This window comes from Oncorhynchus mykiss, chromosome 6 (genome assembly GCF_013265735.2).
Source record: "Oncorhynchus mykiss isolate Arlee chromosome 6, USDA_OmykA_1.1, whole genome shotgun sequence".
Lineage (NCBI taxonomy): Eukaryota > Metazoa > Chordata > Actinopteri > Salmoniformes > Salmonidae > Oncorhynchus > Oncorhynchus mykiss.
Genome location: NC_048570.1, coordinates 32,047,304 through 32,106,022, shown reverse-complemented (window position 1 = coordinate 32,106,022; position 58,719 = coordinate 32,047,304). Strand labels below are relative to the sequence as shown.

General features: G+C 45.0%; 2 protein-coding genes across 5 annotated transcripts; both read left to right on the top strand.

Moving 5' to 3' along the window:
• The first annotated feature begins 25,256 nt into the window (after positions 1-25,256).
• On the top strand, positions 25,257-31,900 carry LOC110525023 (protein limb expression 1 homolog). Its single transcript, XM_021604983.2, has 6 exons — positions 25,257-25,536; positions 26,814-27,019; positions 28,402-28,542; positions 29,678-29,773; positions 30,385-30,462; positions 30,767-31,900. Exons 1-6 carry the CDS (start codon positions 25,452-25,454, stop codon positions 31,064-31,066), a joined length of 906 nt encoding a protein of 301 aa, XP_021460658.2. The 5' UTR covers positions 25,257-25,451; the 3' UTR covers positions 31,067-31,900.
• Positions 31,901-34,175: 2,275 nt separating this feature from the next.
• Positions 34,176-56,836, top strand: epg5 (ectopic P-granules autophagy protein 5 homolog (C. elegans)). 4 transcript variants are annotated; one of them, XM_036979909.1, is made up of 47 exons: positions 34,176-34,322; positions 34,721-34,819; positions 34,996-35,094; positions 35,243-35,944; positions 36,072-36,332; positions 36,457-36,655; positions 36,790-36,926; positions 37,042-37,149; positions 37,342-37,415; positions 37,600-37,708; positions 37,814-37,928; positions 38,381-38,531; positions 38,621-38,770; positions 38,924-39,081; positions 39,275-39,426; positions 39,530-39,670; positions 39,816-39,977; positions 40,062-40,184; positions 40,270-40,532; positions 41,038-41,178; positions 41,399-41,543; positions 41,693-41,890; positions 42,089-42,196; positions 43,378-43,500; positions 43,648-43,814; positions 44,310-44,537; positions 44,615-44,738; positions 46,567-46,711; positions 47,543-47,714; positions 47,804-47,969; positions 49,411-49,553; positions 49,667-49,823; positions 50,218-50,412; positions 50,561-50,774; positions 50,861-51,036; positions 51,137-51,344; positions 51,460-51,535; positions 51,731-51,834; positions 51,919-52,094; positions 52,287-52,490; positions 52,597-52,806; positions 52,966-53,110; positions 53,188-53,430; positions 53,621-53,834; positions 53,911-54,123; positions 55,727-55,841; positions 55,944-56,836. In XM_036979909.1, the coding sequence occupies exons 3-47, from the start codon at positions 35,047-35,049 to the stop codon at positions 56,124-56,126; spliced, it is 7,746 nt and encodes a 2,581-aa protein (XP_036835804.1). In that variant the 5' UTR covers positions 34,176-34,322; positions 34,721-34,819; positions 34,996-35,046; the 3' UTR covers positions 56,127-56,836. The 4 variants fall into 4 exon arrangements, with proteins under 4 accessions (XP_036835804.1, XP_036835803.1, XP_036835805.1 ...); XM_036979908.1 differs by having other exon boundaries at positions 34,721-34,823; XM_036979910.1 differs by having other exon boundaries at positions 34,721-34,827.
• The last annotated feature ends 1,883 nt before the right edge of the window (positions 56,837-58,719 follow it).

Here is a 58,719-nt window from a genome sequence, read left to right as displayed (position 1 = left end):
ACAGTGCCTTGCGAAAGTATTCGGCCCCCTTGAACTTTGCGACCTTTTGCCACATTTCAGGCTTCAAACATAAAGATATAAAACTGTATTTTCAACAACAAGTGGGACACAATCATGAAGTGGAACGACATTTATTGGATATTTCAAACTTTTTTAACAAATCAAAAACTGAAAAATTGGGCGTGCAAAATTATTCAGCCCCCTTAAGTTAATACTTTGTAGCGCCACCTTTTGCTGTGATTACAGCTGTAAGTCGCTTGGGGTATGTCTCTATCAGTTTTGCACATCGAGAGACTGACATTTTTTCCCATTCCTCCTTGCAAAACAGCTCGAGCTCAGTGAGGTTGGATGGAGAGCATTTGTGAACAGCAGTTTTCAGTTCTTTCCACAGATTCTCGATTGGATTCAGGTCTGGACTTTGACTTGGCCATTCTAACACCTGGATATGTTTATTTTTGAACCATTCCATTGTAGATTTTGCTTTATGTTTTGGATCATTGTCTTGTTGGAAGACAAATCTCCGTCCCAGTCTCAGGTCTTTTGCAGACTCCATCAGGTTTTCTTCCAGAATGGTCCTGTATTTGGCTCCATCCATTTTCCCATCAATTTTAACCATCTTCCCTGCCCCTGCTGAAGAAAAGCAGGCCCAAACCATGATGCTGCCACCACCATGTTTGACAGTGGGTATGGTGTGTTCAGGGTGATGAGCTGTGTTGCTTTTACGCCAAACATAACGTTTTGCATTGTTGCCAAAAAGTTCAATTTTGGTTTCATCTGACCAGAGCACCTTCTTCCACATGTTTGGTGTGTCTCCCAGGTGGCTTGTGGCAAACTTTAACCGACACTTTTTATGGATATCTTTAAGAAATGGCTTTCTTCTTGCCACTCTTCCATAAAGGCCAGATTTGTGCAATATACAACTGATTATTGTCCTATGGACAGAGTCTCCCACCTCAGCTGTAGATCTCTGCAGTTCATCCAGAGTGATCATGGGCCTCTTGGCTGCATCTCTGATCAGTCTTCTCCTTGTATGAGCTGAAAGTTTAGAGGGACGGCCAGGTCTTGGTAGATTTGCAGTGGTCTGATACTCCTTCCATTTCAATATTATCGCTTGCACAGTGCTCCTTGGGATGTTTAAAGCTTGGGAAATCTTTTTGTATCCAAATCCGGCTTTAAACTTCTTCACAACAGTATCTCGGACCTGCCTGGTGTGTTCCTTGTTCTTCATGATGCTCTCTGCGCTTTTAACGGACCTCTGAGACTATCACAGTGCAGATGCATTTATACGGAGACTTGATTACACCCAGGTGGATTGTATTTATCATCATTAGTCATTTAGGTCAACATTGGATCATTCAGAGATCCTCACTGAACTTCTGGAGAGAGTTTGCTGCACTGAAAGTAAAGGGGCTGAATAATTTTTCACGCCCAATTTTTCAGTTTTTGATTTGTTAAAAAAGTTTGAAATATTCAATAAATGTTGTTCCACTTCATGATTGTGTCCCACTTGTTGTTGATTCTTCACAAAAAAATACAGTTTTATATCTTTATGTTTGAAGCCTGAAATGTGGCAAAAGGTCGCAAAGTTCAAGGGGGCCGAATACTTTCGCAAGGCACTGTGGGTATTCCTCTTGTCCAGATGGGATACGGCAGTGTGCAGTGCAATGGCAATGGCAAATTGAAGTGGGTCTAGAGTGTCAGGTAAGGTAGAGATGACATGATCCTTAACTAGTCTCTCAAAGCGCTTCATGATGACCGAAGTTAGTGCTACAGAACGATAGTCATTTAGTTCAGTTGCCTTTGCTTTCTTGGGTACAGGAACAATGGTGGACATCTTGAAGCAAGTGGGGACAGCAGACTGGGATGGGAGATATTGTATATGTCTGTAAACACTACAGCCAGCTGGTCTGCGCATGCTCTGAGGACACGGCTAGGAATGCTATCTGGGCCGGCAGCCTTGCGAGGATTAACACTCTTAAATGTCTTACTCACGTCGGCCACGGAGAACGAGAGCCCACAGTGCTTGGAAGCGGGCCGCGTCGATGGCACTGTGTTATCCTCAAAGCAGACAAAGAAGGTGTTTAGCTTATCCGGGATCAAGACATCGGCGTCCGCGATGTGGCTGGTTTTCCCTTTGTAATCCGTGATTGTCTTTAGACTCTGCCACATACATCTCGTATCTGAGCCGTTGAATTGTGACTCCACTTTGTCTCTGTACTGACGTTTTGCATGTTTGATTGCCTTTCGGAGGGAATAACTACACTGTTTGTATTCGACCATATTCCCAGTCACCTTGCCATGGTTAAATGCGGTGGTTTGCGCTTTTTCCAGCAAATGCTGCCATCTATCCATGGTTTCTGGTTTGGGTAGGTTTAAATAGTCACAGTGGGAACAACATCCCCTACCCACTTCCTGATGAACTCAGTCACGTGTATACATCAATGTTATTCTCCGAGGATACCTGGAACATATCCCAGTCTGCGTGATCAAAACAATCTTGAAGCATGGATTCCAATTGATCAGACCAGCGTTGAATAGACCATAGCACGGGTACTTCCTGTTTGAGTGTCTGCCTACTAGAGTAATCAGGGATTTCTATTGGAGAAGAAGTTTCTGGACCTCTTCATATAGTCTCTTTCGTTGACTCACATCTGCGAGACAGTACAGAAACTTGGGCAACCCTTAGGCTTACCTGACTATACTATGACATCGGACTCTGAACTAGTAGGTCTTCATAATACAGGCTAATACTAATAACAGACCGAGTGTTCTGTCATTCAGTCAGCTTTATCAGACCACAAGACTCTGAGGACCAAAACAGACAACGCTATAGCACACACACACACACACGCACAAACCTGATCATCCACTTACACCACACCAACCAACCACACACGCATAACCAACCACACTAAATGTTTTTTAACAGAGGGGAGATTTGTAGTCAACATCAAGATGGTGGAGATTCGTCCTGAACATGATGAATTAAATTACAGCATGACAGGATTATCCAATCAAAATCAGATAGAATATTAGATCTAGAAGTTCCAGTCTCAGAGTGCCATCATGTGCCTGCCTTGGCCTGGGTCCAGAGGGAGGGAGGGAGGGAGGGATTTCCTAATAATGACTCATTTAGACATGTAGCTTAGGGGCTGTATTGTAACAAACCTAACACAATGGTAAATCGAAGCACTAGTGGTAGCCCATAGGTCAGGGGGTGTGTCAGAAATATTTGATGCTATTTTCAGAGCAATAGCTGGCGGTGGTGCGGAAGGGCTGGGCTTCGGATGAATAAATAAATGATAGGTGTGGTGAGGGCTTGGCCACTCACTGGCCAGTCAATGCCTTTCATGGCTTAATACTGCACGCTGTCTCAAATTCTGTAGGTTATTGACATATTTGCGTTGTCATCAACTCCAATTCAGCTGGTGGCACAGAATATTCTCTTCCTAGTCCATTGTGGATTGATTCAGTTTATTAAATAGCATAGGCTACAATAACGAAAAATAGCAACAGTAAAAAAAAAAAAAACATCCAGCTCAATATGTTTGGAGTGTTTCGACAGTCAACATTGTTGAATAGGCCTTTGCCCATTGCATCTCCTCCCAAAAATACTAGGGTCCAGTAAATGGTATTGTATGTGAGACAATTTCTCAATAAGTAACATATACTGTAGCCTAGGCCTAACGTCGATATGGCGTTATAGGACTGAATCATTTAAATATGTTTGGAGGAGCGGGTGTTTGGTAACCAGACAAAATGCACTCTTTGAAAACGAGCAGAACGAGCAGTATGGCTGGTGGCATTGTCATGCTGGAGGGTCATGTCAGGATGAGCCTGCAGGAAGGGTACCACATGAGGGAGGAGGATGTCTTCCCTGTAATGCACAGCATTGAGATTGCCTGCAATGACAACAAGCTCAGTCCGATGATGCTGTGACACACCGCCCCAGACCATGATGGACCCTCCACCTCCAAATTGATCCCGCTCCAGAGTACAGGCCCCGGTGTAACACTCATTCCTTCAACGATAAACGCGAATCCGACCATCACCCCTGGTGAGACAAAACAGCGAGTCATCAGTGAAGAGTACTTTTTGCCAGCCCTGTCTGGTCCAGCGACGATGGGTTTGTGCCCATAGGCGACATTGTTGCTGGTGATGTCTGGTGAGGACCTGCCTTACAACAGGCCTACAAGCCCTCAGTCCAGCCTCTCTCAGCCTATTGCGGACAGTCTGAGCACTGATGTTGGGATTGTGTGTTTCTGGTGTATCTCGGGCAGTTGTTGTTGCCATCCTATACCTGTCCCGCAGGTGTGATGTTCAGATGTACCGATCCTGTGCAGGTGTTGTTACACATGGTCTGCCACTGCAAGGACGATCAGCTGTCCATCCCGTCTCCCTGTAGTGCTGTCTTAGGTGTCTCACAGTACGGACATTGTAATTTATTGCCCTGGCCACATCTGCAGTCTTCTTGCCTCCTTGCAGCATGCATAAGGCACGTTCACGCAGATGAGCAGGAACCCTGGGAATCTTTCTTTTGGTGTTTTTCAGAGTCAGTAGAAAGGCCTCTTTAGTATCCTAAGTTTTCATAACTGTGACCATAATTGCCTACCGTCTGTAAGCTGTTAGTGTCTTAACGACTGTTCCACAGGTGCATGTTCATTAATTGTTTATAGTTCATTGAACAAGCATGGGAAACAGTGTTTAAACCCTTTACAATGAAGATCTGTGAAGTTGGATTTTTACGAATGACCTTTGAAAGACAGGGTCCTGAAAAAGGGACGTTTCTTTTTTTGCTGAGTTTATATGGGCTTTTTCTTTAATCAAACTAAACAGAAACAAGCAATTGCTACAGGGAAATAACTTAAATGTTTCTAAATAACTTTGTCACTGGATGGTCTCCCGACCCCTCCTGTCTCTGCCTCTAGTATTTATGCTGCAACAGTTTATGTGTCGGAGGGCTAGGGTCAGTCTGTTATATCTGGAGTATTTATCCTGTCTTATCCGGTGTCCTGTGTGAATTTAAGTATGCTCTCTCTCTTTCTTTCTCTTTATCTCTTTTTTTCTTTCTCTCTCTTGGAGGACCTGAGCCCTAGGACCATGCCTCAGGACTACCTGGCATGATGACTCCTTGCTGTCCCCAGTCCACCTGGCCGTGCTGCTGCTCCAGTTTCAACTGTTCTGCCTGTGGCTATGGAACCCTGACCTGTTCACCGGACGTGCTACCTGTCCCAGACATGCTGTTTTCAACTCTCTAGACACAGCAGGAGCGGTAGAGATACTCTGAATGATCGGCTATGAAAAGCCAACTGACATTTACACCTGAGGTGCTGACCTGTTGCACCCTCGACAACCACTGTGATTATTATTACATGACCCTGCTGGTCATCTATGAACACTTGAAAATCTTGGCCATGTTCTGTTATAATCTCCACCCGGCACAGCCAGAAGAGGACTGACCACCCCTCATAGCCTCAAGAGGACTGACCACCCCTCTCTAGGTTTCTTTCTAGGTTTTGGCCTTTCTAGGGAGTTTTTCCTAGCCACCGTGCTTCTACACCTGCATTGCTTGCTGTTTGGGGTTTTAGGCTGGGTTTCTGTACAGCACTTTGTGACATCTGCTGATGTAAAAAGGGCTTTATAAATACATTTTATTTGATCTTTTGTTCCGTGATGGGGATATAGCCTACATGGCAGGGTTTGGCTAATATAATGAACAATAGCATACATAGATACAAAAGGGGGGGGGGGGGGGGGGGGGGGTCCTCTCACTGTTTCGCTTCTCCCAAACTTGATATTTTAATTCTGCTTTGGTGATTCAAGATGTATTTCAAAGCGGTCTCGCGAGCAAAACCCTTTATCAATAGCCTTGACTACTTGGCAACATTGGGCAGGACAAATGAAAACAGCCTTCATTGAGAGGAGCGGAGGCTATGCTCGGTTTTTTTATCAAAAGAAACTAAATGGGAAAAAATACATTCGTTTTTATGTTTCTATATGAGGTTCACGGCCACAAAACTCCATATGCATATGGGCACCGTGCCTGGAAAAAACTGAGCTTCCATTGTCAAAATCCAATCCATAACCAAATATCCCTACCAGCGCGGCCTGAAATTGGAACTTTGGCGCACGTTTTTAAGGACACACCTCTGATATTGCCACCTCTGCCACCTCAGCGCAAGGAGCTCATATAAGATAGGTCAATTGCCAATCCTGGCACAATGGGTTAAAAATAGAAGGGCGCCGGCTTTTACAGGTCGAAAATAGCAAATGAGCGTGCGTTTGACATTTGCGCTGGCTTCACGCCAGCCGAAAATAGAGCCTTTAGGTATGTTCAGAATTTCAGATGGGTGAAGCGTTCAGAATGTCACTCAGCCATTCACGTCTATGGCTTCTCTCTTTGCTCTTGTCCCATTCAGCCCTGACACTACGTTGTTATGGGGATTTACTTGGTCCTCCATCCACTGATCATGGTGACCAAATGCTAATGATGCTATGTTATATTGAACACCAGATTGATGAAAACTACTCCACATTTTCTGAATGCTAAATAGTCTACATAGATTTTCAAAAATGACAATGGGCCAAAACAAAGCCTCAAGTCCCCTCGCACAGTGTGTGGTACGGTGTGTCACAGCGCCATCTAGGAGACAGATATGATACTGCAGCTGGAGTCCATTAGGCATTATGTTTTTTAAAGCTCTATAAATAGGCTACCTGTGAAAAGCTATGCATGACGAGCACATGCACACACACACACAATCTGATTACCATCACATAGGCCAACACACATGCCTAAGCTGTCAACACATCATGTGTGCCATGACATGTATGATGCAGAGTGGTGCACACTCTCACAGACACAAACACCTAGTCAACAAATAGACAACTGATACATGATAGATGTTACACAATAAACAACACTGCAGTGAGAGGTCTAACTTCAGCACATCAGCTGACAGGTAAAGGAAAGCAAACTAAATACTTAAAGGCCTGGCTGGGATGTTAATGCACATTAACAACGCACAAGGGTGCGTTCTGAGCCCTCTCCTGTACTCCCTATTCACCCACGACTGCGTGGCCACGCACGCCTCCACCTCAATCATCAAGTTTGCGGACGACACAACAGTGGTAGGATTGATTACCAACAACGACGAGATGGCCTACAGGGAGGAGGTGAGGGCCCTCGGAGTGTGGTGTCAGGAAAATAACCTCACACTCAACGTCAACAAAACTAAGGAGATGATTGTGGACTTCAGGAAACAGCAGAGGGAACACCCCCCTATCCACATCGATGGAACAGTAGTGGAGAGGGTAGCAAGTTTTAAGTTCCTCGGCATACACATCACAGACAAACTGAATTGGTCCACTCACACAGACAGCATCGTGAAGAAGGCGCAGCAGCGCCTCTTCAACCTCAGGAGGCTGAAGAAATTCGGCTTGTCACCAAAAGCACTCACAAACTTCTACAGATGCACAATCGAGAGCATCCTGGCGGGCTGTATCACCGCCTGGTATGGCAACTGCACCGCCCTCAACCGTAAGGCTCTCCAGAGGGTAGTGAGGTCTGCACAACGCATCACCGGGGGCAAACTACCTGCCCTCCAGGACACCTACACCACCCGATGTCACAGGAAGGCCATAAAGATCATCAAGGACATCAACCACCCGAGCCACTGCCTGTTTACCCCGCTATCATCCAGAAGGCGAGGTCAGTACAGGTGCATCAAAGCTGGGACCGAGAGACTGAAAAACAGCTTCTATCTCAAGGCCATCAGACTGTTAAACAGCCACGACTAACACTGAGTGGCTGCTGCCAACACACTGACACTGACTCAACTCCAGCCACTTTAATAATGGGAATTGATGGGAAATGATGTAAATATATCACTAGCCACTTTAAACAATGCTACCTTATATAATGTTACTTACCCTACATTATTCATCTCATATGCATACGTATATACTGTACTCTATATCATCGACTGTATCCTTATGTAATACATGTATCACTAGCCACTTTAAACTATGCCACTTTGTTTACATACTCATCTCATTTGTACATACTGTACTCGATACCATCTACTGTATCTTGCCTATGCTGCTCTGTACCATCACTCATTCATATATCCTTATGTACATATTCTTTATCCCCTTACACTGTGTACAAGACAGTAGTTTTGGAATTGTTAGTTAGATTACTTGTTATTACTGCATTGTCGGAACTAGAAGCACAAGCATATCGCTACACTCGCATTAACATCTGCTAACCATGTGTATGTGACAAATAACATTTGATTTGATTTGATTTGATTTAACACACACACACAGAGAGAGACAAGCAAAGACACACACACACAGAGACAAACACACACACACACACAGAAATACACATATGGTCAATGCATGCCTTGCTCCTCTTGGACAGCCACTTGCTGAACCGCAGAATGTTAAATAAACCAGTGGAGGAATTCTATTAAGTCAACACATCCTGGGGATGAGAGCTCTCTGTGTGTGCATGTGTCTGTCTGTCTGTCTGTCTGTCTGTCTGTCTGTCTGTCTGTCTGTCTGTCTGTCTGTCTGTCTGTCTGTCTGTCTGTCTGTGTGTGTGAAACTGTGAACAGAGCTGTGCTTGTAGCAGGGCAGTGAGGTAAACACACACACACACACACACACACACACACAGGCTCTGTTAAGATTCTACCTCCCTCGCACACTCTCTCTCCATCTTACTCACACACACACATGGCTGCCTCTGTTTAGATCCTACCTGCCCATGGAATGCTCAGAATCCCATGGCCATGGCAACATAACACAGCCAGTAAATCTCTGTTTAACACACACAGGAGATATGCCTTCAGAATATATTCACACCCCTTGACTTTTTACACATTTTGTTATGTTACATAGTGGGATTCAAATGTATGTTATTGTTGTTTTTTTTGTCAATGATCCACATGCAATACTCTGTAATGTCAAAGTGGAAGAAAAATGTCAAGATTTGTTTTTATTAATGAAAAATAAAACAATAATATACTGTATCTTTATTAGTTAAGTATTCAACCCCCTACTCAATACATTTTAGAATCACCTTTGGCAGTGATTACAGCTGTGAGTGTTTTTGGATAAGTCTCTAAGAGCTTTGCACACCTGGATTGTACAAAATTTGCCCATTATTTATTTTTTTATTCTTCAAGCTCTGTCAAGTTGGTTGTTGATCATTGCTAGACAGATATTTTCAAGTCTTGCCATTTAAGTCAAAACTGTAATGAGACCATTCAGGAACATTCAATGTCATCTTGGTAAGCAACTCACATGTGTACACACATGTACACTGGGTTATTGTCCTGCTGAAAGGTGAATTTTTCTCCCAGTGTCTGTTGGAATGCAGACTGAACCAGATTTTCCTCTAGGATTTTGCATGTGGTTAGCTCTATTCCATTTCTTTTTAAACTAAAAAACTCCCTAGTCCTTGTGATGACAAGCATACCCATAACATGATGCAGCCAACATTCTTGAAATTATGAAGAGTGGTACTCAGTGATGTGTTGTGTTGGATTTGCCCCAAATATAAAGCTGAGTATTCAGGACAAAAATGTAATTTCTTTGACACATTTTTTGCAGTAGTACTTTAGTGCCTAATTGCAATTAAGAGAAAATCGTGCCGCTTTGTTTTGGGCCAGCTGCAGCTTAACTAGGTATTTTCTTGCCTCACTGGACCACATGACTGGACAATAATCAAGAATAGACAAAACTAGAGGATGGTGTATAATACACCCAGTCATTATAAAGATACCAGCGTTCTTCCTAACTCTGTTGCCGGAGAGGAAGGAAACCACTCAGAGATTTCACCATGAGGCCAATGGTGATTTTAAAACAGTTAAAGAGTTTAATGGCTGTGAAAGGAGATAATTGAGGATGGATCAACAACATTGTAGTTACTCCACAATACTAACTTAAAAGACAGAGTGAAAAGAATGAAGCCTGTAAAGAATCAAAATATTCCAAAATATGCATCCTGTTTGCAATCAGAGGGCTGATATAAATACTATGCATGCCAGTCTCTCTTGGCTAAGAGTTGAGGAGAGACAGACTGCATCACTTCTTTTTATAAGAAACATTCATGTGTTGAAAATCCCAAATTGTTCACATAGTCAACTTACACACAGCTCTGACACACACACTTATCCCACCAGACATGCCACCAGGGGTCTTTTCACAGTCCCCCAATCCAGAACAAATTCAAGAAAGCATACAGTATTATATAGAGCCCTAATTGCAGGGAACTTCCTTCCACCTCATATTGCTCAAATAAACAGCAAACCTGGTTTCAAAAAACAGATAAAGCAACATCTCGCGGCACAACGGCTCTCCCCTATTTGACCTAGATAGCTTGTGTGTATGCATTGATATGTAGGCTACGTGTGGCATTTTTCATTTTAATTATGTAGTTTTGTCTTTGAGATGTTCTTGTCTATTGATGTTCTGTATTATGTCATTCTGTATTATGTTTCATGTATTGTGTGGACCCCAGGAAGAGAAGCTGCTGCTTCTGCAACAGTTAATGGGGATCCTAATAAAATAACAAAATAAATACCAAACTTCATCATGCTCAAAGGGATCTTCAATCTCTGCTTTTTATGTTATTTCTACTCATCTACCAATAGGTGCCCTATTTGCGAGGCATTGGAAAACCTCCCTGGTCTTTGTGGTTGAATCTGTGCTTGAAATGTACTTCTCAACTGAGGGACCTAAACTAAGGGACAGATATGTGTGCCACAGAGATGAGGTCGTCATTCAGAAATCATGTAAACCACTATGATGGCAAACAGAGTGAGTCCATGCAACTTATTATGTGACTTGTTAAGCAAATTTGTACTCCTGTTCTTATTTAGACTTCACATAACAAAGGGGTTGAATGCTGTATTGACTAAAGGCATTTCAGTTTTTAATTTATTATTGATTTGTAAACATTTCTAAAAAACATAATTCCACTTTGACATTATGGAGTACTGTGTGTAAATCAGTGACACACAATCTAAATTTAATACATTTTAAATTCAGGCTATAACTCAAGAAAATGTGGAAAAAGTGAAGGGGCGTGAATATTTTCTGAAGGCACTGTAAGTGATTTTGGAAGAGAATGTGTGTCAATGCTAGAGGTCGACAGATTATGATTTTTCAACGCCGATACCGATTATTGGAGGACCAAAAAAGCCGATACTGACTAATCGGCCGATTTTTAAAATGTATTTGTAATAATGACAATTACAACAATCCTGAATGAACACTTACTTTAACTTCCTATAATACATCAATAAAATCAATTTAGCCTCAAATAAATAACGAAACATGTTCAATTTGGTTTAAATAATGCAAAAACAAAGTGTTGGAGAAGAAAGTAAAAGTGCAATATGTGCCATGTAAAAAAGCTAACGTTTAAGTTCCTTGCTCAGACCATGAGAACATATGAAAGTTGGTGATTCCTTTTAACATGAGTCTTCAATATTCCCAGGTGAGAAGTTTTAGGTTGTAGTTATTATAGGAATTATAGGACTATTTCTCTCTATACCATTTGTATTTCATATACCTTTGACTATTGGATGTTCTTATAGGCACTTTAGTATTGCCAGTGTAACAGTATAGCTTCTGTCCCTCTCCTCGCCCCTGCCTGGGCTCGAACCAGGAACACATCGACAACAGCCACCCTCGAAGCATCGTTACCCATCGCTCCACAAAAGCCACGGCCCTTGCAGAGCAAGGGGAACAACTACTCAGAGTCTCAGAGCGAGTGACGTTTGAAACGCTATTAGCGCGCACCCCACTAAGTAGCTAGCCATTTCACATCAGTTACACCAGGTTAATCTCGGGGGTTGATAGGCTTGAAGTCATAAACAGCTCAATGCTTGAAGCACAGTGAAGAGCTGCTGGCAAATGCACGAAAGTGCTGTTTGAATGAATGCTTACGAGCCTGCTGCTGCCTACCATCGCTCAGTCAGACTGCTCTATCAAATATCAAATCATAGACTTAATTATAACATAATAACACACAGAACTACAAAACTTTGGTCATTAATATGGTCAAATCTGGAAACAATCATTTCGAAAACAAAACATTTATTCTTTCAGTGAAATACGGAACCGTTCCATATTTTATCTAACGGATGGCATCCCTAAGTCTAAATATTGCTGTTACATTGTACAACCTTCAATGTTATGTAACACGCTAGATAAACTAGTAATATCATCAACCATGTGTAGTTAACTAGTGATTATGTTAAGATTGATTGTTTTTTATAAGATAAGTTTAATGCTAGCTAGCAACTTACCTTGGCTTCTTGCTGTCCTCGTGTAACAGGTAGTCAGCCTGCCATGCAGGCTCCTCGTGGAGTGCAATGTAAGGCAGGTGGTTAGAGCGTTGGACTAGTAACCGGAAGGTTGCAAAAATAAATCCCAGAGTTTACATGGGAAAAATCTGTCATTCTGCCCCTGAACGAGGCAGTTAAACCACTGTTCCTAGGCCGTCATTGAAAATAAGAATGTGTTCTTAACTGACTTGCCTAGTTAAATAAAGGTGTACACAAATTATTATAATAAAAACAAAAACAAATAAATCCGTTACAATCGGTGTCCAAAAATTCTGATTACCGATTGTTATGAAAACTTGAAATCGGCCCTAATTAATCGGCCATTCCGAATAATCGGTGGACCTCTAGTCAATGCCCAGTAAAAACTCTTTCTCAGCCCAATGTTCTGATTTCAACATCAGTGTTTCACTGTACATATTCACCATTGAGAGATATCATAAGAAACACAATTTATTAGGGCCGATCAAAAGCAGAAAAAGCTTATTCGCACCACTACCCTAACTTCACCCTAGTCACCCTAGTTATGCTAGCTAGACTGATGTGAGATTATTGCATGTTAATATGTCTACCGTGTAATCCGTATTGGGATAGAGTCAAAGCCTGCAGTGCAAACCCTGAATGGGTATCCAGGACATACTGATATTTACGCAGAGATTGGAGAAGTCAAAATTGGTGGTTTGTGCCCATGATGAGTAGCTACAATTACTGACTTTGAGCACTAGACAGCAGTAGATAGCAATGAAAGTTGTGGCAAAAAGACTGGAAGTTTACCTGTTCACTGAAGCTTTGGTTGTAGCATGAAAAACATTGTGAATGCCAACAAGCCTGGTTAACTAGCTACCAGTATAGCAAATCTATTACTATGTAAAACTGTGGTTAAAGAGATTCTCCCTGTTTTGTGTGATACTGACAGTAGCCTACTGAGATTGAGAACCCTAGTTATAATAGCTAGCTATTATAGCCTACTAATGTTGCTTACCTTTATCGAATGCCTGATAGTATTCATGGGGTACTTTACAGGTAATTGTATAACTACTGGCGGTAACTGTTACTGTAAATCACATTTGGCGGTAGAGCTGATCGAGTAACTGAAATATCTATTATTTTTGGGTTTTCAAACAAATAACTGACCGACACCGGTTCAATTGCATTTGCTTTGGGCTTTTTCTGTGAGCTCAATGTGCACATTGCTCAGTTTCTCTAGAGATAAATCAGATCAAGACCGAACTGTGTGATGTTGTAGTGAGTTGTAGTTTCCAACAGGCCAATATGCTGCATAGTTTGTTTCAGAAAACGTGATAATTAACTACAATGACCCTGCGCGCCTTTTGCGTTTTCTTTACACCCGCTGTGTCAGGTTAGCGTGGGACAGACATTGAGAGCTAGAGGTATTTCGCAAGGTATTTCCACCAGAAAATACATGAACTAAGTGATTGGTTGGTATTCTGCAGTCATAAAAGTATGCCTTATTTACTTACTTTGAAGAACTACTAAAATAAGATTTTGGCAGACAGCATAGTCAGCGGTCTACAGCGATGAAATTATGACTTTGAATGAAATTATGTCATCAAATTAAACAAATGTAATTTACACATCAACTGAAATATTGTAGTAAAGTAATGTGAATAAATGATGGGCAGTGACTTACATCATGGGACTTTTATTAATTGTTTTATTCTGTTTTGTTTCAGCATTCAATGCACATATGCATACCGCATTTAATAAACGAAACCTAAATGAACCTACCACAAAAATCACTACTCGCTCAGCACTACTTTCTCTCTTCACTGTTTCGCAACAACCAACAACTGTGTTGCAAAAGTGTGTCGCTGGGGTGTATTCATTACGCCGATTCTGTTACAAAACGTTTCGTCTGTTGCAAAACCTTTCACGTCACAAAGTCATAGACGCTGCATATTTCTACAATTTATCTTCATAAAATGTGATTTTAAACCTAACACTTTACCGTAACCCTAACCATACTGCTAACCTTATGACTAACCTTAAATAATTACCAAAAAGCTAATTTTTGTTATTATGAATTCATACGATATACCCATGTTTGACTTTGTGGCTGTGGTAACTAGTGGAAACCACAGAAACCGTTTAAAAAAAAACTACAAACGGAAAACGTTTTGCAACGAAAACGAAAGTTTCTAGCGGACCGTTTCAGGTAGGTTCGATAGAGATGGATAGAGGACTTATCGTGGATATAACCCTTTTTATACTGAACAAAAATATGAACGCAACATACAACAATTTCAATGATTTTACTGAGTTACAGTTCATATAAGGAAATCAATCAATTTAAATAAATTCATTAGGCCCTAATCTATGGATTTCACATGATTGGGCAGGGGCGCAGTTTTTCTCCACAAAAGGGCATTATTACAGACATAAATACTGCTCAGTTTCATCAGCTGTCCGGGTGGCTGGTCTGAGACGATCCCGCAGGTGAAGAAGCCGGAGGGGCTGGCATGGTTACACGTGGTCTACGGTTGTGAGGCCGGTTGGACGTACTGGCAAATTCTCTAAAACGACGTTGGAGGCAGAAAAATGGTAGAGAAATTAACATTCAATTATCTGGTAACAGCTTTGGTGGACATTCCTGCAGTCAGCATGCCAAATGCACGCTCCCTCAAAACTGCACATTTTAGAGTGGCCTTTTATTGGCCCCAGCACAAGGAGCACCTATGTAATGATCATGCTGTTAAATCAGCTTCTTGATATGCCACCCCTGTCAGGTGGATGGAATATCTTGGCAAAGGAGAAATGCTCACTAACAGGGATGTAAACACATTTTTGCTAAACATTTGAGAGAAATACGCTTTTTGTGCGTATGGAGAATTTCTGGGATCTTTTATTTCAGCTTATGAAACATGGGACCAACACTTTACCAACACAGTTGCGTTTATATTTTTGTTCAGTGTAACATGAACATTACCCTTGAGGGCTCCGCCATTTTAAAGTAGTCAACTGGGTGGAGATTCCTATGAGTTGGGAACAATCAGCCAAGGAAGAAGAAAATGTACTACTTTAAAATAGAGATAGCCTCAATGGCGCTGCCCATGCTGTCACAGACACTATAATGGCACAGATACAAAGCTGTGTCCTCTATCTATCTCTATGGTAGGTCCCTCCCCGTTGTGTTCCGTTTGCTCTGTTGGCTTCCGTTTGGTTCTTAAATGGTAAACGATGTCCGCTGCAAGACTTAATTAACACCCCAGCTAATATACTACAGATATTCAATTAATAGATCTGCAAATAAAAGATATGGACATACGGTAGATTTAATTTAGACCCACTCTAGAATGACATGTTTATGGTGCGCCAACAAATAGTCCTGCCTGAGATGTACACCAAGTAGACAAAAATATTAGGAACACCTTCCTATTAAGTTGAACCCCCTTTTGCTCTAAGAACAGACTCAATTCGTCAGGGCATGGCCTCTACAAGGTGTCGAAAGCGTTCCGCAGGGATGCTGGACAATGTTGACTCCAATGCTTCCCACAGTTGTGTCAAGTTGGCTGGATGTCCTTTGGGTAGTGGACCATTCTTGATACACACAGGGAACTGTTGAGTGTTAAAAACTCAGCATCGTTGCAGTTCTTGACACACTCAAACCGGTGCACCTGGCACCTATTACCATACACCGTTCAAAGACACTTAAATCTTTTGTCTTGCCCATTCACCCTCCGAATGGCAAACATACAAAATCCATGTCTCAATTGTCTCAAGGCTTAAGAAGGTGACATCAATAAGGGATCATAGCTTTCCCCAGGATTCACCTGGTCAGTCTACGTCTGGGAAAGAGAAGGTGTTCCTAATGTTTTGTAAACTCCGTGTCAAAACACTACAACACATTCTCACAACTTATTTGCAGGCGAGGAACTGCAATTATTCTAACATGAATAACAAGGTATAAGTGGCTAGAGCATTTCAATATAATTTTTTAAAAGCAATGAGTCTTGTTTTTATGTTGCTCCTGTAAAAAAACAAAAAAACATTTACAAATCTTTAACAACTAGTAGGCCCTGACGTCGTCATGCTCTCAAAAGGTTGGCGCCCCGGAGGGGCTCTGCACGTAGCGCCTGCTCAATGTCCGTGTCCAGCTCCCACACTACTGGCGCCACCAGGCAGGAGGCCGGGAGTATGGGGGTGGGATCCATGGGCCGCTCCTCTGTGTCAAACAGAGCTTCATACAGAAGGCACAGGGACGGAGCTTTGGTGGATCCTATCCCACCCTCGGATGTGTCCACCTCCACTATGAATGCCAAAGAGGGATCCGGATGGGGCAGCACGGGAGCCGAGGTACAGTGCCTTGCAAAAGTATTCGGCCCCCTTGAACTTTGCGACCTTTTGCCACATTTCAGGCTTCAAACATAAAGATATAAAACTGTATTTTTTTATGAAGAATCAACAACAAGTGGGACACAATCATGAAGTGGAACGACATTTATTGGATATTTCAAAGTTTTTTAACAAATCAAAAACTGAAAAATTGGGCGTGCAAAATTATTCAGCCCCCTTAAGTTAATACTTTGTAGCGCCACCTTTTGCTGCGATTACAGCTGTAAGTCGCTTGGGGTATGTCTCTATCAGTTTTGCACATCGAGAGACTGACATTTTTTCCCATTCCTCCTTGCAAAACAGCTCGAGCTCAGTGAGGTTGGATGGAGAGCATTTGTGAACAGCAGTTTTCAGTTCTTTCCACAGATTCTCGATTGGATTCAGGTCTGGACTTTGACTTGGCCATTCTAACACCTGGATATGTTTATTTTTGAACCATTCCATTGTAGATTTTGCTTTATGTTTTGGATCATTGTCTTGTTGGAAGACAAATCTCCGTCCCAGTCTCAGGTCTTTTGCAGACTCCATCAGGTTTTCTTCCAGAATGGTCCTGTATTTGGCTCCATCCATCTTCCCATCAATTTTAACCATCTTCCCTGTCCCTGCTGAAGAAAAGCAGGCCCAAACCATGATGCTGCCACCACCATGTTTGACAGTGGGGATGGTGTGTTCAGCTGTGTTGCTTTTACGCCAAACATAACATTTTGCATTGTTGCCAAAAAGTTCAATTTTGGTTTCATCTGACCAGAGCACCTTCTTCCACATGTTTGGTGTGTCTCCCAGGTAGCTTGTGGCAAACTTTAAACTACACTTTTGATGGATATCTTTAAGAAATGGCTTTCTTCTTGCCACTCTTCCATAAAGGCCAGATTTGTGCAATATACGACTGATTGTTGTCCTATGGACAGAGTCTCCCACCTCAGCTGTAGATCTCTGCAGTTCATCCAGAGTGATCATGGGCCTCTTGGCTGCATCTCTGATCAGTCTTCTCCTTGTATGAGCTGAAAGTTTAGAGGGACGGCCAGGTCTTGGTAGATTTGCAGTGGTCTGATACTCCTTCCATTTCAATATTATCGCTTGCACAGTGCTCCTTGGGATGTTTAAATCTTGGGAAATCTTTTTGTATCCAAATCCGGCTTTAAACTTCTTCACAACAGTATCTCGGACCTGCCTGGTGTGTTCCTTGTTCTTCATGATGCTCTCTGCGCTTTTAACGGACCTCTGAGACTATCACAGTGCATGTGCATTTATACGGAGACTTGATTACACACAGGTGGATTGTATTTATCATCATTAGTCATTTAGGTCAACATTGGATCATTCAGAGATCCTCACTAAACTTCTGGAGAGAGTTTGCTGCACTGAAAGTAAAGGGGCTGAATAATTTTTCACGCCCAATTTTTCAGTTTTTGATTTGTTAACAAAGTTTGAAATATCCAAGAAATGTCGTTCCACTTCATGATTGTGTCCCACTTGTTGTTGATTCTTCACAAAAAAATACAGTTTTATATCTTTATGTTTGAAGCCTGAAATGTGGCAAAAGGTCGCAAAGTTCAAGGGGGCCGAATACTTTCGCAAGGCACTGTAAACAGAGCCCTCAGGTGACCAAAAGCCCTGTCCGCCTCAGCCGACCACTGCAAACGTACCGGTCCCCCCTTCAGCAGTGAGGTAATGGGAGCCGTTACCTGACCAAAACCCTGGATAAACCTCTGGTAATAATTCGCAAAGCCTAGAAACCACTGCACCTCCTTTACCGTGGTGGGAGTCGGCCATTTACGCACTGCTAAAATGCGGTCACTCTCCATTTCCACCCCTGAGGTGGAAATGCTGTAACCTAAGAAGGAGACAGACTGTTGGAAGAACAGGCATTTCTCAGCCTTGACGTACAGGTCATGCTCCAACAGACGACCAAGCACCCTGCGCACCAGGGACACATGCTCGGCGCCTGTAGTGGAGTATATCAGGATGTCATCAATATACACCACTACACCCTGTCCGTGCAGGTCCCTGAAAATCTTGTCTACAAAGGCTTGGAAGACTGATGGAGCATTCATCAACTCTTACGGCATGACGAGGTACTCATAATACCCTGAGGTAGTACTAAAAGCCCTCGTCTCCCTCCCGGATACGCACCAGGTTGTAAGCACTCCTGAGATCTAGTTTGGTGAAGAAGCACGCCCCGTGCATTGACAATCCTGTGGCTATGAGAGGTAGAGGGTAACTCTACCTCACAGTGATCTGATTTAGACCTCAATAGTCAATACACGGGCGCAGACCTCCCTTCTTCTTCACAAAAAAGAAACTCAAGGAGGCGGGTGAAGTGGAGGAGCGAATGTACCCCTGACGCAGGGATTCAGAGACATATGTTTCCATAGCCGCTGTCTCCGCCTGTGACAGGGGATACACGTGACTCCTGGGAAGTGCGGCGTCTACCAGAAGATATATCGCACAATCCCCCCGTCGATGGGATGGTAATTGAGTCGCCTTCTTTTTGGAGAAGGCGAGAGCCAAATCGGCATATTCAGGGGGGATGCAGAAACCCCTAAACATCTCCCCGAGCACTCTTGCGACCACACCGTGAGAGCCCTCTGTTGCCACGAAACAGTGGGGCCATGACAGGCTAACCAGGGTACCTTGGGAAATGCAGGAGAGTCAATAAGAAAAAGACTGATTCTCTCCTTGTGATCCCTCTGCATCACCATGCCCAGGGTAGCAGTGGCCTCCCTAATCAACCCTAATGGTCAACTGTCTAAGGTGTGAAAGGGGAAGGGCACAGCCACTTCGCGTTCCTAGGAAGCTATGCAGTATTTTGTTTTTTTACGAGTTATTTCTTACATTGGTACCCCAGGTAATCTTAGATTTCATTACATACAGTCAGGAGGAACTACTGAATATAAAAGCAACGTCAACTCACCATCATTACGACCAGGAATATGACTTTCCCGAAGCGGATCCTGTGTTTTGCCTTCCACCCAGGACAATGGATCGGATCCCAGCCGGCGACCAAAAACAACAACGCCGTAAAAGGGGCAAACGAAGCGGCCTTCTGGTCAGGCTCCGGAGACGGGCACATCACGCACCACTCCCTAGCATACTACCCGCCAATGTCCAGTCTCTTGACAACAAGGTTGATGAAATCCGAGCAAGGGTAGCATTCCATCAGAGACTGAGAGACATCAGAGACTGTAACGTTCTTTGCTTCACAGAAACATGGCTCACTCGAGAGACTCTATCGTAGTCGGTGCAGCCAGCTGGTTTCTTCACGCATCGCGCCAACAGAAACAACCATCTTTCTGGTAAGAATCATAAGAGTATGCCTTATGATTAACGAGACGTGGTGTGATCATAACAACATACAGGAACTCAAGTCCTTCTGTTCACCTGACTTAGAATTCCTCACAATCAAATGTTGACCGCATTATCTACAAAGGGAATTCTCTTCGATTATAATCACAGCCGTATATATCCCCCCCCAACCAGACACATCGATGGCCCTGAACAAACTTTATTTAACTCTATGTAAACTGGAAACCACATATCCTGAGGCTGCATTCATTGTAGCTGGGGATTTTAACAATGCTAATCTGAAAACAAGAGTCCCTAAATTGTATCAGCATATCGATTGCACAACCAGGGCTGGTAAAACCCTGGATCATTGTTATTCTAACTTCCGCGGCGCATATAAGGCCCCGCCCTCCTTTCGGAAAAGCTGACCACGACTCCATTTTGTTGCTTCCAGCCTACAGACAGAAACTAAAACAAGAGGCTCCCGCGCTCAGGTCTGTTCAACGCTGGTCCGACCAATCTGATTCCACACTTCAAGACTGCTTCGATTACGTGGATTGGGATATGTTCCGCATTGCGTACAACAACAACATTGACGAATACGCTGATTGGGTGAGCGAGTTCATTAGAAAGTGCATCGGCGATGTTATACCCACAGCAATGACTAAAACATTCCCAAACCAGAAACCGTGGATTGATGGCAGCATTTGCGCGAAACTGAAAGCGTGAACCACTGCTTTTAACCAGGGCAAGGTGACCAGAAACATGACAGAATACAAACAGTGTAGCTATTCCCTCCACAAGGCAGTCAAACAAGCTAAGCGTCAGTATAGAGACAAAGTAGAGTCGCAATTCAACGGCTCAGACACAAGAGGTATGTGGCAGGGTCTACAGTCAATCGCGGATTACAAAAAGAAACCCAGCCCCGTCTCGGACCAGGATGTCTTGCTCCCAGACAGACTAAATAACTTTTTTGCTCGCTTTGAGGACAATACAGTGCCACTGACACGACCCACTACCAAAACCTGCAGACTCTCCTTCACTGCCGCCGACGTGAGTAAAACATTTAAACGTGTTAACCCTCGCAAGGCTGCAGGCCCAGACGGTATCCCCAGCCGCATCCTCAGAGCATGCGCAGACCAGCTGGCTGGTGTGTTTACGGACATATTCAATCAATCCTTATCCCAGTCTGCTGTTCCCACATGCTTCAAGAGGGCCCCCATTGTTCCTGTTCCCAAAAAAGCTAAGGTAACTGAGCTAAACGACTACCGCCCCGTAGCACTCACTTCCGTCATCATGAAGTGCTTTGAGAGACTAGTCAAGGACCATATCACCTCCACCCTACCTGACCCCCTAGACCCACTCCAATTTGCTTACCGCCCCAATAGGTCCACAGACGATACAATCGCAACCACACTGCACACTGCTCTAACCCATCTGGACAAGTGGAATACCACTTGCATTAACACCTGCTAACCACGTGTACCATGTGACAAATACAATTTGATTTGATTTGATTTGAATGGGGATCCCTAAACTATAGACGATCTGTCTATAAAATTCCCAGCCGCGCCTGAATCGACGAGTGCCTTATGCTGGGAATGCGGGGAAAATTCAGGAAAAGTGACAAACAAAAACATGTGTGCAACAGAGGGCTCTGGATGAGAATGGTGCCGGCTCACCTGGGGTGACACCAGAGTGCCCTGCCTGCTGCCTCGATCCCCAGAGGAACTAACCCGGCACCGACCGGCAGTGTTACCTCTGCGGCCACAGATGGTGCACGAGACGGAACCTCCTCTGGTCTCCCAGCGCACAGCCCATCCCAGCTCCATGGGCATTGGAGCGGTGGTGCTGGGGGATGGAACCGACAGAACCCGCTTTGGACGTCCGCGGGTAGCCAGCAGGTTATCCAACCGAATGGACAGGTCCACTCCAGGGCTTTCCCTGAGAGGCACGAGACGAGGGCGGACACCGTCTCACGGCCCAATAGGAAACCCTGCCAGCGTGCAGCTGTCCCGTCGTACTCCTTGGGACGGGTGAGACGAATCCCACTGGGGCCGGGTGAAGGGGGGATGAGTAGTGGAGGCCCTGGTTGTGCTGGTGGAGGCGCTGGAGAAACTCCCTGTCTCTCCTAGCGGTCCATGGTTTGGACGACGCGGTCCATGGCGGTGCCGAGATGGTGGATCCTCGCCGCTTGCTCCTGGACCCGCCCCTAGACACCTATACCAGGGGCACCTACTCCTACTGACTCCATATGGTGGTGTGGAATTCTGTAAGGTGCGCGTAACTGGTGGCAGGGAAGTCAGACGCAGGAGAGCAGAACTAGGTAATAGTCGGAGCAGTTTAACCTCTCTGGGATATGTGGGACGGTAGCGTTTTCACCTGCCATATGAGTTCTGTTATACTCACAGACATCATTCAAACAGTTTTAGAAACTTCAGAGTGTTTTCTATCCAATACTACTAATAATATGCATATATTAGCATCTGGGACAGAGTAGCAGGCAGTTTACTCTGGGCACCTTATTCATCCAAGCTACTCAATACTGCCCCACTGTCACCAAGAAGTTAATTGCAAAACCGACGGCATAAAGAAATAACAAACATGGGTACAAAACCCGACGCGCACCAATAAACATGTGCACAAGCACTTACAACAAACAATTCCACACAAAGACATGGGGGGAACAGAGGGTTAAATACACAACAATTAATGAGGGAAATGAAGACCAGGTGTGAAGGAAAACAAGACAAAACAAATGGAGAATGAAAAGTGGATCGGCGATGGCTAGAAGACCGGTGACGCCGACCACCGAACGCCACCCGAACAAGGAGAGGAATCGACTTCGGTGGAAGTCGAGACAATTATTGTCACCCATCAGACTATTCTTGATTTAATCTTGTCTTTACATATACTAAATAATATATGTGTGACATTTGTCTTGATTTAGAATTGACCATTATCATGCACCTGTATCGAAACAGAGGCAGCGGGGAAAAAATACATGTCATCTATGCACTTAAATAGCGAATGGAGGATGCTATTCCCCGTGGTTAATTTTGATGACAGCCAGGTAGGCTATACTCCTGTTGTAAATATAAGCAATGTGCTTAATATTTGGAAAGTTGAGAAATAAATATAGAAAGTTGATGGGATCCTCCTTTTTATTAGCAGCCGTCACTCTGTTTTCTCCTCACGACTTCCATTCCTCATTTTCAGGTAGTGTGTGAAAGTGTGAGTTTGTGTGTGTATTTGTCTTGACTGAGAGCTCATGGGCTCTCAGCCCATGAACACCCATGAAGTGTTTGATTAGATTTTCGAATGCAGTTGCATTGATATCAGAGTGATTAGAGGGACAATAGAGTGCTGAGTACCATGCAGTTAGCAAGTTTGGTAGGCTACTCATGACCATCAGTAGCATCAGAGCTTGGGGAAGCCTAATTATCGTGACTAAACTGTCATGTGGAATTTGACTGCCTTCATGACTCATGATCGCCGGTGTGGCGGTAATATGGTCACTACAGCAGTGCGTCCGATAACCTGGTCCCCGAGGACAGCAGAAGATGAGGAGAACATGAACCACATTGGAGATGAGAGGAGAAAGACCTATTGGAAGAAGGCTAATGTTCCCAGTGACGATCCCCCAGTGTTGAACTCTCCTGCTCTGTATCTAATGCAGTGTGAATACTTACAATATAGACAACTTTAATATGAATGACAATGAGTCCAGGTGTGTATTCAAAGTATATAGCTACAGTTCTAAGTATTTTTTTTTAATGGGAGTTTAGAATTGTTGCACATATTGCCTATATCTTCCAAAAAAATACTGATTTGCAAACAGACAAAAGACTGGTAAAAGTAATGGATTACATTGATATAGCGCTTTTCCAAGTAGTCAAAGTGCTTTACCTTGTAAAGAGATTACTTGTGTCACTCACTAGCGGAAGTTTCAAATCAAATATATTCGTCACATACACATGGTTAGCAGATGTTAATGCGAGTGTAGCGAAATGCTTGTGCTTCTAGTTCCGACAATGCAGTAATAACCAACATGTAATCAATCTAACCTAACAATTCCAAAACGACTACCTTATACACACAAGTGTAAAGGGATAAAGAATCTGTACATGAAGATATGTGAATGAGTGATGGTACAGAACGGCAAAGGCCATAGTACTACACAGTTGTTCAAATAATCAAAGCTTGATGAGTTATTTATTTGAGTCAGTTATGTAGTGCTAGGGCAAAAAACAAAAGAGGGGTCCCAGGACCGGATTTGGGAACACTGCCCTAATGGTTCTCGGGTTTGAGAAACACTGCCCTAATGGTTCTCGGGTTTGAGAAACACTGCCCTAATGGTTCTCGGGTTTGAGAAACACTGCCCTAATGGTTCTCGGGTTTGGGAAACACGGCCCTAATGGTTCTCGGGTTTGGGAAACACGGCCCTAATGGTTCTCGGGTTTGGGAAACACTGCCCTAATGGTTCTCGGGTTTGGGAAACACTGCCCTAATGGTTCTCGGGTTTGGGAAACACTGCACCAACCTGACAATGAGGAATGGAAGTCTTGAGGACAGAATCCCCTCCACTCTGTGATAGTGAGTATATTAATCTGTAATATATTTGGAGGGAGTGAGTGTCTGAGTGAATGCAGAGCTGAACAATGGCCATTCATACACGCAGCCTGAAAGGAGCTCAGGCCCTGGATCCACAATAATAGCCAAGAGAAGTCAACAGCATGGCTCCATCCCACCCACCCCCACTCACACGGTCACACACACACAGCATTCCTCTGAGGATGTGGGTTAGTTGGTGTTTGGCTGGTGGGTTAGGGATTAGGATGGGGGTTATTAACATTGGTTGGTCTTATGGCACATTTTACTATCAGAAGCTTGAGCACATTTCATGGACAGAGGGACCCAGTTAGGGGTGGGACGGTTCTGCCCACTAGGATTCCTGCTGCCAACGGCCCTGGTATGTTTAGGGTGTGACCCAGATCCTGTGTGGCTGTAAGAGAGGAGAGAGGGGCTCCACAGTGACCCTCTATAGAGCCCTGTAAAGTCTGTCTGACCACTCTGGGATTAGGCAGCTGCAGAGGAGAGGTGAGAGGGCTGGGGGGAGGGGGGGCACATACCAACAGCAGGCCTCAGTGTATATGCGTGTGAGGGGGCCCCCTAGCTAATTAGCAGAGCTCGTGACAAAAGGTAGAGCGCTCCAGATGAGAACCCCTGGGGAGGCCTCCATACGAGAGAGGGGAAGAAAGAGGAGCGGGGAGGAGGAGAGAAAAAGGGGGAGTTGAGTTAAGGGGAAGTGCAGTCTTTATCCTCTCATTTAAAAAAGTATTGAGTGGAGTTTCGTTTGGAGTAGTTTCCCACTGCTTGCTGCGCTCTCCATGGAACATGGTTTGAACTAGACTGAGCGTGTGTGCAGGAAGACTGAGATTGAAGAGGATGAGCCAAGTTTGGGGTTCTCCATACGATAATACGATGTCACACCTTCTGTCCCCAAGTGACTTCGGTAAAAGCCTCAAGGACTGTGAGTAGCTATCCATACACAGAGACACACACATGGAGACACACAAATGCACATAATTCTCAGACATCTGGGCTTGAGCATCTAACTGGGATGTTACCTGCAGTTGAATCAATGTGAGGGCCATACTCAGACCATGCTTTTGGTATTGCATATGGATGTTTTATATAAGCATGTATTGCATATGGCTGTTTTATATAGGCATGTATTGCATATGGCTGTTTTATATAGGCATGTATTGCATTTAGTTACTCAAAACACACTGACATAGGGCCTGGTAAATCTTCAGTGAATTGCTTTTTATCAATAAGCAGAGTTGAAAACGCTGATTCATTAGATGCTTGTTTTCCCAGATAGAACATTCAGGTGCCTCTGTTTACGGCATCAGCCATAAATGCACACAGTAAAAAAAAACATTACAGTGGTTCTGATGCAAGTACTTTTGTTTTGATTTGATGCAAGCAGTGTTGCGTGGAGATGTTCCACTCTGTCGATCTACAGTAGGCATAATCCCCTTCAAATGCATTTGATTTTAATGAAACTTTTTCACTCAAAGGTAAGCTTGCCCTCGTTCATCAGGCTGCAGGGCTAGCCTGCCATGACCTGAAGCCATCTCAGCCATCTCTGTAGGGAGGTTTAGAGTTGAGTGGTTGGGTGGTGTCCCCTTTTTCTAAATCAGCTCGAACCTAACTCAGCCTGGGAATGTTCAGTTACAGAAACAGGTTATTTCCACGAACATACACACACGCATGCACACACACTCTCTCTCTCTCTCACACACACACACACACACACACACACACACACACACACACACACACACACACACACACACACACACACACACACACACACACACACACACACAGTGAAGGAATAGGTGTATAACTGTGGCCAACACTATAGACGGACAGTAGATATCAGAAGTTAAACAACGTTTTAATGGGCTGTCTCTGCATTAATTAAGATAAATATATCTACAGTCCATTCCAACAGTGTCCGCCTCATACCCTTATTAAGTCAGATAGAGGGTCTGTAGAGGAGTGGTTCTGAGTATATTGAAACTCTAAATCACCCTGGCCTCTCTTCATTCCTCATTGTGTTTCCACCTCAGGCACAGGACATCTCTGAAACTGTATGGCTTGTTCTAAAGCCCTGAGGACTTTTTTCAGATTTATTTTGACACGTCAATCATCAGGCCTATATGCAGACTTTCATTATTGCGTGTGTGTGTTTGTGTGTGTGTGTGTGTGTGTGTGTGTGTGTGTGTGTGTCCTCAGTGAACATTGTGGCCATGTTGCATAACTTTTGGGAGCAGAAGCAGGTGGAACAGGTCAAGGGGTCCGACAGCCAATCAGAGGACTCGGTGAAAGGCTCTGCCAGCCAATCAGAGGGCTTGTTGTTGTATGAGTCTGCCCCTTCCCCAAGACCCCCTTACATCTACTACGTCACTCTGCCTGGAGGAAGCTGCTTTGGAAACTATAAGGTGACTGCCATCATAACCATCACAACCACAGCTACCTAACCCACCTAAACCAGCACTACTCACAAAATATGTATTTATTTAACTAGGCAAGTCAGTTAAGAACAAATTCTTATTTACAATGACAGCCTACCGGGGAACAGTGGGTTAACTGCCTTGTTCAGGGGCAGAACGACAGATTTTTTACCTTGTCAGCTTGGGGACTCAATCCAGCAACCTTTTGGTTACTGGCCCAACGCTCTAACCACTAGGTTACCTGCCACCCCTCACTTCATTACCAAATTCCACTGTGGTGGAAAGCTAGGGTTGTTGCGGACAAGGTTATTGGTGGGGTAGGGTAGGTAGTTAGGGTTGGTGGTAAGGGTTGAGGAGAGGAGGGAGGAGGGGGTAAGAGTTGGGGGCCAGGTGGTTATTTTCCATATCCCAATGACAGAAGCCCACCATGGAGTAGAGACAGAGTTTCCATAGCGCAGCCAAAGACCACCACTGAACAGCTTTATAACGGTGCTCTGTCATTAGTGTGAGTGAGAAAAATACCTGTCTGGACAGGAGTGCTGCTCAGCCTTGCTGTGGGTCTGAATGGTGTGTGGAGGGCCTCATTACTGCACAGCCCCTAAAGAGAGGTCCTTCATCTATACCCGTCAGACCCTGGGCAGTACACACACACAGCCTCTCAACCTGCCTTGATGATTTTATTCAGCTGGAATCCCGTGATACTTTTCAAAGGGCTCATTGTGGCTCACACAGCCTCCCAGAGGTCGAGGCCCCAAATGCCTTGTGATTGGTTCAGAGCTGCCTGTGATGTTATATTCTGACTCCACATTTGATTGCTAATCCCATGATTTGCTTTTATAAACTCTCACATGTTGAAGAAAGTCATGAAACGAACCCAAGCAGAGGCCTTTTCTAGATGACCTTTAGTTCTGTTCCAGTCAATCATAATCATGCAAAAAGTCATCTCTCGTAGTCAGACTACATAAACATAAATCTGTCCTGATACAACGGGATGCGTGAGATAACGAGCAGCATTAGTTCCAGTGCTTTGGACTAATCATAAGTGTTAGTATCTTTGGATTTTCGGAAGGGGTGGTGGACATTTGGCCCATAGATTTGTCCCATATTTTGTAAAGATAGAGGGTGGAGCTCTTCATTCCGTTTTCGATCCTCGTTCTATTTCTTCTCTGAACACATATGGACCCAGAACAATCCAGCATTTGACCAATTACACAGGACTTTGGTTCTGGGTTAACCAAGATTATGCAAACAGTGATCATCTCAAACCAACAACACTGCAAATATAATTTACATAGTGGGACTTATGTCTCCCTCTTTTCTCTCCACTTCCTCTCTCTGCCAACCTCCCACCTCTTTCTGACTCTCTGTAGGAGTGTGAGACCCAGGCGGAAGCTCGTAGGGATGCGGCACGTGTCGCTCTGATGAACTCTCTAGTGAACGAGCTGCCGTCTAGACGAATCACTCCTCTGTTCATCACACACAGCCTGCAGGAGGCTGCTTCAGCCAGCACCGTGAGTCTAGCACAAGACTAACTCTGGCACAGGACTTACTCTGGCACAGGACTAACTCTGGCACAGGACTAACTCTGGCACAGGACTAACTCTGGCACAGGACTAACTCTGGCACAGGACTAACTCTGGCACAGGACTTACTCTGGCACAGGAATTACTCTGGCACAGGACTAACTCTGGCACAAGACTTACTCTAGCAAAGGACTAACTCTGACACAGGACTAACTCTGGCACAATACTTACTCTAGCAAAGGACTAACTGGCACAGGACTTACTCTGGCACAGGACTAACTCTGGCACAAGACTTACTCTAGCAAAGGACTAACTCTGACACAGGACTAACTCTGGCACAGGACTAACTCTAGCATAAGGCTTACTCTAACACAGGACTTACTCTGGCACAGGACTAACTCTGGCACAGGACTAACTCTAGCATAAGACTTAATTTAACACATGACTAAATCTGCCACAGGACTATTCTAGCACAGGACTTACTCTGGCACAGGACTTACTCTGGCACAGGACTAACTCTGGCACAGGACTATTCTGGCACAGGACTAACTCTGGCACAGGACTATTCTAGCACAGGACTTACTCTGGCACAGGACTATTCTGGCACAGGACTAACTCTGTCACGCAATTATTCTGGCACAGGACTATTCTGGCACAGGACTAACTCTGGCACAGGACTAATCTGGCACAGGACTTACTCTGGCACAGGACTATTCTGGCACAGGACTAACTCTGGCACAGGACTATTCTGGCACAGGACTAACTCTGGCACAGGACTATTCTGGCACAGGACTTACTCTGGCACAGGACTATTCTGGCACAGGACTAACTCTGGCACAGGACTATTCTGGCACAGGACTTACTCTGGCACAGGACTATTCTGGCACAGGACTAACTCTGGCACAGGACTATTCTGGCACAGGACTTACTCTGGCACAGGACTATTCTGGCACAGGACTTACTCTAGCACAGGACTAACTCTAATTCACCACGACAAAGCATCAGCATGGCAGCATGGATACGATAGGATATCCTGAGTTATTGGTCATGAAAAGCTCTCTTCTATTGGCTGATATCATACGTGTCAGTGTTGAAGTGTTGTGTTACTGTACGTTCCATCCAGGTCTCTGTGGAGGATGCCTGTGATCCTAGCACCAGTTTGGGAGCCTATTGTCTCCTGCTCCAGTCATACACTGGCAGAACCATGTTGGAGTTCCAGGTAAGGACAGGATTATCATAGACATTTGTTATAGGTTAATTACTGTATGTTATAATATATGTTTAATAATAAATGTTATTCTCTCTTGCACTGCAAACATGACCTCATACGGACTCTTTTTTACTTTTTGCTGAACCCTATTCTTTGACCTCCACCACCTGTTCTAAGCACTGGCACTAGTTCTGTCTGTTTCTGAACGTTACCCTTATCATTTTATAACATTGTCTATGGATACATGGCAGCCGTCCAGCCAGACCGTATGCTCTCAATCACAACTTCAGCAGACAGGCTTGGAACATAAAGGTCTAACGTAACTTTTCAAACAATCACACACAGTTTGGTTAGGGATTAGAAAAATATTCCGATCATCTATCATCCCTGTCCTGCGTAATTACACAATTCATACTTGTCAAGTTTCACTGATCATTTTTTATGCCGTTCTTTTATTGCTCAGGTCTATTCACTCCCTCTCTCTCTCTCTCTCTCTCTCTCTCTCTCTCTCTCTCTCTCTCTCTCTCTCTCTCTCTCTCTCTCTCTCTCTCTCTCTCCCTCTCTATCTCTCTCTCTCTCTCTCTCTCTCTCTCTCTCTCTCTCTCTCTCTCTCTCTGTAGGAGGGGATGACAGTGTTTCAGTTGTTACACTGGAACGGGACGTTGAAGATTCTAAGGGAAAGACAGTGTTCCCGCCAGGCAAGTCACTCATCTGGATATTCAATTATATAATTGATCCTATAATCTTATACTCCAAGGGTGGCCAATCTTTGATTTGAATCGGGTGTATTACTGCTTGGCTGTAACAAAAGCCTGCACCCACACTGGCCCTCTGCGGACAAGATGGATACACCCCTGCTATTCTCACATCAGAAAGGGAAAGGGGGATACCTATTCAGCTGTACAACTGAATGCCTTCAACTGAAATGTGTCTTCTGCATTTAACCCAAGGGTGCTACATCAAGCACACTTCCTGATTGGTTATTACTCTTTGACCCCACAGAATGTGATTGGTTATTACTTGCAGCGGGGACTGGATGCCAGCATGCGCAGCAGCATGGCTCTGGATTGGCTGGGCAGGGAGCGGCAGACGCCAAGGCAGCTGAGGATGGAGCTACGAGCAGCACAGAGGGAACTGGACGTGGCTAGGCGTCATGGCAATGAACTCCGCTTCTACAAGGAGAAAACAGAGATCCTTAGCCTGGCACTGAGTCAAGAATTCACACACCAACCACACACAGATATACACGGACCACACACAGATTCACAAGAATCGCCTGAACCACACAATCACCACCAATGAGTCGCACATACACACACAAACTACATGAACCACCTGAACCACACATAAACTATGAACCATCATCTATCCAGACACAGCATCTGATCCACACATGAAACCCTGAACCACCATACATACACCCAGCTGAATTAGATGAGAACAACAGATGCAGTCTTCATGTACTAGTTGGAACTAGAAAACTCATCCCAACTAGCATGTAAACAGTGGCAAGAGAAAAGAGGTGCTTCATCAAGAGAGACTGAGCAGGTGACTAGGTCAAAGGTCACCATTGACACTGCCAGGCTACCTTCTGTCAAATTCAAGACACAGCTGAGACAGCTGACTGCGGTGTCTTCAATGAGTTTTAAAAGGGAATGCGAAATATTTGTGTACGTTTTAAATAAATACTTTGTCTGTCTGCTATATAATTATAGAACATTTTTCCAAATAGTTTTCATTGGGAAGGCAGATAAAGAGTTTTTTATAAAAAGAAAAGCAATCACTTGTGCGTGTGAAAACACCAAATCCAACTCATTACTCCACGTGCTTAATTACATCACTTTTGTTTTGAGCCGACTTGACCTTGGGCTTTGAACAGTGCACCAGGGTGGCTACCTGCACTGAACAATGCACAGTGGTTCGCTATACCAGGGCTATTCATGTCACAGTTAGAGCAGCAATACTGTTTCCTCCAGCATGTTGTTTCAAGACCAAAGCGAAAGTAATATAACGTTTGGGAACACACAAGTTATGTTCTTGATAATCACAGATAGATTTAACTACACTATATATGCAAAAGTATGTGGACACCCATTCAAATGAGTGAATTTGGCTATTTCAGCCATAGGCCTACCCGTTGCTGACAGGGGTATAAAATCGAGCACACTGCCATGCAATCTCCATATACATAGATTGGCAGTAGAACGGCCTTACTGAAGAGGTCAGTGACTTTCAACGTGGCACCGTCATGGGATGCCACCTTTCCAACAAGTCAGTTTATCAAATTTCTGCCCTGCTAGAACTGTGGTGGTCAACTGTGCTGTTATTGTGAAGTGGAAACTTCTAGGATCAACAACACTGGGAAGTGGAAGGCCACACAAGCTCACAGATAGGACCACGAGTGCTGAAGCGCGTAGCACGTAAAAAATAGTCTGTCTTTGGTTGCAACACTCACTACCGAGTTCCAGAGTGCCTCTGGAAGCAACTTCAACACAATAACTGTTCCTCGGGAGCTTCATGAAATGGGTTTCCATGGACAAGCAGCTGTACACAAGTCCATATTACCATGTGCAATGTCAAGCGTCGGCTGGAGTGGTGTGAAGCTCGCTGCCATTGGAGCAGTGGAAACATGTTCCCTGGAGTGATGAATCACGCTTCACCACCTGGCAGTCCGATGGATGAATCTGGGTTTGGCGGATGCCAGGAAAACACTACCTGCCGAATGCATAGTGCCAACTGTAAAGTTTGGTGGAGGAGGAATAATGATCTGGGGCTGTTTTTCATGGTTAGGGCTAGGCCCCTTTGTTCCATTGAAGGGAAATCTTAACGCCACAGCATACAATGACATTCTAGACGATTCTGTGCTTCCAGTTTTGTGGCAACAGTTTGGAAAGGCCCTTTCCTGTTTCAGATTGACAATGCCCCAGTGCACAAAGCAAGTTCCATACAGAAATGGTTTGTGTGATCGGTATGGAAGAACTTGGATGGCCTGCACAGAGCCGTCACCTACTGCGAGCCAGGCCTAATTGTCAAACTCAGTGCCTGACCTCACTAATGCTCTTGTGGCTGAATGGAAGCAAATCCCTGCAACAATGTTCCAATATCTAATGGAAAACCTTCCCAGAAGAGTGGAGGCTGTTATAGCAGCAAAGGGGGGACCAACTCCATATTAATACCCATTAATTTGGAATGAGATGTTCGAGGAGCAGGTGTCCACATACTTTTGGTCATGCAGTGTAATTTGAGTATTTTTCTCCAATAAACAATAAATGTTATAAACATGTAATTTTGTAAACATAACGTTTGCAACACAAATAGATAGGGTCAGTGCTTGCCGGAAATCCTTGGGACTTCCATACCCTTAACCATAACCCTTACCGTAACCATTTTAAATACAAACTTCATAGGGTTAGGGACGTCCTAAGGATCCCGAATAACACGGACCACATCGACAGGGTAACTAACATGAATGTAGGCAGGTGTGCACCCGGGTGGCAGAGGAAGAGAGGCCAACTCAGCGGAAAATCTGTCTCCCTCCAGCAGGTGGCGTTTTTTCGCCCACCAAAAACAAAGAGTTTTTTAAGGAAATCAATGAGAGTAGATTGAATAGAAGTTTCGTAATGCATACGTTGTTACGCGTCTACTGATATAAGTAGGACTAGTGACATCCTTTGAGAAAAAACACTTTATATCGGAGTTGTCTCAAGATGGCTATCCGTATCTGATGCATGAGGCTAGCAGCATAGCGTCTCTCTCCATTGAATACAGGCGTTTGACGTCAACAACCCTCATCGAATATATTTTTTTTAAATATTACAACAATCGACGCATCCACCAAATCCAAAGAAAGGATACGCGGGAGCTAGACAGCCTGCAGTGCCGCTTTGTGGACAACGACTCCCATTTGTTAGGGCAGAGAGACATGTATTATAATTTAATACAAAGAATTTGAAACTATAAAAGATGAAGAACAAATCAAATATTTATTGGGTGAAAAGCCAAAATGTGCAGTTTTGGCAGCCAAATATGTGTCCTCCTGCCACAACCTGAGGGACAGCCAGTGAAAAGTGCAACGTAATGTCGATAATATTTCCAATCTTGTTTTGTTTTGTCTTTCATACCATTCTCAGTCATGTTGACACTGGTCTACTATCATTGCTTCAACGTATTGTTGTTCTGATTAATATTGTTGTTGTAGTTGTTGTAATGGTAATCCCATGTCCACTACTACTATTATTATTGCTGTTGGTCCCACCATTTATTTATATACATATATATATATATATATATATATATATTTTATATATGTATACATTGACAATGTAAGTAATAATTATCTTGCCATGTCAATAAAAGTCAATTGAATTGAATTGACATGTATCTTGTCAGTATATCCATAATCTTTGATGTAGGCACTTTTTGTTGTACGTAAAGATAGTGCTGGAGTCATGTGACGAAATATTATCGCGATAACTGTTTCTTCCTGGAGCAAAACAAATAACAGCTGATGTGTTGCCAAATGTCACTTCGCTGGCGTTGATCACATTGTTTTACAAAGGTAGGTAGCATTTTACATTTTGTAGGGGTTTAGCCTACAGTTTACAGCTGATCATTATAGCTAACGTTAGCTACACCAAAAAAACTGGTGCTAGCTAGCTATATTATGTCATTGTTTTCGCACTCCTCGAGAGCGCTACGTGTAAGCTAGCTTGCTAGTAACGTTAACGACAATATGCTTTCACCAGTTTGTTTAAGATAGCTAGATGGCAGAGCTTATTTATAATCAACTGACAGTGATATGTAAAGTGGGGTACACTGTGCTAGCCATGATGACCGACGACTGTCATTACACCCTCTCTAGCCATTGCGTTGCTAGTGCTGTGCGAGGAGAGGGTGGATGTGTTTCGTTTTCTCGACACTAGCTAACTCTAAATAGCTAACCCTTACCCTATACAGCTCGAGACTGGTCTGAAACCACGCCTATTTGCTAACAAGAACCGCCTTCATGTAAAGATAACACAGACATCTAGGTCCTTGTTTATCATCAGAAGTCACGTGAGTAAGTGAGTGGTGTTGTTTTGCTGACGCATGAATGACTGGATTATCATTTGGCCCTGTGTTGGCAGCCAGGACCAAGCTGGCTAATGTGAGATTAGAAAATAATCATGTACCAAAGACTGTGAGCTGACTGTTGTGCTCCCATTTAACAGACACACTGTTTCTCCCCTTAGAAGCCTTAGGGTGAATGTGGTGAGAGGAACAAGGTGTGAAGGATATGACAGATGGAGGCTGTGAGACAAAAGAAGTCCAAGACCAGTAGCAGGTCTCAGGTATGTACAGTACACTCCTGTATGTCCCCGAGGGCAGACTACTGTCTATTTATCAAATGATGGTGAAAGCACATGATAGTATTTATCACCCTGTCATTATTCATGAGTAATAACCAGTCAGACTACTGTTGTGTGTTACCTCCAACAGGACAGAAAACAGAGGCAGAGTGTACGAGTGAAGAGTCCCACAGCTCTCTCTGCTGGTTGTGATGAGAAACCTGGTGCTGCTGCCCCGCCCAGCTCTGAGTTCACAGACATCCCCCTCAGTCTGCCCAACGAGGGGACAGAGCAACAACAGGGTCTGGCAGAGGCATCAGAGACTTTATCAGAGACATCACAACCATCAACACAGATATTACCACAGACATCAGAGGAACCATTACCAGCATCACAAACACTATCATCATCCACATTATCACAGACATCATCATCAACCTCACCCCAGAAACTAGAAAAGCCCTCTGAGACAGAGCCAGAGAAGAGGAATGAGGGGAGAGGAGAGGCCCAAGGGGCTGAGCTCAGAGCTGAACCACCGAGCACTGAGGTGGGGAGAGAGACCCAAAACAAAACCCACATCCAGACTCAGGCCTGCATATCTACCACGCTTGAGACACCCTTGGCCCCCAGCGCTCCTGCCCTCTACCCCTCACTACCCACACTGGAGGAGGGTTCCCTGATGCAGCTGCATAAGGAGGCTCTGCGGGCCTGTGGGACAAGGGGCCCTGCTGTTCTGCCTCTAGGGGAGCAGGAGTGTCCTCTCAGTCTGGAGCCTGTTGTGGAACTAGCTCCATCTGAGGGCTCCAGGACCAGACTGTACCCTGAACTACCCCAGCCCAGCCCAGAACTACAGGTAACCACACACTTACTATGACCCATTGTGGGCTCGAACCGCTTTATATTACAAAGCTATCTATGTTACAAAAGAATGGTGAATAATATTTATTTATAGTGTTGACTGTCTTGTGTTTTTCCTGAAGGCATTCTCGTTGGAGCAGCTGAGTGTGTGGGAGCCAGGTGGGGGGATGTGTGTGTGGGTGGAGGGGGTGGAGGTGTGTGCAGCCCGGTTTGCAGTGTTGGCCCGGCAGGAAGGCCACGAGCTGACAGAACTCCTGCAGAATTACTGGCGCTGCCGCAGACAGCTGACACACGCACACACACAGCTCCACACACACACCTCCGACTGTAACACCACACAGAACCGACTCTGGAGCTTCAGAGATGAGCAGCTCACACTTCAGGTATGTGGTTCAATAGATTATGTTAGTATACGATTTAGCACATAACACAGAAGCTACAAAGTTATACAGTACACTTCTGTTCTTCATCTCTCTCTCTTTAAATCCTTTCTTTCTCTCTCTCCAGGGTGTGTGTGGGGACCAGTCTAAGGTGTATGGCTACCACCGCTTCCAGCAGGCTGACTTCAGTGAGGCTGTGTTGGTGGAGCTGCGGAAGCTGTTTGAGGCCCGCTCTGAACTCCTGCACCAGAAGGTGGCGCTGCACGCATACACAGCTCTGCTGTCACGTCTTCAGGTGGAGTCATACTTACACTGCCTGCTCCACGGTGAGAACACACTCTCACACACACTGTACATACATATACACACAGGTTGGATTTAATTTCATATTTTCCATATTGTACACATGTTTAGTGTGTTTCTTTGTTTAATTAGTTAAGTGTATGTGTGTGTATTGTAGATATGTGTGGTACCCAGAGTCAGCCCAGCTCCCTCCTCCCTCTGAAGGAGAGCATCAGTGTTCTCTTCAGCTTCACACGGAGAGTCCTGGACGACACGCAGTTCCAGACAGACATCCACCTCTGGCTGCAGAGACTGGTACACACACAGACACACACAGTAAACCTCAACACTAGCCCTGGTACAGCAGAACCTGTTGTCCCACCTGTTGTGCAGTTTAGTCATGCTATGCTGTGGTGTGTGTTGTGTATAGGTGGCAGTGTTACTGCGTGTGGGGGGATCAGGAGAGCACCTCTACCTGTTGAACCATCTGCTGTGCTGTTCTGCAGGGGTGGGCAAGTGGGCTGCAGCCTTCTTACAGGTGAGACACACCCTCTATCTAGTTTGTTTATTGTTTTGATTTCCTCAAAAGTAGGCCTGGTTTATGAATGAAGGCTCACTCCACTATTTCTGTATGCTTTTTGGCAGGTTATCATATTCGGCTAACAATGGCATCATTGCCAGGTAAAGTTAGCAGTCTTAACTATAACATGCTTGGGGGTGTGTGTTTCAGATCCAGGTCCTAGGAAACCCCTCAGGAGTACAGCAGTTCATGCAGGCTCTGGCCATCCTCATGTCTCCAGTCAGGTAAAGAACCCTAACTTCTCACTCTGGCCCCTGACCCCTAACCCTACATGGCACCACCCTCATGTCTCCAGTCAGGTAGCCTTGACCTTTCATCTCTAATCCTTACCTATTTATGTGATTTTTGCACACTTCAATTTAGCTCCCTATGGGTTTTTCTCTCTGATTGTTGACCCTTCATCTTTAGACACCGGGCTGAGTTCATGAGCCACATGAAGCCCTGTGAGAGTCAGAGTGCTGCAGCCTCCGGCCCTGAGTCTGGCAACTGGACCCTAGTGGATGAAGGTGGAGAGGAGGTAACCGTGTGTGTGTGCATGCATGTGTTGGTGTGTGTGGAATTTGACCCTAGGAGCGTTGGTAGAAGTGTTGTAAGGTTGCTGATGTGCATGAGTGTTTTTCAGGATGAGGACCCAGAGAGCAGCTGGTTGTTACTGTGTGAGGAGGACCTGATCTCTCTGCTGTCCCAGTTCCCCTTCCAACAGCTCTTCACACACCTGCTGGAGATGAGCAAGAAGGGTGTGTGGGTGTGGGTGTGTGTGTGTACTTGTTTTCCTACATTATCAGGATCCCCATGTCCTAACATTTCACCCGAATGTCCTGAAAAGGTATGAAAACAATAACATTTTTGAAAAGTCAGGACCTGAATTTGTGCTATTTTAAGCTTAAGGGTTGGGGTTTGGGGGTTAGGGTTAGGGTTAGGTTAAGGGGTTGGGTTTTTGGGTTATGTTAAGGGGTTGGTTTAGGATTAGGGAAAATAAGATTTTTAATGGTCAAACATTTTTACACTCCAAAAAGTCCTGACATTTCACGAAAGTAAAGCTGTGTGTGTATGCATGCGCGCGTGTGTTGTCATGTATTTCACTGACGTGATAATTCTGTTATTCTGGTGCCTGCTTTTTGGCTTCAGATGTGCGTGTGTGTAGCTGTGTGACTGTCCTACCATTTTATAACGGATGTTCTTTATCTAGGTGTCTATGAGCCCAAGTCCTGCTCCAGTCAGAAGATGATGCGTGTGTTTGCGTTTGCCTCGTCACTGATCGAGCTGCTAGCTGTGGGTCTGAACACCTACGACAGCGCTCGCTACCGCCAGCTAGTCAAACGCATCGGACACACCATACGGTAAGACACCCACACGCAGTACATTTTAGATGGAGATGTGTTTTGTAACGGTGTGTAACCGCTGCCTCCTGTGCGCTCCCTCCCTGCAGGATGACGGTGTGTTATGTCAGTGATCACTGGGCCCAGTATGTGAGTGTTGCTGGTCCAGCCCAGCCCAGAACCATCTCTCTGGAGAAACTACAGCTAGAGTACGACCATCTGTTCCTCAGAGCTGTACTACACGTCCTCAGAAACAAGAGGTGCGAGGGGGAAGAAATGTCATGTTTTTGGCTGTCTATTCTTACAAGGCAGTAAGAATATTGATTGGGGAGTGCGTGCATACGTGTGTGTGTGTGTGTGTGTGAAAGAGAGAGTGTAAAGTGTTTGTGTATTATCTGACTGTGTTCTCCTAGGTTGGGTATCTGGCTGTTCATGTCAGAGATGCCCTACGGAACCCTGTCCAGTTCCATGCTGTGGAGAGTTCTGTACGTGATGCAGTGTGCAGAGACCGCTGCACCGGACGCACTCAACTCTACAGACAACACATACACCTGCCTACAGGCCCTCAGAGGTACACACACACACACACACACACACATAATGGTGATGCGAATGACTTGTGTTCGTCAAGTACTTTTTCCAAAAACACAATGTACTAAAAAAAACAACAACACAGAATAGAGCTCAATATTATACGTTCACACGCATACACAGTGTGTCAGCACAGGAACCGTACGCTAACGATGTACTAACGTGTATTGCAGAGCCGAGTCACCAGGAGAGGTTTGAGAAATGGCTGTGTGAGGTCAACAGTTCTGATGGAATCTCTCTCCTCACGGCGCTAGCTCACATGGCCATGCCCACCCACCACTCTGACCCCACCTTCATTACCACTATAGCTCTCCTCGTCTTCCAGGTAACACGCACATCATTTGTCACACGGAATGAATAGAGGTCGCAGCAAAGCCGGCTGGCAGTTTCTACTGCAGGTTGCCCTTTATTTCCATCCCTGCCTCCAGGTGTCCTATGTCAGTGTGTCTACGAGGGAAACCTACTCGAAGGTGGGGCGGGAGCTGCTGGCCGCCATAGCAACCGTTCATCCTTACATCATCTCAGTCCTGCTGGACAGACTCAGAGAGACCATCGAGACAGTCGGTATGGTAAGTTGTGTGTGTGTGTGTGTGCGCACGTGGCGTCTGTCAACACCTGGGGTTGCTGTGGAAAGGATGGGGATGAAGACCTCAAGTGTAAAAGAGGTGGTTCGGTTAAGTAAACCTGCATGTTGATTAGCCTTGTGTATGATAGGTGGCACTGTACCTCAGTAAGGAGCTGCCCCTGTTCCTGTGGCGTCCTAGCCCGGAGGAAGTGTGTGTGATCGGGGGCTGGCTGCTCCAACACCCCCTCTCTGCTGTGGAGAACAGCCTGGCCTGTGTTCTACTGGAAGGGCTGGACTGGGGCTACACACAGGTACTACACACACACACACACACCTAACCCTACATTGAGTTTGAGTGTGTACAGTGTGTAATGTTGAGTGTGTGTGTCTTGTAGGATGGGACTCTGGCCCTGCCCTCCTCTCTCCACAGTGAAGTTGCTCTGCTGGTGGCAGAAGCCTATCAGAAATACCTCACAGACAAGCCATACAATGGACTCATCTCAGAGGGAATCAAACAGGTAACGCAAATACACACATTCGTGCACATCATACACCCGTCTCATCTCTGAGTTTAACACACATCTCTCTGTCTCTGTCGATCAGGTGTCCTACCTGGCTAGTGTTCTCCGTCTGGGTCTGTCACCTGAGGCTTCCTTCAGCCAGTGGGCCTGGCAACTGTTGCTAAGGCTGAAGCTCCATGGCAACACCCAGTACCCTCAAGCAGCCTGGTCCACCCCCGGCTCTGCCCCCAACCCCTCTCCGGAGCTCACGCACGCCCCAAACATGCACCCTGTTCTAAGGGCCGTAAAGGCGGGCCTTCCCATTGGCTGCTACCTGGCCATTGCCATGACAACTGTAGGACACAGGTGTGACCATCTGCTCTCTCTCTCACATCAGAATCCCTTTATTCGCCAAGTACATTTCCACATACATGGAGTTAGACTAAATGAACAGGTGCTGCCAGCAATAGACAAATGTACAAACAGAATACAGACAGAGAAATTTACACAAAGTCGACATACAGAATATACAATATAAATACAGTAATCATAAAACCCTATAGTATAGGTTGAGCTACAGTGAGGATATAACGTTACAATTTACAGTGAGGATATATCTATATATGCAGTGTGTGTGTGTGTGTGTGTATATACTGTCGTAAATATTGTGAAGAAGTGTACATGGTACAAAAGCAGTATAGTGCAGTTATTAGTATTACAGGTCAGTGAAACCAGCTGCGGTGTCCGGCACAGAGAGCAAAGTCACTATCCCTATGAGCCCTCTGGCCGGTTGGTGAGGACCACAGCACAGTTACATACTGTGTGTTTACATGTGTGTAACATCTATTACCGTCTGTCTGTCTGATCCCAGTCTGGAGGTGTTTTGCACAGAAGGAGTGGATCTGTTGAAGAACCTGATTCAGTCTCAACATCTGAGAGCTGCTGTCCATCTCCTGGACAACATCCTCCCTCCTACCTACCCTCTCAGCTTCTACCTGCTGAAGAACACACAGTAAGAGATACACACTATGTCCTAGACCCTACTTCCTCTGTACTGGACAACATCCTCCCTCTTTTCTGCCCGCACAGCTTCTACAGTTAACTTTCAGTATCTTTTACCCCTGCCTAAACTAAACCTTAAAATCACACTAAAATCTCACACAACTAGAGGGCTGTGGTATTGCTATGTTTGGACTACGATATATGTTTCTCTCTTCCTCTCTCTGTGCCAGGTTTGTGGGCTGTGTCCAGTTGTTCCTGCAGTGTGACGGTGTGTGTCCTCAGGGTGTAACGCAGCAGGTCACCCACAGGGTGGCGCCACTCTTCACTGGAGGCACCTATGGGGACATGGTACGCCTGCTCAACAGTGTCATACAGGTATGTACACACACCTAATACATCCGAACTGGTGTGAAACATGGGGTTAACCAGATCAGTAGTTTGGCCAGCTGTAGAAGTGGATGTTCCTGCCTCTGAACAGTCCATGAATCTCTTCACGATGAGTGTGTGTGTTTTTTCTCTTTCAGACTCACGTGGTGGAGAGTTCGAGGCCAGGTCGTGTGGGTCCGGCAGCGGTTCTAGAGTTCTGGGTGGGAATTCTTACCCAGCAGAACCTGTGGTACCGAGACAGGACCGTTCTATTCCTGATGGATCAGATCTGTCGTTCTGCCTTCACACACCACCAGGAGGAGTGTGTACAGAGATTACTGTACCAGCAGCACAAGGTACACACACACACACACACACACACACACACACACACACACACACAGAGAGACTGGAGATTGTAGAGTCCCAAATATTTCAGCTGTTATGCTTATTTTGATCAGTGTGTGTTCTTTTTCTGTGAAGAAAGAGTATACACACACAAACACACACACACAGTAGATCAGTCTGTGATGCTCTCTCTCACCCCTCTGTAGATTGCTTTAGGTTACCATGGAGACCGGGGTCTGCTCTCTTCCCTGGTTGGTTGGATTGCTGGAAATGCCACACCCTCATTCATTGAGGGCCAATCGCTGAGTGGGGAGGTGAGAACTTTAACCTCAGTCCTATCTAACTTGTCGTATCCGTGCTGTCATTCTGTGTGAAACAGAAGGAAACATTTTTGCTGCATTTTCCCAAAAATTCTGCTAAAAACCACAACTAAACAAAACGTCTGTGGTTTGTATGCGAAATGATAACTGTATGTGTTTAGGTGTGGTTTGTGTGTGAAATGATAACTGTATGTGTTTAGGTGTGGTTTGTATGTGAAATGATAACTGTATGTGTTTAGGTGTGGTTTGTATGTGAAATGATAACTGTATGTGTTTAGGTGTGGTTTGTATGTGAAATGATAACTGTATGTGTTTAGGTGTGGTTTGTATGTGAAATGATAACTGTATGTGTTTAGGTGTGGTTTGTATGTGAAATGATAACTGTATGTGTTTAGGTGTGGTTTGTATGTGAAATGATAACTGTATGTGTTTAGGTGTGGTTTGTATGTGAAATGATAACTGTATGTGTTTAGGTGTGGTTTGTATGTGAAATGATAACTGTATGTGTTTAGGTGTGGTTTGTATGTGAAATGATAACTGTATGTGTTTAGGTGTGGTTTGTATGTGAAATGATAACTGTATGTGTTTAGGTGTGGTTTGTATGTGACATGATAACTGTATGTGTTTAGGTGTGGTTTGTATGTGAAATGATAACTGTATGTGTTTAGGTGTGGTTTGTATGTGAAATGATAACTGTATGTGTGTAGGTGTGGTTTGTATGTGAAATGAGATAACTGTATGTGTTTAGGTGTGGTTTGTATGTGAAATGATAACTGTATGTGTTTAGGTGTGGTTTGTATGTGAAATGATAACTGTATGTGTTTAGGTGTGGTTTGTATGTGAAATGATAACTGTATGTGTTTAGGTGTGGTTTGTATGTGAAATGATAACTGTATGTGTTTAGGTGTGGTTTGTATGTGAAATGATAACTGTATGTGTTTAGGTGTGGTTTGTATGTGAAATGATAACTGTATGTGTTTAGGTGTGGTTTGTATGTGAAATGATAACTATGTGTTTAGGTGTGGTTTGTATGTGAAATGATAACTGTACATGTTTAGGTGTGGTTTGTATGTGAAATGATAACTGTATGTGTTTAGGTGTGGTTTGTATGTGAAATGATAACTGTATGTGTTTAGGTGTGGTTTGTATGTGAAATGATAACTGTATGTGTTTAGGTGTGGTTTGCGTGGCTGGTGTTGAACATGGAGGGGATGTTTGAGGAGGATTCTCAGCTAGGACGCTGTGTGGAGCATGAACTACTGTCTGATCCAAACCTCTCACCTGACCAGGCTCTGAAGGTACACACACACACACACACACACACACACTCCAACCTCTCACCTGACCAGCAGAACAATAAAACTATGAGAGATTAATAAGCCTTAATCTGAGATACATAGTGTTTGTGTTTCACTATCTTTGTTTCTTGTGTCTGTGTGAGACAGAAGGCCCAGCAGAGGTTGAAGCTCCCAGTGGCTCCATCTCTGCAGCGGCTGCAGGTGTACAGGTGGGCGTGTCAGGCGTTGTCCACACCCCCTGACCACCCGCTACTCCCCCTCGTCTGGCAGAGGTTCCTGCAGCTCTACCTGAGACAGCCAGGACCTGAGTATGGGTACGACACACACACACCATAACCTCTAGGCCAGGGGTTCTATGACTTCAGCGCTGCGTGGCTGGACGAACCCAGTCTCTGGCCCTGGGAATGAACATTTTAGAGTCCTGCCTCTTGACATCAGTGAGAGAATGTTGCAGTTTACAAGATAATCTCCTGCAATTCTACACATTTGTCGATGTGGCAGAGGGAGAACTTGGGAGTTTTACAGCTTTTGGGGAAATACTTGGTGGAGTACTGTGAATACCGATATCCCTGTCAGTCTCCCAGGCCCATGTTGCCCAGGGTTAAGAATATAAATTGTAGATGAATAATATTTCATTGTACCACACCCTCTAAACTTATTCCACGGTTATTTTGGCCCAAATGAGTTTAATCTGTTAGTTTATTTATTTATTTAGAGATTTGACCTCAGACCCCACTTGGAGAACCCTGCTCTAGGCTGGTATAAATTCAGTAATGTTCTCAGTGTCCCCCTGTTTCTGGTGTCTGCAGTCTGGATGCAGGGGGCTGTATTGGTCGTCGGTTCTTCCAGGGCTCGACTCAGGCTGTGTTACTGAGAGATCTGAGACAGAGACTACAGGAGGTGTCTGACTTCCACCACGCCGCCAGCCAGGCCCTGAGGGTGCCCCCCACACACACACCCAGCCAGGGTGAGGACCGCCCCAACTCCCCTCCACATCTCTTCCTCACATCCCCACAGATACACACAGAGCTGGTCAGGTACGTACAGCTACTAGCCCCTCCCCTTAACTTTGTGACTGGCTGTTTCCCAGGCTGATCTGATTGGTTGTTTACAGGCTGTTTGGTGTGTTTGCCGTGTGGTTGGACGATGAGACTCTTCAGAAGAAGGAAGTGTATCTGCCCTCTCTCCCACCACAGTATGACCCCCAAAGACTGGCCAAGGTCATGCACAAGCAACAGGTGTGTGTGTCGTGTGTTTTTCCTTGCCACTGTTGCCTCTGCTTTGCCTTTGATGTATTGGTTGATAGATGTGTCATATTGTATTGGTTGATAGATGTGTCATATTGTATTGGTTGATAGATGTGTCATATTGTATTGGTTGATAGATGTGTCATATTGTATTGGTTGATAGATGTATCTTATTGTATTGGTGGCTAGGTGTATCATATTGTATTGGTGGCTAGGTGTATCATATTGTATTGGTGGCTAGGTGTATCATATTGTATTGGTTGCTAGATGTATCATATTGTATTGGTGGCTAGGTGTATCATATTGTATTGGTGGCTAGGTGTATCATATTGTATTGGTTGCTAGATATATCATATTGTACTGGTTGCTAGATGTATCATATTGTATTGGTTGCTAGATGTATCATATTGTATTGGTTGCTAGATGTATCATATTGTATTGGTGGCTAGATGTATCATATTGTATTGGTTGCTAGATGTATCATATTGTACTGGTTGCTAGATGTATCATATTGTATTGGTGGCTAGATGTATCATATTGTATTGGTTGCTAGATGTATCATATTGTATTGGTTGCTAGATGTATCATATTGTATTGGTGGCTAGATGTATCATATTGTATTGGTTGCTAGATGTATCATATTGTACTGGTTGCTAGATGTATCTTATTGTATTGGTGGCTAGATATATTGGTTGCTAGATGTATCATATTGTATTTGTGGCTAGATGTATCATATTGCATTGGTGGCTAGATGTATCATATTGTATTGGTGGCTAGGTGTATCATATTGTATTGGTGGCTAGGTGTATCATATTGTATTGGTGGCTAGGTGTATCATATTGTATTGGTTGCTAGATATATCATATTGTACTGGTTGCTAGATGTATCTTATTGTATTGGTTGCTAGATGTATCATATTGTATTGGTGGCTAGGTGTATCATATTGTATTGGTGGCTAGGTGTATCATATTGTATTGGTGGCTAGGTGTATCATATTGTATTGGTTGCTAGATGTATCATATTGTATTGGTTGCTAGATGTATCATATTGTATTGGTTGCTAGATGTATCATATTGTACTGGTTGCTAGATGTATCTTATTGTATTGGTGGCAAGGTGTATCATATTGTATTGGTGAATATATGTATCATATTGTATTGGTTGCTAGATGTATCATATTGTACTGGTTGCTAGATGTATCTTATTGTATTGGTGGCTAGATGTATCATATTGTATTGGTTGCTAGATATATTGGTTGCTAGATGTATCATATTCTATTTGTGGCTAGATGTATCATATTGTATTGGTGGCTAGATGTATCATATTGTATTGGTGGCTAGATGTATCATATTGTATTTGTGGATAGATGTATTGGTTGCTAGATGTATCATATTGTATTTGTGGATAGATGTATTGGTTGCTAGATGTATCATATTGTATTGGTGGCTAGATGTATCATATTGTATTGGTGGCTAGATGTATCATATTGTATTGGTGGCTATATGTATCATATTGTATTGGTTGCTAGATGTATCATATTGTATTGGTTGCTAGATGTATCTTATTGTATTGGTGGCTAGATGTATCTTATTGTATTGGTGGCTAGATGTATAATTATTGTATTGGTGGCTAGATGTGTCATATTGTATTGGTGGCTAGATGTATCATATTGTATTGCTTGCTAGATGTATCATTGTATTGGTTGCTAGATGTATTGCTTGCTAGATGTATCATTGTATTGGTTGCTAGATGTATCATATTGTATTGGTGGCTAGATGTATTGCTTGCTAGATGTATCATATTGTATTGGTTGAGTGTAGGAGCTGTGGGTGGAGTATGTGGACCAGGAGCGTGTCCAGTATGATGAGAGGGAGGTGCTGGATCTCTGGGACAAAGTGAAGAATGAACCCACCTTCATACAGAGCAACAACCCTGCCTTCACTGACTACACCAACCCCAGCGCAGGTACACGCACATGAACACCGCCTCAGCACATAGCAGTTGACTGAATTAATGACGTTTTATTCTTGTGTCAACCCGCCTGGTTGGCAGCCCATTCCTCATGGGTTTAATTGACACGTTACAATAATTCAGTGATAATTCTTCCGGTGTTCCTGTGCAGGATGCAGTGGATAAAGAGTGGAAAAAGAAACCCATATATAATAGTAAATAAGATTATCCAAGCAAACATTATTTATCCCAAGAGCAGTAAAAATAACACACATAAACACAGTTAATTACAGAAAAAATACACAGAAGGCGTTGGAACCAAGTCTCACACAGAGAAGATTCCATGTGTGAGACAAGCCTACATACAATCTATATACATAGGTGCCATTCCCTATGTGGGAGCAAAATATTTGTGTCATTTTATTATAGGTGAACCTTTTTCTTTTATTCCAGGCTTTATAAAAAAAAATCTGTAAATGGAAATACATAATTTACAGAAAAAAAACATTTCAGTTTTTCCTCGTGGCTCAGCCACATATTTCCAGGGTATATCTGGTGGCCTTTCTGGAATAAGGACAAGCGTATATGTCAAGGTAGAAAGGGCAATAGAGGATCAAATGAATTTCATTCTCTATTTCATCAAGGTCACAATATTTACATTAGTCTTTCCTCTTACATTTCACCATTACACCGACCTGTTTCAATACGCAGGGGCAATATCCCTGATCTTACTTGTGCACAAAGCGATCGCTCGCTTTTCGGTAGGGTGTACATTGTAAATTTTAGTACTAACAAACCAAGCGGCCTTGTTATTGTCGTTGTTGTAACCTTTTCGTGTGTGTGTAGCGAGGAAGCGTATCCAGTCTAACCTGCAAAAGCACACTATCCCTCGGCCGCTCCCCGAGCTGCAATCACAGAGAGCTCCGGTACCAGAGGTCCCCTCTGCCTGCCTCGCTGACCCTGCTGCTGCCTCCACTCTCCTACAGCAGGACCTCTGCTGTCTGCAGGAGCAGGCCAGGTACACACACACACCAACCGTCACGCCATGGATGTATACCTGTATGTGATGTTTTGGGACATGGTTCACAGTGTGCTTGGTGTGTTTAGGTTTGCAGTGTCTCGGGAGGCCCAGCAGGTGGCGTTGGAATCAGAGCTGCTGGAGAGTCTTCCTCTACTCTACAGGAACAGGCCAGAGCAGGTTACCATGGCGCTTGAGTGCAGAGGGCAGAGGGGGGGCCAGCCCTGCCAGGGAGCGGCACACATCACTGTCACGGTAGGACAATGAGTTAATTCTGTTTTGATTTAATTTTCAGAATGGGCTGATTCTGCTTGAAAATTCCACTAAGAAAGGGTGACATGATTAACTGACTGTTCAAATAATCAAATCAAATGGTATTTGTCACATGCGCAGAATACAACAGAATACAACAACCTTACAGTGAAATGTTTACTTACAAGCCCTTAACCAAAGTAAGAGATAAGAATAACAAATAATTAAAGAGTAGCAGTAAATAACAATAGCGGGGCTATATACAGGGGGTACCAGTACAGAGTCAATGTGCGAGGGCACCGGTGTCGAGGTAATATGTATATGTAGGTAGAGTTATTAAAGTGACTATGCATAGATAATAACAGAGCAGCAGCGTAGAAGAGGGGGGGAGCAATGCAAATAGTCTGGGTAGCCATTTGATTAGCTGTTCAGGAGTCTTATGGCTTGGGGGTAGAAACTGTTTAGAAGCCTCTTGGACCTAGACTCGGCGCTCCGGTACCGCTTACCGTGCGGTCGCAGAGAGAACAGTATATGACAAGGGTGGCTCGAGTCTCTGGCAATTTTTAGGGCCTTCCTCTGACACCGCCTGATATTGAGGTTCTGGATGGCAGGAAGCTTGACCCCGGTGATGTACTGGGCCGTACGCACAACCCTCTGTAGTGCCTTGCGGTTGGTGGCCGAGCAGTTGCCATACCAGGCAGTGATGCAACCCGTCAGGATGCACTCGATGGTGCAGCTGTAAAACCTTTTAAGGATCTGAGATCCCATGCCAAATCTTTTCAGTCTCTTGAGGGGGAATAGGGGGAATTTGTCATGCCCTCTTCACGACTGTCTTGATGTGCTTGGACCATGTTAGTTTGTTGGTGATGTAGACACCAAGGAACTTGAAGCTCTCAACTTGCTCCACTACAGCCCCGTCGATCAGAATGGGGGCGTGCTCGGTCCTCCTTTTCCTGTAGTCCACAATCATGTCCTTTGTCTTTATCACGTTGAGGGAGAGGTTGTTGTCCTTGCACCACACGTTCAGGTCTCTGACCACTTCCCTATAGGCTGTCTCATCGTTGTCGGTGATCAGGCCTACCACTGTTGTGTCATCAGCAAACTTAATGATGGTGTTGGAGTCGTGCCTGGCCGTGCGGTCTTGAGTGAACAGGGAGTACAGGAGGGGACTGAGTACGCACCCCTGAGGGGCCCCCGTGTTAAGGATCAGCGTGGCGGGTGTGTTGTTGCCTACCCTTACCACCTGGGGACGGCCCGTCAGGAAGTCCAGGATCCAGTTGCAGAGGGAGGTGTTTAGTCCTAGGATCCTTAGCTTAGTGATGAGCTTTGAGGGCACTATGGCTTTGAATGCTGAGCTGTAGTCAATGAATAGCATTCTCACATAGGTGTTCCTTCTGTAAACATGCATCCTATTCCCCTCATTCCCGTCTCTGTGTGTGTGCAGTGCGAGTGTGTACAGAAGCAGGAAGCAGTGGAGAATCAGATCGTGTCTCTGAGAAGCGACATTAAGCAGCTGCAGACGGAAGCCAAGACTCCTCCCCCTCAGAGCCTTGCCCAGGCTGCAGTACACACAGAGAAGTTCATTACGTCAGTACACACACACACACACACACACACACACCATACCTGTATCATATTATTTCTCAATAGAATTGTTGATAGTCATATGTGCCATAAAGTTTAAAAATGTGTGTGTGTAGTGCTCTGGTGAATTTGTACAAGGCCAAGCCGACGGCAGCAGTGCAGAGTGTAGGAGTGGCTGCCTTCTACAAGGTGGTCTCTTTCGTCTGTGAGGACACACTCCGCCACCCACCCACTCGCCAGTACCTCTCTTCCTGCGTCGAGATACTGGGACAGGTACTACACACACACACACAAACACACAAACAAACTAATTTTATACACATAGGACGTGACTGTGTGTAAATGTTAATCCAGTTTGTGTGTGTTGGTGTTAATCCGGTTTGTGTGTGTTGGTGTTAATCCAGTTTGTGTGTGTTGGTGTTAATCCAGTTTGTGTGTGTTGGTGTTAATCCAGTTTGTGTGTGTAGGTGTTAATCCAGTTTGTGTGTGTAGGTGTTAATCCAGTTTGTGTGTGTTGGTGTTAATCCAGTTTGTGTGTGTAGGTGTTAATCCAGTTTGTGTGTGTAGGTGTTAATCCAGTTTGTGTGTGTAGGTGTTAATCCAGTTTGTGTGTGTTGGTGTTAATCCAGTTTGTGTGTGTAGGTGTTAATCCAGTTTGTGTGTGTAGGTTTTTATCCAGGGCAACCAGGCAGAGTGCGGGCGTGTCCTCAGCACTATCCTGGAGCAGAGACGTCTGTGTCCCCTCCTCTCCCCCTTCTTCACCCCAAATGCAGCACCCAATCAGCTTGTCTCTCTCTACAAGGAAGTGGTGACATCACTGCACCCTGACAGCGCTGACGTCATCTTCATGCTGCTCACTAAGGTCAGCCTCCACCTTCAGAAACATACACAACAGCTACACACACCACCCACACAGAACACACACTTCCACCTCGACACATCACACAGAGAACTGGAGGCCTGTGGTATTCCTGTGTTAAGATGACCAGATTCTCTCTCTACCTGTGTAGTTTGACCTGAGTACGTGGCTGAGTAAGGCCGAGCCAGTGTTCTCGGAGCGTAGCAGACTGGTAGAGCTGGTCCACACTGCTCTGTGTTCCTGTGGCCGTGACCCCGAGGCTGACCTCCTCACGCCCTTTCACCTCTTCACACGACACTGGACCCTGTTGCTCAGACACCACTTTCCTGACCACTACAGCGACTGCCTGCGCCTGCTCATGACCAGTAAGACTGTTTTGTTTGTTATCTCTTATTGCGGACTTCAACGTGTGTGCGGACGTCGAACGTGTGCTTGTGTGTGTCCTTGTCAGGTTCGACAGAGCAGTTGCTGAGCCCAGAGTGTTGGAGGGTGACTCTGTGTGTGCTTGGCGTCTCTCCTCTCCCCTGCAACACCAAACCCACAGCAGAGCCTTCCGGTACCGCAGATACCCCCAAACCCACATCCATCTCCCCCAGCCAAGCCCCCATCACCCTCTCTCCTCAGCAGGTGAGTGCTGAAAGTCCTACCTAAATCTTCATATTCAATACTGTTAATTTCCAGTCCAGTTTATTTAACCCTGCCTTGTCTCTTGATTGGCCCTCCTCAGGTGGAGGAGACGGTTGATTGGCTGTGTGAGTATTTTCAGCGTTGTCGTCTCAGTAAGCCGGACCTCCGCAGCTTTGGCCTTTACTCCGCCTGGGCGCCATACGTCAGTGAGGTCACCACGTTCTGGGGATATCTGATTGGTTACCTCATCGACCTGCAGCTCAGCGCCTGCTCCAGGGAGCCACTGGGGGGAGCCAGAGTGCTGAAAGGTACCAGACACAGTTTAGGCTGTTTTTCATTAAGACATTTTGCTCCCCCCCCAGTCACTGTTGACATATCTCCTCCTCCCCACCTCTCATCTCTTCCTCTTTCTGTCTCTCTCAGCCCTGCAGGATCTACACGGTAAGATGGTCCGGCTGTTTAAGCCCTGGATCCTGGTTCTGGAGACAGACGATGTCAGGTAAACACACGTCTCTATCCCTCTGTCTATTTCTCTCTCCTTTCCATCTTTCTATCTCACTCCTCCCTTTCTTACTTTGCCTTGTATAACGCTAACAAAACCACAGGCCTGTGGCATTGCGCTGTTTGGACTATAATATTTTCTCCCTCTCTCCTATCTTCTCTTACTCTCTCTCCTCCTTTCTGTCTCTCTCAGTAATCCGAGGTGTTATCCCTGGTTGGAGTCAGACGCCAACGCTGCAGGCTGTCTTGTGGATCTCTACACCCAGCTGACCCAAACACTACACCACAAGTTCAGAGGTTTGCGTGTGATGTTAGATGTAATGAAGGTCATTCATGTGTTTGAGCCTACATTTAAGGTGTGTGTGTGTGTGTGTGTTCCAGACCGCCTCCTCCCCGGGCAGCGTGGAGCTCTGTGGCTGTGTCTGATGCAGTACTGTGACAGCTGCAGCTCTCCTCGTACACCAGAGTACCTCCTCTACCTTTACCACACACACCTCGGCAGCCTGCCCTGGACACACCTGCACCCCGATACACACCTCATGGAACAGCTGTTCAATGTAAGACTCTGACCCCAGACTCATTAATCCCTAACCTCAACCCACAACTCATTGGATTCCTAAAACAAACGGACTCCTCGTACACTTTGAGTGTCACAGTCAATAGGACTTGTTTGCGGGTAGTGCTGTGCGATGTAGCATTAGGGAGGTGTAGAGGGATTCTTTACCCAAGGTTAATCTGTTCCTCTGCAGGTGGAGAGAGGAAGTCCTAAGAGCTGCTTCCTGTTCCTAGGGGCAGTCCTCTGTAAGGTCAACTGGGTCAGCGTTCTGAGTGACAGCCTGCAAACTCCAGCCAGCTCTAACACTAACATACACACAGACTCACACAAGATGCTGGTCTATCTACTCTACATGCTGGTGTTCCTCACTAAAGAAGAGCAGCTTCTCAGCCAACCGGTGAGGGAGAATTAGGACACTGGATAGCTATTTGTGTTTGTACACAATTGATGGAATTGTCGAGGGTCTGTCCCTGGTTTAGCCTATTTTCCCCTCTGTCCTCCAGGACTCCCCTCTCCTTAGTCTGTTGGTCCAGTCTGTCTCCCTGCCATGGCACCAGGTGGACCATTCCTCCTACCAAGGGATCATGGGATATGTAGGCACCCACTACCCTCACGCTCTGCTGCTCAGCGCAGACTCCGCCGCTCAGACACTGCTCCTATCACTACGCAGTGCTGCTGGGCTGCGGCCACGCCCCCATGGGATGCCATACCGGGTGAGAAAGAGGGAACACAACAGAATGTCACCCTCCCCCTATTTCTCTAGTTTTATCATTAACAGACAGTCAATCTCTCCTCACTCTAATATAGACCGACTGTCTCTCTCATTACTGTAGACAAAATTAATGCATTAATCTCCCTCTCTCTCTGTGTAGGAGGAGACGTTGAAGGCTAGTGTGTGTGTGCGCTGGTGTGTCCAGTGTCTGGTCTCTCTGGAGCAGAGTGGTAGCATCAGTCTGGCTAACCTGGAGACGCAGTTAGAGGCACTACTGGAGAGCATCATCACCTTCAACCCACCTGGTAAGAACTCTTCATAGTCATCTTCATCATCACCTTCATCAATAACCTCTGTCTCTCTCTGTCTCTTGTGTCTGTAGAGGTGGGCTTGGAGCAGAGACACATGGCGTTCTGTAGTCTGTTCTGTGATTCGTTGGCTCTGCTGAACGGAGTGGGCGTGTCTACAGGCGAGGCCTTGGCAGCTCGTGTCATTGGCTGGCTGGACAGGAAGGGGCAGGGTTTCCCAGTGCTGCCGCTCCTGACAGCCTGCTCCCGTTGCCTAGCGTCCGTACGCCACATGACCCGCATCACCGAGGCTTGCATCACCGCCTACTTCACCCATGGTAACCACAGAGACAGTAACCATGGGGAGGGGTTTACCAAGGAAGGTCTTAGGGGAGGGTCTATGTCAGGGTCTGTCAGCAGGGGTTACTGGTGACGGACAGATGTATTTTATTTCATACATGAGGTGAAAACCTCACTCTATCGCTTGCTCTCCCCTCCCTCCGTCTATCTTTATTTTTCTCGCTCTAGCGGAAGAGGAGGGTGTCGGGTGGGGTCCTGTGTTGGCATCCCTGCAGGTGCCTGAGCTGACCGTGGACGACTTCCTGTCTGAGAGCCAATCAGGAGGCAGCTTCCTGACACTCTATGCTTACATCCTGCAGCGCCTCAACACGGAACACACAGTGGCCAATGAGAAGAGGACGCTCGCTCTACTCAACACATGGAACAGTCAGGTCTTCCCCAGGTCTGACCACTCCCCCCCCATGTGTGTGTGTCTCTCTCTGTGTGTGTTGGTAATATAGTTTTTTTCTCTCTCACAGTGGTCCCTATGATGAGGCTAAGTTGTTCCTCTGGTGGCACAAGGCCCTGTGTGTGTATGTGGAGCATCTGCAGCAGGGGCTGGGGGAGGTTCCAGCCGTGGTAGCGGGGCTGCTGCGGCTGCAGACACGGCTCTCTCAGATGGGAGAGGAGAGACTCGGCTCAGGACTGCTGGGGGCTATAGGATTGGGCCGCCGATCACCCCTATCCAACAGGTACTCACAGACATACTGGACATGTACAGTACCTTCGGAAAGTATTCAGAGCCTTTTGACTTTTAACACATTTTGTTACATTACAACCTTATTCTAAAATGGATTAAATCAAATAAAAAATCGTCAGCAATCTACACACAATACCCCATAATGACAAAGCGAAAACAGTATTTTAGAAAAGTATTCAGTAAGTCAGTAAGAAAGTATTCAGACCCTTTGCTATGAGACTGAACATTTAACTCGGGTACATCCTGTTTCCATTGATCATCCTTGAGATGTTTCTACAACTTGATTGGAGTCCACCTGTGGATTTGGAAAGGCACACACCTGTCTACATAAATGTCCCATAGTTGACGGTGGATGTCAGAGCAAAACCCAAGCAATGAGGTTGAAGGAAGATCCGAGACAGGATTGTTTGGAGGCACAGATCTGGGGGAGTGTACTAGAAAATGTCTGCAGCATTGAAGGTCCTCAAGAACACAGTGGCCTCCATTGTTCTTAAATGGAAGAAGTTTGGCGTTCTGTAGTCTGCTATGGTATAGCTGTCCGCCCGGCCAAACAGAGCAATCGGGGGTGAAGGTCCTTGGTCAGGGAGGTGACCAATAATCCGATGGTCACTCTGACTGAGCTCTAGAGTTCCTCTGTGGAGAGGAGAACCTTTCAAAAGGACAACCATCTCTGGAGCACTCCACTAATCAGGCCTTTATGGTATAGTTGCCAGACGGAAGCCATTCCTGAGTAAAGGCACATGACAGCCCACTTGGAGTTTGCCAAAAGGCACCTAAAGGCTTTCAGACCATGAGAAACAAGATTCTCTTTGGCCTGAATGCCAAGCGTCACGTCTGGAGGAAACCTGGCACCATCCCTATGGTGAAGCATGGTGGTGGCAGAATCATGATGTGGGGATGTTTTTCAGCGACAGGGACTGGGAAACTAGTCAGGTTCGAGGCAAAGATGAACGGAGCAAAGTACAGAGAGAGCCTTGATGAAAACCTGCTCCAGAGCGCTCAAGACCTTAGACTGGGGCGAATTTTCATCTTCCAACAGGACAAGGACCCTAAGCACACAGCCAAGACAACGCAGGAGTGGCTTCGAGACAAGTCTCTGAATGTTCTTGAGTGGCCCAGCCAGAGCCCGGACTTGAACCTGATCGAGCATCTCTGGAGAGACCTTTAAAATGGCTGTGCGGCAACACTCCCCATCCAACTTGACAGAGCTGTAGAGGATCTGCAGAGAAGAATGGGAGAAATTCCCCAAATACAGGTGTGCCAAGCTTATAGCGTCATACCAAAGAAGACTTGAGGCTGTAATTGATGCCAAAGGTGCTTCAACAAAGTACCCAGTAAAGGGTCTGAATACTTATGTAAATGTAATTATTTTTTAAACATTTGTGAAAACCTATTTTTACTTTGTCATTGTGGGGTATTGTGTGTAGATTGAGGGAAAAATTAAATAAAAAATCCAATCAACTTTAGAATAAGGCTGTAACCTAACAAAATGTGGAAAAGGTCAAGGGGTCTGAAAACGTTCTGAAGGCACTGTATATTCACCTTCGGTGTTTACTGTGTGATTCTTTAGGTAACTCCGATGTGTGCATGTTTAGGTTCAGGGTGGTGGTGCGCAGTCTGTCTGCGTTTCTCTCAGTCCAGATTCCCTCAGAGGACCAGGTCCGCCTCCAGCCCAGCACCGACCAGCAGCTGACTGCTAAAGCACAACAGGTACACACACATACATACACACGCATACATATATACATATATATATACACACACACACACACAGAGAGTTGCTCAGCTTGTGTGTTTCGTGTGTGTTTCTAGGCTCTGGTTGTGTTGGAGTCCATGCCCAGCAGTAAACAGTATGCTGGCCTAAAGGACTCAATAGGAAAAGCTGTTCAGTTCATCCACTACCCAGGACACTGTCTTAGAGATGGACCTTGCCTCCTTTCTCTGCTGGCCAACCTCCTCTACCCAGACCAAGGATACCTCAACATCATACGATAGCAGCGCCAGTTAGCATCGGCTAGCACTGTGACACAGTATGCTAAACAAGAAAAGTTAGAAACAGCAGTCTATCCTGTGGTGAAAGTAGGGAACTACATGGGGAATATAGTGTCATTTGAGATGTGCACCGATATGCTAGTAGCCTACTAGCCATCGAATGCTGGAGCTGGACTGATAGCCATAATGGACTGGATCTCAACAAAGAACATGATTTGACTGCTAGTGATTGTGACACAACTATAAGTTTATCAGTTAAAGGTCTAGTTTATTAGAGTGTGATACTTAACGCTTGATCTGATTGAATCTATGCCTATCTGGCAATAGCCGACGACCGCATAGCTGATGTTTTGGCCGTGTATGAAGTGTAACCACTTTGGAGCTGTCAAACCGGTGAGTGGCTGCTCTTGATCATCGTCACGAAGCCACACCCGTCCCACTCGCATTAGTTCAGAACGAAAAGGTCTAGGCTATGTAGAAATAATTACGCTCAAATTGAAAATCATTAAGGATTTCTATCTTACATCTCACATTCCAGTGTTTGATCTTGTAAAAAGACTGCATGGGATTTCTCTTACTGGTAATGCCGCTTTAGGTATAATGCCAGGAGCCACTTGTGTATTTGACAGCAATAAAGCAGTTCCACCTCAGACACTGTCAAAACGACCGGATGTTGGCTAAATCGGATCTGATTAAATAGAGCCCTTACTGTCTCTGTTCGGCTTCCTATTTTTTCTCTCTCTCCCCCCCCCCCCCCCCCCACACACACAGATCTATTTGCTGGGAATTAGCTTTTTGTTTCTTAAAGGGTGTTGCCTTTTATTTTTAATTACTTCAGCAGTTCCTCCACATTTTGCCTATGGCTGATGTTGCAAGTGTTGGATGACAATTATGAAGCAGAGTTAGTATGAGAAACAAACTCACAGACATTACCATAAACCAGTGGCACTGATTTCACTTATTCTCTGTGATCAACATTTAATGATGGAGATTATAACTCGTGGTGTATAACTTATTTCAAGCTCTTTTAAGTTCATCCCCAGGGGTGCATGTGGAGGAAGATTTTACATACCAGTATTATATTGCCCATATTGAATGCCAGGGGATCCACCCAACAGTTACATGGCCTGCTATGACTGAAGGTAGAATGGTTGAATTGGCTAAAAGTGCTTTTATTGTTTGTGCCAAATACACTCAACTTATCAATTAGCCTTAGGAAAAACCATCTTGTCTTCTATGCTTTGGAGAAGCACACTTGGTTATTAGTCATTTATTCAGGACGTCTCCCAAATGGCACCCTATTCACTTTATAGTGCACTAGTTTCGATCAGGACCGATGGGACTCTGGTCAAAAGTATTGCACTATATAGGTAATTGGGCGCCATTTGAGATGCAGCCATATATTCCGGAGTACTATGGTATGACGCAGCAGCAGGAAGAACAGCAGTGATATGATTGTACAGTATGTAACCTGCCTTACTGCCAGCCTGACTATGGGCTGCCAGGGGCTTGCTCAGGGGGGAGCAATGTTACAGGACGATCAGATAGAAATGTAAGGTGTAAAACAGACATGACTCCTTGCTCAGTAGTCTAGAATGGGGAAGTGTGCCAGGTCCCCCCCCCCGAATGTACCCCTCGCTGGCTGTGTGTATATGATCAGCCTCGTCCACAGGCATGCCTAGCAGAGGATCATAATATACAGATGGGTAATGTTGGGGCTGGGGGGGGGGGGCGGGGATAATCACTTAGGAATTCACTCTGGGAACAGTGTTTACACACATTCTCCCCAAATTCCACCCCTGGTGATATGGTGTTTATAAGTGTGATTACGCAATTTGGATCTGGAATAAATGATTTTTCTGAAATTAAAACGTGTTTAAGTCTCATCAATCATGTGTTAATGTCTGGCACCTCGTCTGTCTGTCTGTGAAAGGAGCATGCTGCACTTCAGATGCCGGCTGTCTCCATGGAAATGGGATAGATAGATCTTAGAGGAGAGAGAATGGTGTGTACAGTACTGAGCCCATCAGATGGAGGAGAGAACTTACACACACACAGTCTGTCACTCCAGACTCCATTGGGTCTGTATATGAGTGAGCGAGTCAGTCAGGTTTACACCTTCACAATAAAAAATGTTTCGAAGAAAATGTAACCTCTTTTGTCCTACTGAGAACACGGCCTCTTTTTTACAAATGAGCCCTGAATTACAGAAATGACACGAAATACACACAGCAATATAAATACAAAATGCAAGCAGAAAGAGAAACAAGGTTAAAAAAAAAACACATTCATCAGTAATGATGTTCTCACTCAGTTTTCTGAAGTGCCCTAGAGGCACCAGAACATCACATTTAAGAACATTTTGAAGATCCACAAATGTGCAACAACTAAAAGCTGATTCTCCTATCTCAGCAGAGACCAAAGGAATTTCCAGTGAATCATCCCTGAGACCGGGTGTGGTAACTCGTATGTCTAAAGTTTAGTAAAGATGTTAGGTACAGTGGAACTAAAAGACAACATGGCATTGTGTCAACCTACGTGACATCAAAGATGGCCAACCAACTTCCTGGCAGAGAATGCAGTGATGAGTACAAAA

What these genes read in the sequence shown, in the direction of transcription:
- LOC110525023 (XM_021604983.2), top strand. Translation starts at nt 25,452, where the DNA reads ATGAGCCAAGTTTGGGGTTCTCCATACGATAATACGATGTCACACCTT. An exon ending in AGGCTGCTTCAGCCAGCACC is followed by an intron (nt 28,543 to 29,677) that starts GTGAGTCTAGCA and finishes CGTTCCATCCAG; the next exon opens with GTCTCTGTGGAGGATGCCTG. An exon ending in AAAGACAGTGTTCCCGCCAG is followed by an intron (nt 30,463 to 30,766) that starts GCAAGTCACTCA and finishes TTGACCCCACAG; the next exon opens with AATGTGATTGGTTATTACTT.
- epg5 (XM_036979909.1), top strand. Translation starts at nt 35,047, where the DNA reads ATGGAGGCTGTGAGACAAAAGAAGTCCAAGACCAGTAGCAGGTCTCAG. An exon ending in TCTCAGAGGGAATCAAACAG is followed by an intron (nt 40,185 to 40,269) that starts GTAACGCAAATA and finishes TCTGTCGATCAG; the next exon opens with GTGTCCTACCTGGCTAGTGT. An exon ending in TCATGGAACAGCTGTTCAAT is followed by an intron (nt 52,095 to 52,286) that starts GTAAGACTCTGA and finishes GTTCCTCTGCAG; the next exon opens with GTGGAGAGAGGAAGTCCTAA.